The following is a 72,089-nucleotide window of genomic DNA, read 5'->3' as shown; positions in this document are numbered from 1 at the left end:
CATCTAATCCTCCACAAAAACTGTTCACTGTTCATGATTCCCCACTTAGTGCCACACTTTAAATATCTTGGCAGTTATTTATCTAGTGACTGTAGCATGGACCAAGATATTCAACACAGGATCAAGCAGGCTGCATCTTCATTTGGGAGGCTGAGGAAAAGAGTGTTTAGCAACACCAATTTAAATCTACACACAAAGATTGCTGTTTATCGGGCAATCTGCCTCACCACCCATCTGTACGGTTCTAAAACATGGAATCTCTATGCTAGACATCTAAAAATGTTGGAATCCTTCCACATTAGATGCCTGCAGCGTATCCTCAAAGTGACATGGCAAGGTCGAGTGCCACATATTGAGATCCTGCAAAAAGCTAACTGTTGGAGTATAGAAGCAACTTTAATGCTTTACCAACTTAGATGGCTTGGTCATGTTGCGAGAATGCCATCAAGTCGCTTTCCACGTAAGGTACTGTACGGTCAATTACATCTTGGTTGCCGTTCTGCAGGAGGTCAAAAAAAGAGACTGAAAGACCAACTAAAAGCCCTTCTTAAGAAATGTGGGATAAACCCCACATCCCTGGAGAGTAGCGCCATGAACCGCACACTCTGGCGGCAACTCTGTCAGAATGGAGTGCAAAGCTATGAAGACAGGAGAACTGAACTGAACACCCACCACTGATGACACCAGCCACAGTGATACAGCACCAGTGCGCTCACAAGCCATAGGTGAGAGGAGCGAGAGATAGAGCCAGTTTAGTGGACAAGTTTAGATGCCTGTTGTGTGCCATATGCATCAGCCGTTCAGTCAATTGTCCATGGGCTGAGACTAGGGAAAACGTCTCGGTTACGTATGTAACCCTCGTTCCCTGAGGAGGGAACTGAGACGTACGTTAGTGACTAACGAATGGGGGTTTCGCTTAGAAGTCTATTACCTTCGAGAATTCAACAGCGCCCAATGGCAGTGCCAATGCCATGGGCATGCGGAATTTGCATGCGTAACTCCGCCCCACCTCGTGGGTATATAAGGAAGTACGCTGACAATATCGCATTATGTTACTGCTGCAGGAGACAAGACTGAACTCCGCATTCCAGGCAGCACAGCTGATGTGGCAAAGGAAACGTATGTCTCCATTCCCTCCTCAGGGAACGAGGGTTACATACGTAACCGAGACGTTCCCTTTCGTTCAGTCACTACGACGTCCGTTAGTGACTAACGAATGGGGGTCCCAATACAACAACGCCACTCAGCTGTCTTCCAGTGCCCTGCGTAAGTGTGAGTGCCCTGTCGTAAGACTAGTATGGACGAAGGACTCCCACTTATCACAGGAATCTACCAAGGTACACTGGGAAGCATATCCCAGTGAGGGAATGCCAAGATGCCTACCCGTGGGGAGGACTTAGAGAATACACATATGACCCGCTAAGGGCTGCATATGGAAGAACTCTAGGGTACCAGCCAGAGGGTGGATTTTTAACCCTAGGGGTGGCAGGGACTTGCCAAGGGAAAGACACCTGCTTACTGAGGAGGCTTACAGTGGAAATACTTGTGTGGGTGTCGCCGGAGGGGAACCATGCACACGGAGCACCTGGCCGGACATGAGGGTCTGGGCTCGAAAGGGCAGACTGAACTGATGTCGACATCAGCAGTGCTGGAGGAGCTCAGGGCTCTCGGGGAGCTCACCTGAGGAAAAATATCGCACGTATCCAGTCCGTGGAGTGGAATGGCGAGCAAGCGAAGACACCTGAGCCTGGCCCATTACCGGCCACCCGTAGGGGCGAGTACATAGTCGGACACTGGCTCCACTCGGAGATTGTAGAATCTGGTGAATGTGTTAGGTGTCGCCCAGCCTGCAGCTCTGCAGATGTCTGTTAGCGAGGCGCCATGCGCTAAAGCCCAAGAGGAGGCCACACTCCGGGTGGAGTGTGCCCTGACCCCAAGGGGACATGGTCGACCTTGCTGCTGGTAAGCCAAAACAATGGTGTCCACTATCCAGTGAGACAGCCTTTGCTTTGAGAGAGCACTTCCCTTCCGCTCTCCACCATAACAGACAAAGAGCTGGTCTGAGGTCCTGAAACACTGCCTGCTGTCTACATAGGCGCGGAGAGCGTGTACTGGACAGAGCAATGCCAAGGCTGGGTCTGCCTCCTCCAAAGGCAGCGCTTGCAGGTTCACCACCTGGTCTCGGAACGGAGTGGTGGGAACCTTGGGCACATATCCGGGCCGGGGTCTCAGGATCACGTGAGAGTTAGCCGGTCCGAAATCCAGGCACGCTTCGTCAACCGAAAATGCCTGCAGGTCCCCTACCCTCTTAAGAGAGGCCCATGCGGTCAGCAGAGCCGTCTTCATAGACAGAAACTTAATATCAACCGACCGCAAAGGCTCAAAGGGAGGCCTCTGCAGAGCACTTAAGACTACTGCGAGGTCCCAAGAGGGAACGAGAGGAGAGCGAGGAGGATTCGGTTCACCCCTCAGGAACCTGATGATCAGGTCGTGCTGACTTACCTTTTTGTCTCCCAGGAGATCGTGGTAGGCAGATATGCTGAAGCGGTCTCATATGTAGCAGTCCGAGCGGCGTCACCGCGGCTGCGGAAGCCATATGCCCCAGGAGCCTCTGAAATAGCCGGTGTCATCACCGGTCTCTGGGGGCTCAGGGATGGGAGTGTTAATTCTTTCTTTGACCAAATTAGGGTGCTGCTGACCCGTGGGCCAGCAGCTGAACAAAGGATTCTCCCCCGGCCCTCCACCGGGGGAAGGAGTGGTCCTGCTACCATCTCCTGGAAAGAATACTCCATCCCTGAGCCGTCCGTCTCAGGAACGCCGCTTGGCCTGGCGTTTAGCGGGGAGCGGGGCGGGCTGAGCGGATTGTGACGCCTTCCTACGGCGACCTCTGCCACCCGGCCCGGGTGAAGGCTGCTGCTTGGGCCGGGCGGGAGGGGCGGGAGCCTTAGGAGGGCGTCCTCGGCGTGGAGCAGGCTGAGGCGACTGTGCCGGCGGCTGGGTGGAGGCAGCAGCTGGCCGCCGGGGCAGTACATGTTTAATAGCCTCAGTCTGCTTCTGGGCGATTGAGAACTGTTGGGCAAAGTCCTCAACCGCCCCGCCGAAGAGGCCGGCCTGGGATATGGGGGCATCGAGGAAACGGGTTCGCTCGGTGTCCCGCATATCAGCCAGGTTCAGCCACAGGTGTCTCTCCTGGACCACGTTTGTGGACATCACTTGACCCAGGGAGCGTGCGGTCACCTTCGTCGCCCGGAGAGCGAGGTCGGTGGCGGCACGCAGCTCATTTAAGAGCCCCGGATCAACTCTACCCTCGTGCATGTCCTTGAGGATCCTGGCCTGGTAGACCTGAAGGATCGCCATGGCATGCAAAGAGGCGGCAGCCTGCCCCGCGGCTCTGTGCGATTTCGCCACCAAGGTTGATGTGAATCGACAGGCTTTGGAGGGGTGCTTAGGATCGTCACGCCAGGTTGAAGTGCTCTGCGGACACAGTTGCATCGCAACAGACGGTTCAACCGGGGGGACCCCAGTGTACCCGTTGGCCGCGGCCCCATCAAGGGCAGAGAAGGCGGAGGAAGTCGCCGAACGGTCGCGGGAAAACAACGGGGACTTCCAGGACCGTGTGAGTTCCTCATGCAGCTTGGGAAAGAAAGGAATTGGGGGCGGGGACTGACGGGTGTCAGCGCGCGCTCCCAAAAACCAATCATCGAGCCGAGAGCGCTCGGGACAGGGCGGAGGGTTCCACTCTATCCCAAGACTCGCGGCTGCCCGAGACTGCATGGCTGTCAGCTCTGGGTCCGATTCGGGCAATGCTGGAATGCCCGAGGGCGGCAACACAGCCGAGTCATCATCCTCAGAGGACTCTAGCCCACCTTGTGATGCGGTGACTGACATCGCATCCTCCTCCAGAGCGCCAAACGAGATACGCGGGGGGGCTGAAGCAGGCCCCGCGATCTGCGTCTGGACACTCGCGGGTTGCAGTGTGCAAGAGGGGGGTGTGGCCCGAGGCATGAGCGTAGGGGCTTTGTTCCACACCGTAACCCTAAGGTCACCCTGACCATCAGCCGAAATACCGGGCCTCGGGGACTCAGTAGATCGGGGTGTGGTAGAGGGGACTCTCACTTCACTACGAAGGTCATGGAGTCTCGACCGCAACACCGCGATGGTCATATTCCCGCAGTGGGAACATGACTCATCCATAAACGCTGCTTGAGCATGCTGTAAGCCCAAACATACCAAGCAGTGTTTATGCCCATCGAAAGAGCAAAGCGACCGGCCACACCCAGAAGTACACGGACGAGACATCCTGAAAAGGACGCGTCACGTGTAAGCTCTTTTTGTGAGAGGATAGCCTCGCAGAGAAGTCAACTTTCAAGTCAAGTCAACTTTATTTATATAGCGCTTTTAACAATGTAGATTGTTCCAAAGCAGCTTTACAGTGTTAAACAGTAAAATAATGCAGCATATTTTTATTAAGCTGTATAGTCATTTGATGTCATCAGTTTAAATTTCCATACGGTGACAGTGTGGGCTTTAGATCAATAATTAGATCAGTAATTTAGTTGATATGGTTAATTTAGTTTATTAATTAGATTTATTTTGATGTTCAGTTGAAAAAAATGTTTTGTGTCCCCAACTGAGCACGCCAAGCCAGAGGCAACAGTGGCAAGGAAACCAAAACCCCATTAGGTGACCTAATGGAGAAAAATAAACCTTGGGAGAAACCAGGCTCAGTCGGGGTGCCAGTTCTCCTCTGGCCAATTAACAAACAGCGAATTATTATTATTATTATTCTGGCAACTTTACAGGTCAGAGGTCATAATAGATCGGAATATTCGAAGGACCGGAGGCAACACGCTGGAGACGGGTTTATTGTGGATGACATATCGATTTAAGTATTATTTGATTGTAATATTCGAACAATCAGAGTCAACACGCTGAAGACGGGTTTATTAAGATGCCGTGTTGATGAGGCAGTAGCAGGGGGAGGCTAATTGACACGGTCTCTGCGGACACTTCGGGGTCCTGGTCGGTCTTCTCTGGGTGCAGGTCCATCATTTGATCAGGATATGGCCCGGATCCGGGCTGACTGCAGTAAACCTCGGGATAAAACAGAGAGACTATCATTAGCGTAGATGCCATTCTTCTGATGATGTAACGAGTACATCAGGTGTTATGGGAAGTGTTCCCGGTTCCGGCTGACCTAGTTAATGCAGCCTAACAATAATTTCAAAGAAAAAGTGTTTTATGTGTATGCCACAGTAAATAGATGTGTTTTTAGTCTAGATTTAAACTGACAGAGTGTGTCTGCTTCCCGAACAATGTTAGGAAGACTGTTCCAGAGTTTAGGAGCTAAATAGGAAAAGGATCGACCGCCTGCAGTTGATTTGGATATTCTCGGTATGATCAACTGGCCAGAGTTTAGAGAGCGCAGTAGACGTGATGGAGTATAATATGTTAAGAGCTCGCTCAAGTATTGGGGAGCTAAACCATTTAGTGCTTTGTAAGTAATAAGCAAGATTTTAAAATGTATGCGATGTTTAATAGGTAGCCAGTGCAATGTTGACAGAACTGGGCTAATATGATCATACTTCCTGGTTCTAGTAAGAACTCGAGCTGCTGCGTTTTGGACCAGCTGGAGTTTATTTATTAAGCGAGCAGGGCAACCACCCAGTAGAGCATTACAATAATCTAGCCTTGAGGTCATGAACGCATGAACTAACTGTTCAGCATTTTGCATTGACAGCATGTGCCGTAATTTAGATATATTTTTAAGATGGTAGAATGCAGTTTTACAGATGCTCGAAACGTGGCTTTCAAACGAAAGATTGGTATCAAAGAGCACACCCAGGTTCCTCACTGACGACGAGGACTTGACAGAACAGCCATCAAGTGTTAGACAGTATTCTAGGTTACTACTTGTGGAGCTTTTTTGTCCAATAATTAAAAATTCAGTTTTTTCTGAATTGAGTTGCAGGAAATTACCGGTCATCCTATGTTTTATATCAGCTATGCATTCCGTTAATCTTGTGAATTGGTAAGTATCGTCAGGGCGTGAAGAAATATAGAGCTGAGTATCGTCAGCATAACAATGAAAACTAACGCCATGCTTCCTAATAATATCTCCCAGTGGTAGCATGTACAGGGTGAAGAGCAGCGGTCCTAGCACTGAGCCTTGCGGTACTCCATACTGAACTTGTGATCGGTGTGACATCTCTTCATTTACTGCTACAAACTGATAACGGTCACATAGGTATGATTTAAACCATGACAAGGCAATTCCACTAATACCTACATAATTTTTGAGTCTATTCAAAAGAATGTTGTGGTCAATAGTATCGAATGCAGCGCTAAGATCGAGTAACACTAATAGAGAGATACAGCCACGATCGGATGATAAGAGTAAATCATTTGTAACTCTGATGAGAGCAGTCTCAGTGCTATGATACGTCTAAATCCTGACTGGAAATCCTCACAGATGCCATTTCTTTCTAAAAAGGAACATAATTGTGAAGACACTGCCTTTTCAAGTATTTTTGACAGAAAGGGTAGATTTGAGATTGGTCTATAATTGACTAATTCTGTAGGATCAAGTTGCGGTTTTTTAATAAGTGGTTTAATAATAGCCAACTTAAAAGTTTTCGGTACATATCCTAATGACAAAGATGAATTAATGATATTTAGAAGAGGATCTATGACCTCTGGTAGCATCTCTTTTAATAGCCTAGTCGGTACAGGGTCAAGCATACATGTTGTTGGTTTTGATGATTTAACGAGTTTAGCCAATTCTTCTTCTCCTATAGCAGTGAATGATTGTAATTTTTCCTCAGTGACACTACAATGCTCTGTCTGATGTGATACTGTAGTAGACGGCTGCATGGTTAAAATTCTCTTCCTAATATTATCAATCTTACATGTGAAGAAGTTCATAAAGTCATTACAGCTGTGCTGTTTACAATCATCAGAAGTTGAAGCTTTATTTTTGGTTAATTTAGCCACTGTATCGAATAAATACCTTGGGTTGTGTTTGTTTTCTTCCAAGAGAGTTGAGAAATAAGCAGATCTAGCAGTTCTTACGGCCTTTCTGTATGTGATCATGTGCTCTTTCCACGAATTACGAAAAACCTCTAGTTTTGTTTTCTTCCAGCTGCGCTCCATTTTTCTGGCTGCTGTTTTTAGGGCCCGGGTGTGCTCGTTGTACCACGGTGTTGGACTATTTTCTTTAATCTTCTTCAAGCGCAGAGGAGCAACTGTGTCTAAAGTACTGGAAAAAGAGAAAGTCAATAGTTTCTGTTGCAACATCGAGTTCTTCTATGCTATCTGGGATGCTAAGGAGATGATACTGATGAGGGAGATTATTCAAAAAGCAATCTTTAGTAGCGGCAGTGATTGTCCTGCCATTTTTGAAGCGAGGAGGCGGCTTTGAAACCTTAGCTAAATTAAGTATACAAGATACTAAGTAATGATCTGAGATGTCATCGCTCTGCTGCAGAATTTCAACGGTATCAACATTTATTCCATGTGACAATATTAGGTCTAAAGTATGATTATGGCGATGAGTGGGTCCTGACACGTGTTGCCTAACTCCAATAGAGTTTAGTGTATCTTTAAATGCTAATCCCAATACGTCTTTTTCGTTGTCTACATGGATATTAAAATCACCAACAATTATTACTTTATCTACGGCCAGTACTAATTCTGATAGAAAGTCAGCAAATTCTTTGATAAAGTCTGTATTATGCCCTGGTGGCCTGTATACAGTAGCTAACACCAATGTTGAACGGGTTTTGTCATGTACACTACATAGCGTTACATAAAGCACCAAAACTTCGAAGGAAGTATATTTGAAACTAGACTTCTGATTAATACTGAAGATATTATTATAAATTACAGCAACCCCTCCCCCCTTTACCTTTCAGACGTGGCTCATGTTTATAACAATAATCTTGGGGGGTGGACTCATTTAAAGTAATGTAGTCATCAGGTTTTAGCCAGGTTTCTGTCAAACAGAGCACATCTAGATTATTATCTTTAATAATATCATTAACAATAAGCGCTTTTGGGGATCTAATATTCAGCAACCCAAGCTTTATCAATTGTTCATCTGTATTATATCTTTTGTTTATTTGTTGGACATCAATTAAATTTTTACTGTTGAATGGTTTTGATGTTTTTTTGTATTTACTAATTCGGGGAACAGACACAGTCTCTATATGATAATATCTAGGTGAAAGAGTCTCTATGTGCTGGGATTTATCTGACTCCGGTGACGTGAGACAGCTAGCAGACGGTCGGTTTAGCCAGTTTGTCTGCTTCCTGACCTGGGCCCTAGTGAGTCAAGGTTTAGCTCTAAGACTATGTGCCAAATTACTAGAGAGAAGAGCGGCACCACCCCAGGAGGGATGGATGCCATCCTTCTTCAACAGGTCAGGTCTGCCCCAAAAACTTTTCCAATTGTCTATGAACCCTATGTTATTTTGCAGACACCACTTAGACAACCAGCCATTGAGTGATGATAGCCTGCTAACTATCTCATCACTCCTTCTAACGGGGAGCGGACCAGAACAATAAACAGCCTCTGACATCGTACTAGCGAGTTCACACACCTCTTTAATGTTAATTTAGGTGATCTCCGACTGGCGAAGTCGAACATCATTAGTGCCGACGTGAATAACAATCTTAGAGAATTTACGATTAGCTTTAGCCAGCACTTTTAAATTTGCTTTGATGTCAGGCGCTCTGGCTCCCGGTAAACAAGTGACTATCGTGGCGGGTATCTTCACGTTCCGTGTAATAGAATCGCCAATGACTAGGGCACTTTCAACAGGATACTCAGTGGGTGCTTCACTGAGAGGGGAGAACCTGTTTGATGTTCTAACCGGAACGGAAGAGTGGTTCTTTGGTCTGCGACTATGCTGCCTCACTGTCACCCAGTTGCCCTGCTGCGAGGGCCCTGCAGCCGGAACCGAAGAATGTACAGAGTTCACTAAGCTATTCGCATCCAAATCAGTGTCTAAAGCTGTTACATCCTCACTACTCTCAGATAAAGTATGGATGCGTGTTTCTAATTCTGAAATCTTCTCCGTCAGCCTAACTATCTCCTTACATTTATCACATGTGAAGCCCTGTTCACCAGCGGAGAAGCCTATATTAAACATGCGACATGAAGTGCAAGTGATAATGACAGGAGAAGACATGACTTACCGTGTTTTTTGATTAATCCAACTTACCACTTACCACAATCGTTTTTTAGCAGTAGAATAAAGAGGAAAAATCAAAATAAAGATTCAAACGTAAGCAAGGCTGTACAGAGCTACAGACTTGAGCTACAGAGCTACAAACACAGCAGGAGGCAGACAGGAGCAATCGATCAGGCAGACAGGCCGAACACCGAAGCGCCCAGGGACCACACACCAGCTGTCTAGCAGACCACTGCGCAGATCAGCAGGCAGGCAGTATGTAATCGCTGGAACGCGCCGTAACACCAACGCCTCTGGAAAGCTGGTCATCTCGAAGGCTGACAAAGACTCAGATCAGGCTTGAAGGAGTGAAGATCTCTCTTGGCTCCAAAGCAGAAACATAATGCGATGTTGCCAGCGTACTTCCTTATATACCCACGAAGTGGGGCGGAGTTACGCATGCAAATTCCACATGCCCATGGCATTGGCACTGCCATTGGGCGCTGTTGAATTCTCGAAGGTAATAGGCTTCTAAGCGAAACCCCCATTCGTTAGTCACTAACGTACGTCGTAGTGACTGAACGAAAGGGAACTGGGCTGCCGCTGGAAGGTGTTAGTGAAGCCAGCAGGGGGCCCTGCTCACCCTGTGGTCTGTGTGAGTCCTGATCCACCTTCACCAACACCTCCTCCAGCAGCAGTCATTTTCTTTCCCTGACTAATGGCTCTTTTCCACTGCGTGGTACAGCTTGGTACGGTTCGACTCGACTCGGCACAGCACGTCTCAGCTCGGCTCGGTTGCTTTTCCACTGCAGTAGCAACGCTTCAAGTGGGTGGGATTACGTTGTAGTTGCGCCTCCTCTACTGCCACGACATCATCGTAAACGCGACACAAAAACAAACGTGCAAAACCGGAGCAATGGAGCCTATCGAAGGAATGGTGTTCTTGATTCTCGGCATGTGGATGTTTTTCACCGCACAACGAAAAAGTTTGTTTCAAAGGAGGCTGATGGCAGCAAAACAAAATACTGAAAAAAAAAGTAAGAGAGTATGGGAACTCCTACAACAAAGCGCATTCGACGATAGGCTTGCTCGACGGCGCACGAGGGTAAGCTAATCTTGCACTACGGTCTCAATCGCTATATCACTGTCACGAAAACATATAATGAACTTGGCTGGCAAAATTATGTTTTAAAATGCGTATTCTGTGTATTTCAGATCCTTCACATTTTGCAACGTCGCCGCAACAGACCATCTGTTTGGACATTTAACCGAGCTTCTGAGTGGTGGGATGTGATTGTTCCCGGTTTTACAAACACTCAATGGCTGGAGAACTTTAGAATGTCAGAAGAAACGTTTGTCTACTTGTGCAACAAAGTGCGTCCAGTGATGGAAAGACGGGACACAAACTTTCGTGTTTGTGTACCTCTAAAGAAGAGAGTAGCCATCGCACTGTGGAAGCTCGCAACCGGTTCTGAGTACAGAAGTGTTGGCCATCTTTTTGGAGCAAGCATAACAACTGTTTGTCGATGTGTACAGGAGTTCTGTGCTGCAGCAGAGACTTTGCTGGTACCAGAACAAATTCGTTTTCCAGATCAGGAGAAGTTTCAAGAAATGGCTGCCTACATTGAGAACAGGTGGGGGCTCCCACAGTGTATTGGTGCTATTGATGGATCACACATACCCATCATAGCACCACAGGACTATCACTGTGACTATTTCAACCGTAAAGGCTGGCACTCCATCATCCTTCAAGGTGTTGTGGATGGAAAGGGACTTTTCTGGAATGTTTTCACAGGACTGCCTGGAAGCCTGCATGATGCTCGGGTTTTGAGACTGTCCACACTCTGGGAGTTGGCAAGTTGTGGAAGTCACATACCAGTTAATACCAGAAACATTGGTGGGGTGAATGTTGGCTACTACATTCTAGGAGATTCTGCCTATCCCTTGCAGCACTGGCTCTTAAAACCATTCGTTGACACTGGACGGCTGACAGCAGAACAGCAGGTGTACAACATGAAAATCTCCCGAGCACGTGTCGTTGTGGAAAATGCCTTTGGTAGATTAAAAGGAAGATGGCGTTGCCTTATGAAAAGGAATGACTGTGCGGTTGACCTTGTGAAATCTATGGTCCTGACATGCTGTGCTCTACATAACCTTTGTGAGAGTCATGGAGAGGCCTATGAGAGTGCATGGGATTCACCTTCAGCAGCAGAGCCTGTGGTGGCACTGGCACAGGCTGTAGAGGAGGAGGGCAGGGATGTACGTGAGGGTCTGTTGCGTTACTTGAATAGTTAACTATTCATGTTGTCTTTCCTGTCAAGTGGATTATTAATAAACTAAATATTTCAGTATTTCAGTATTGTCTCGCTTTCTTTAAAAAATATATATTATTAAACAGGCTTTATTATTTATAATTCACATTTATTCATTGGTACAGTACATGCATTAAGAAAGTAATGAAGTACACGTTTGTCCAGTTCCTTTTTTTATTGAAAAAAAAAAAAATACAAAATACAAAATTATAAAGGTTAAAATGTAAACGTCACACTTTAAACAAAGTGGAAATGTAGTGCAAAGAATATATACATAAAACATAAGAAATTAAGTAAAAGTGTAAACGGAGGAAATGTAAACGAAGTGCAAATGTATGTAGTGGAATACATAAGACAAAAAAATTGTTAGTGTAAACAGAAATGTTAACAATGTGCAAATTGTATTTAGTGCCAAAAAATATGTATAACAAATGAAAAAAATGTGAAAATGTCAGTCAACTTTTTTTTTTACGTGCAAACATGCACGTAGTGCAGAACTTTCTAAAATGAAAGTGCACAAAACAGCTTTTTTTGTACCGCATGGGTTTCTAATCAGGCAGAGAGTTCTGTTGTTGCCGGCCACTTATTGCCTGTACAAGCATCCCCATAACGTTGAGGAAGGCTTGATTGAATCCAGCCGTTTGGGCATTTTCCTCTGCCCTTAAGGCCGCTTCTTGTTCCCTTGCTAGACGGGCCTCCTCAATTGCCATCTGCACATGGCGCTCCCTCTGTGCACGGTTCAGCTCCTGCTGCTGAATATCAGCCACCTGCATCTCTCTTAAAATAGAAATATGCTCCTGATGGTGCTGGCTCCGTTTTCTCTTGCCTGGACAAAAATGAACAAAAGTTAGAAATGTCTTGGTTTTTCATATGTACATTTGCGATATTTTGATATATTGCGCAGCCCTAATAGTTTATATATATATATATATATATATATATATATATATATATATATATATATATATATATATATATATATAATCATATATACATACATACACATATATACATACATATATACATATATACACATATACATACATACATATATACACATATATACATACATACATATATACACATATATACATACATACACATATACACATATATACATACATACATATATACACATATATACATACATACACATATATACATACATACATATATACACATATATACATACATACATATATACACATATATACATACATACATATATACATATATACACACATACATATGTATAAACCTAAAACGTACACTTTTCACAATGTTGAAGTAGTCTATTATAATCATTCAGATATTGCGTACCCTTGCGATATGCATATTGCGATATGTACATTTGCGATATTTTGATATATTGCGCAGCCCTAATAGTTTTAGTTTTATATATATGTATATATACACACACACACACACACACACACACATTTTGTGATATATCTAATGCTGCCAATACATGCTATATATTATTTCTGTCATTCAAATCATCATTACTCAAGATTTATGATTTGCAAACGTGAGTGTTTTACTCATTTCATACCTGAGACCACGCGCTCCGGTGTCGTACTGTTGCTGGAGTTTGCTGGTGTTGGTGATCGTGCTGGTGTTGGTGATCGTGCTGGTGCAACCGAAGTTGCTGCAACCGAAGTTGAGGCGTCAGAGCATGGAGAAAGTGCTAACGAATCAACCGTAGACAAAGCATCTGAAACAAAAACAAAATATGGGTACAAAAAAAATTAATGCACAAATTACCACACCATAGAACAAACTAGCAAATCCAGAATACCACTGACCATAAACAAAAATAACAATTAAATAGGTATAGATGTAAACAGTAAGCTTTTAAGTAGATGGTGAATGTTAACATAACACAACGTACCATCCTCCATCATGTTCTCCATCAACGCCGTGGCTGAGTCCAGAGCACCCTCCCGTCCATTACTCGCCGGTCTACTGCCATAGATAGCGTCCATTTGGTCAAACCACTTCCAATTTCTTCTGTTTGAACCACTCCGGCTGTTGTGGTCCTTTATGGTTCTGTAATCGCTTTTCAGTTTTTTTAACTTGTCCCTACACTGTTTAAATGTCCGGCGGTAGCCGTGTGCGGCTAACAGCTTAGCGACTTCCTGAAAAACTCTCTCATTCTGTGTTGCCCCATCCAGCTCTCGCTGGATCCGCTCCTCGGCTACCAACGAGAGGAACGTCTGCACCTCATCTACCGACCAAGATTCAGCCATATTTTTTGTTTTTTTAAACAAGTTTTCCTCTCAAGTCGTGCCAACGATACTGCCTGGCTGTTACTGCTAGCAGGTTGGTGTCGCAAATCCAATGACGCTAGTGGTGACGATACTCTCTGACCAATCAGTGATCTGCAGTGTTTACACGTCACATTTTAGTATCGGTACTGCACGCTTGGAACCCCAACCGAGGTGGTACTGTTTAAGCGAGCTGTACCGAGCCGTACCATGCAGTGAAAAAAGCGCCAAAGCGAACCATACCGAACCATACTGAGCCGTACCGTGCAGTGGAAAAGCGCCATAACTGTGCTTAGCACATAAAGATCAACTACTTACCGTGATTTCAGACTGTGCATGGATCCTCATGTGTTTCTTCAGGTGACTTTCAATAGCGAAACTCTTTCCGCACTGATCACACCAGTGGTGTGCGCTGGTGCTTTAAAATGAGGAGGCAAAGTCCTCACATTTTTTATATACATCAAATGTTAATCTATGTCCGTTACACTTAATAAACATTACATAAAAGAGACCATATGCAGTTCTATTTTGTATTTTTACACTATGTAATGTTTTATTCACTAAAACCAAGTATGGCACCAACAACCATGCCACGCTCAAAATTGCTTAAATCACCTTTCTTTCCCATTCTGACATTCAGTTTGGAGTTCAGGAGATTGTCTTGACCAGGACCACACCCCTAAATGTGTTGAAGCAACTACCATGTGATTGGTTGATTAGATAATTGCATTAATGAGAAATTGAACAGGTGTTCCTAATAATTTAGGTGAGTGTACATCAGATGTAGCCTGGTTAAAACCAGACCATTCTCAGTAGTAACTGAGTTATGGTCTGGCAAAGCTTCATAGACAAATCATTTCCAAAGGGGCGTCACCAACGGGCGTTGCTGCATTATCTGCCTTACAGAAACATGGATGTCTGCTGAGACTGCTGAGGTTCTCCGGGCATCGAATTGACAGAGAAAAAGATCTCTCAGGGAAAAGCAAAGGCGGGGGTGTATGTTTTATGAGGGATAAAATTCCGAGGGAATTCACAGCGGTCATCATCACAGCTGTGTATATTCCCCCACAAGCCGACACAGACCGGGCACTAAAGGAACTGTATAGGGCAGTAAGTGAGCAGGAAACCGTGCATCCTGAGGCTGCGTTTATTGTGACCGGGGACTTTAACAAAGCCAACTTCAAGCGTATTGCACCTAAATACCACCAACATGTTAACTTCAACACGCGAGGGAACCGAGTTCTGGATCACTGTTACTCTCCCTTCAAGGATGGTTACAAATCCCTCCCTCACCCACCATTTGGCAAATCGGACCACTCTTCCGTTCTCCTTCTGCTCGCTTACAGGCAGAGACTGAAACAGGAAGCACCCGCCCTCAGAACCATCCAGTGCTGGTCGGACCAATCAGATTCTATGCTACAAGTTTGTTTTGATCACGCGGACTGGGAGATGTTCCGGTCGGCCTCTGATGACGACATCGAGGTCTACGCTGATAGCGTGACGTGTTTCATCAGGAAGTGTGTAGAAGACGTTGTTCCGACCAAAACAATTCCGCTGTACCCAAATCAGAAGCCGTGGTTAAATGGGGATGTTCGCGCGGCACTCAATGCGCGGACTTTCACTTTTAACTCCGGTAATGGGGACCTGTAGCCCATTTCCTTCACACGCCTGTGCACGGTGGCTCTGGATGTTTCTACTCCAGACTCAGTCCACTGCTTCCGCAGGTCCCCCAAGGTCTGGAATCGGTCCTTCTCCACAATCTTCCTCAGGGTCCGGTCACCTCTTCTCCTTGTGCAGCATTTTTTGCCACACTTTTTCCTTCCCACAGACTTCCCACTGAGGTGCCTTGATACAGCACTCTGGGAACAGCCTATTCGTTCAGAAATTTCTTTCTGTGTCTTACCCTCTTGCTTGAGGGTGTCAATGATGGCCTTCTGGACAGCAGTCAGGTCGGCAGTCTTACCCATGATTGCGGTTTTGAGTAATGAACCAGGCTGGGAGTTTTTAAAAGCCTCAGGAATATTTTGCAGGTGTAATTAGTTGATTCAGATGATTAGGTTAATAGCTCGTTTAGAGAATCTTTTCATGATATGCTAATTTTTAGAGATAGGAATTTTGGGTTTTCATGAGCTGTATGCCTAAATCATCAGTATTAAAACAATAAAAGTCCTGAAATATTTCAGTTGGTGTGCAATGAATCTAAAATATATAAAAGTTTAATTTTTATCATTACATTATGGAAAATAATGAACTTTATCACAATATGCTAATTTTTTTTAGAAGGACCTGTATATGGTTGAGTGACAATAAAGTGATTTGATTTGATTTGATTTTGATTTGCTCAAATACCTCTCGGTGCAATTGAATAGACCTAAAACCAATCAGAGCGATGAGGGAGATGACGTATGCAGAGCGACGGAGAAACATCTGAGACTCTGGCCGTCTCTCAATATGTGTTCTTGTCTGTACTTGTGTTCTCAAATAGGAAATGTCCCCGGTTTCCATTTCAGAAATCTGGTCACTTTACCTAAACCACATATTAATGTTTAATATATAAAAAATGCATTTTAAAAATGGAAACGAAAAGAGGCAGGGTGTTTTATAATTCGTTCTAAGATAATCAATGTAGGCCTAGCTACGCGTTGCCTGAACCACATTTGTGTGGCTATTATGTTTAAGAATTTTTATTTTTTTTAAATGAGGCAGTTGTGTTTTATGACATATTTCATACGCGAACTTCTGACTTGCGTCCGTGACTTGCCAAGTTTGACTCCGGAGAACGAACTCACAATGACCGGAGGACACTAGTCCGCCTACTCTGCTAATGGACAAGCAGTTCTTGACAGTATCACTCAGTATATATTTGTATATTTTAGGCTACAATAAAATGAAATATATGATAAAACACCACTCTACCTCTTTTAATTTTCATTAAAAAAAATATTAAAAACTATAACACTGTAATCAATCCATCATTGGACAGGTCAAAACATACAGGCAAATCCTGGCAGTCCTCCAAAACAATAAAACAGTTCATGAATGATTTTGGTCTTGGCGATGGTTGGAGGATACAACACCCACTCGCCAGAGAATATACTTTTTATTCTAATGTCCACCAAACCTACTCCCGCATTGATCTCTTTCTTACCAGTAATTCAATCATACCAAATATAGAAACCAAAATTCATCCCATCAATATTAGTGACCATTCTCCGGTAACCCTCACATGGAACCCACCTGCAATATTGAAGCACCCCACCAGATGGCGTTTTAATACATCTCTCTTGAAGGATCCAGAATTTGACAACTACTTCAAGAGAGAGTGGACATCCTTCCTTGAAATAAATGACTCTCCAGAGTCGTCAGCATCACTGCTCTGGGAAACTTGGAAAGTGGTATTACGGGGAAAAATTATATAATTTTCAGTCCATAAAAAAAAGAAGGAAAAAGAAAAAGAAGTCCAACTGGAAGAAAAAAAAAAAAAAATTGAAATTTTACACGCAAACAACCAATCAGAAACCATCCATAAAGAATTAAGAAAAAATAAATTGTTGCTTAATGAAATAATAAACAAAAGAAATCAGTTTCTTATTCACAGACTTCGTCATGAAACTTTTCACCACAGCAATAAATCCGGAAAATACTTAGCCAGTCAAATTAAAAGAAATAAAGAAAAAACAGCTATAACCTCAATTAGAAACTCAGCAGGGAAGCTAACCAATTCACCAATTGAGATAAACAAAATATTTGAAGAATACTATACAAAATTATACTCATCTGATCTAGACCCAAACCAAGAAGACATAAACCAATTCCTCGATAACACCATTCTACCAAAACTCAACCCGGAACAAATTACCTCTCTCGAATTACCAATCACTGAAAACGAACTTCACTCCGCGCTGAAACACATGCAAAATAATAAAGCACCTGGACCGGATGGCTTCCCTGCTGAGTTCTTCTGTCACAGGGTGTTTGGTGTTGGTTCATGTTCATTGTTCTTGGTTACATTTAGTTTATCATGTTATGTTTGAGTGTCATGTTCTCTGTCTTGTTTCCTGGTCTTGTCATGTGACTCCCATGCCCTCATGTGATCTTGTGTTGTCATGTCATTGGTTCATTGTTTAATCACGGTTCACAGGTGTCACTTGTCTTGTCATTAGTCTGTGTGTGTATATAAGCCCTCATGTTTGCCATGCGTCTTTGTCAAGTATTGAATGTTGTAACCCGCTGTTGGTGAGTTTCGTTATTGTCAAGTCAAGTCAAGTCTTTGTTTTATGTTTGGATCAAGTCAAGTCAAGTCTTTGTTTTATGTTTTGATTTATGTTAAGATTTATGTTTTATTGTTGTGAATAAAACTGCACTTGGGTCCTTCAACTTGCCTCCAGTGGAGTAACTCGTTACAGAATACTTGACCCACAAAATGGACCCAGCAGTTGCTGCTTTGCTTCATCTACGCCAGGAGAATCAAGCCATTGAAAACTACGTGGAGGAATTTTGTGGACTCTGTCACTTAGTTGATTTTAATGACGTGGCGCTTAAAGACATTTTTCGTTTTGGTTTGAATAAGCCTATTAGCTCCAGACTTCCTGGAGGCAAGATCCACTGGTCATTGGCCAAGTATATTGACTATGCACTTCAGTTGAGTGGCTCATCTTTTACTGTGGGAACGGTGGATGAGGAGCTCCACGTTCCCACAGTACTCTCCACCCCAGTGAGCCCAGCCCACGTCTACGTCCATGCTCCAGCCCACGTCCAGGCTCCAGCCCACGTCCAGGCTCCAGCCCAAGTCCAGGCTCCAGCCCAAGTCCAGGCTCCAGCCCAAGTCCAGGCTCCAGCCCAAGTCCAGGCTCCAGCCCAAGTCCAGGCCCCAGCCCGCGGCCACGTCCAGGCCCCAGCCCGCGGCCACGTCCAGGCTCCAGCCCACGGCCCCGTCCAGGCTCCAGCCCACGGCCCCGTCCAGGCTCCAGCCCACGGCCCCGTCCAGGCTCCAGCCCACGAGCCCGCTGTCCCGCCCAAGAAAATTTTGGGGGGGGGCAAGGGGTACATGGAGGCCATGAAGGCCACGCCTCTGTGGCCCCCTGAACCTCCATTACCGCCATGGCCTGTAGAACTGCCGTTACCGCCATGGCCTGTAGAACTGCCGTTACCGCCATGGCCTGTAGAACTACCGTTACCGCCATGGCCTGGTGAACTGCCATTGCCACCATGGCCACCCACGCCTGAGGGTCCAGGTCCTCCCACGCCTGAGGGTCCAGGTCTTCCTACGCCTGAGGGTCCAGGTCCTGCCACGCCTGAGGGTCCAGGTCCTCCCACGCCTGAGGGTCCAGGTCCTCCCACGCCTGAGGGTCCAGGTCCTCCCACGCCTGAGGGTCCAGGTCCTCCCACGCCTGAGGGTCCAGGTCCGCCCACGCCTGAGGGTCCAGGTCCGCCCACGCCACAGGGTCCTGGTCCGCCCACGCCACAGGGTCCTGGTCCGCCCACGCCACAGGGTCCTGGTCCGCCCACGCCACAGGGTCCTGGTCCGCCCACGCCACAGGGTCCTGGTCCGCCCACGCCACAGGGTCCTGGTCCGCCCACGCCACAGGGTCCTGGTCCGCCCACGCCACAGGGTCCTGGTCCGCCCACGCCTCAGGGTCCTGGTCCGCCCACGCCACAGGGTCCAGGTCCTCCCACGCCTGAGGGTCCAGGTCCTCCCACGCCTGAGGGTCCTGGTCTTCCCACGCCTGAGGGTCCAGGTCCTCCCACGCCTGAGGGTCCAGGTCCTCCCACGCCTGAGGGTCCAGGTCCTCCCACGCCTGAGGGTCCAGGTCCTCCCACGCCTGAGGGTCCAGGTCCTCCCACGCCTGAGGGTCCAGGTCCGCCCACGCCTGAGGGTCCAGGTCCGCCCACGCCACAGGGTCCTGGTCCGCCCACGCCACAGGGTCCTGGTCCGCCCACGCCACAGGGTCCTGGTCCGCCCACGCCACAGGGTCCTGGTCCGCCCACGCCACAGGGTCCTGGTCCGCCCACGCCTCAGGGTCCTGGTCCGCCCACGCCACAGGGTCCTGTTGGTGAGTTTCGTTATTGTCAAGTCTTTGTTTTATGTTTGGATCAAGTCAAGTCAAGTCTTTGTTTTATGTTTTGATTTATGTTAAGATTTATGTTTTATTGTTGTGAATAAAACTGCACTTGGGTCCTTCAACTTGCCTCCAGTGGAGTAACTCGTTACATCTACGAACATTTTTGGTCAACTTTATTCCCACTATTCAGTAGAACAATAACGGAAATAAAACAAAATGCAAAATTCCCATCCCACATGAATACAGCGCTTATATCACTTATTCCTAAACCTAACAAAGACCACACCCTCACATCTAACTACCGTCCTATTTCACTTATAAATGTCGACATAAAAATTATTAGCAAAGCACTTTCCTATAGAATTGAAAAAATTATATCACATATCATCCATCCAGATCAGACAGGCTTTATAAAAGGTAGACATGCATCCAATAATACCCGCAGATTATACAATTTAATGCATTACTCATCAGTACAACAGAAAGATACTCTCATTGCCACATTAGACGCAGAAAAAGCTTTTGATAGGGTCAACTGGAAATTTTTATTTACCACACTACATAAATTTGGCTTTGGAGAGTCATTTATTAACTGGATCAAGATTTTATACACATCACCATCTGCCACAGTCACAACCAATGGACTAACATCACAAAGCTTCACACTGCACAGGGGGACGAGGCAGGGATGTCCACTCTCTCCATCTCTATTCACTATTTTCATTGAACCCTTAGCAGCAGCTATCCGCCAAAACCCAGCAATCAAAGGTATTGAAACACCACAACAAACACATAAAATCTCACTTTATGCAGATGATATTCTACTATTTATACAAGAACCTCTAGCATCTACTCAAGATATAATTAAAACAATTCAGTCCTTTTCAAAAATCTCAGATTACGCTATAAATTGGAACAAATCATCCATCCTCCCTTTACATAAAACTAAATGGGATGTGGCACCCCACCAATCACCTATACCTATATGTCATGATCACATCACTTACTTAGGCATTAAGATTTCCTCCAGACTGTCAGAGTTGGTAACACTCAACTTCACACCACTGCTAAAAAAAATAGAAGATGACTTGCTTCGATGGCTCAACCTTCCAATCTCCTTAATTGGCAGGATAGCAGCAATAAAGATGACAATATTACCAAAAATCAATTACCTATTCTCAATGATTCCAACCCACCCCACACTCACCTGGTTTAAATCACTAGACTCGATTATCTCTCAATTCTACTGGAAAAATAAAACACCAAGGATAAAACTCACTACACTACAAAAAACAAGGTTCAAGGAGGACTAGAAGCACCAAATTTTCATTATTACTCAATAGCTAACCAACTGCAATACATATGCAAATAGATCCACCCCACCCAATCCAATATTATATGGCTAGATATAGAACAATCACTATGCAAAGAATTAAATATAGCTGACATACCATTCCTCACCTAATCAATCAAACAACACACATGTTTTAATGCTGTAACTATAGCTTCCACTCTGACAGCCTGGTGGAAATTTCACCAAATCACTAATTCTATACTAGCTCCATCTAACCTCACCCCACTGTGGAACAACCGTGACTTCATAAGCAATAAAATTTTCGCACATGGGCTGAAAAGGGCATCACCCACATTAACCATATTTTCAAATATAACACATTCACAACATTTCCGCAATTGGCCCAGGAGTTTGGCATCGGGAGCAATGAATTTTTAAAATACCTTCAGCTCAAATCCTCTGTTCTGGCAAAATTAAATATCAAAGCCATAAATTTAGAACTTCCACCGGCAATATCAGACTTGGTTAACATTTCCTCTCAAAAGAAACTTCTCTCAAAAATATACAAAATAATTTCAAATCATCTTCAGACTACTTACTTACCAACTATAAAATGGGAAAACGATCTCTCAATAGCTCCTGAAGCCAACTTCTGGACCCAAATCTGTAAAAACATCTATCACATGTCCAAAAATGCCAATCTTCAATTAATACAATACAAAACACATCATAGAACACATTACACGGGCAATAGATTAGCTAAAATGGGTTTCACATCAGAAATCTGCACACATTGCAATCAGAAAGCTACAGATACATACATCCATGCAACATGGCACTGCACTCCAATCAAACACTTTTGGGAAGAGGTCACACATTCACTATCCGCTACAGTGGGCGGCCGCATCCCACTATCGCCATCTCTTTGCTTGCTGGGGGACCTCACAATAATTTCTGATAAAAATATAAACTCTAAAATGCTCCTCACAGCTCTAACCATCGCCAAGAAAACTATCTTCATGAACTGGAAAACTCGTAACAAAATACACATTAACCACTGGAAAAACCTTATTACAGACTTCATTTCAATGGAATACACATCTCCCCCTTATAATTATGCATCTGAAACTGACCTCTGCCATCCAACACTTTCTGACCTCTTACAACTATGAATCCCGTTTATCCTCTCAACTCTGATTCCTTCCACCTTTTAATCAATCCACTGATATTACTGCATTTTTGTTATTATTGTCGTCATTGTCATTATTTTCACTACTGTTTTTATGATTACTAGTATTATTTTTTTTGGTTGTAATTGCTGTTGTTATTGTTGTTGCTCTCATCGTTGTTATCACCATTGCCATCATCACCATCATTGTTATTATTATTATTATTATTATAATTTCTATTTTGGAATTACGAACTTGGTTTTCATTGCTACCACTACTGCTGTAGTTAAATCAATTGATTATTTCCAATTCCCCCCTAATCTTTTCATGTGTTTTTAATGCACCACAACGTAGAAGAGAAAGAAATAAGAAAATAAATGAAAAAAAAAGAAAATAATAATAATGTGTGTTCGTGTGTGTGTGTGTGTATATGTATATGTGTGTCCCGACGGATCACCACCTTAACGTGGTGGGGCACTTTGCGTGTCTCCGTGACCCCTAGAGCTATGTCGGCGGGAGTCTTGTACTCCTGGTAGGGCCACCCATGCCGAACAGGTCAAAGGGTAGAGGCCAGACAAAGAGTGATCCCAAACGCCTCAACGATGGAGGCGCCGGAAAATGGTGGGTTTGAGAGAACCACCAAAATGGCGGAAAAGTCTGAAGAAGGCAGCCCCACTGCCACGTGGGTAAACCCGGAGGGGTACAGTGGCTAGGGGAGTAAACCCTGATTACAAATCTGCCTTTGGGGACAGGCATAGGCGGAACCCAGCAGGCCGGGCTACCGGCAGACCCCTGCAACTCCTTTCAGACGAAGGTCTTCATGGGTTCTCTCATGCCACCGGAGATCCTTCTGGAAGGAGCCAAGATGGTGGGAGTGTGGAATGCACACCTGCACCTTCACCTTAATCCTTACCTATGAGCAAGCTTCCCCCCCCCCCCCCCAAAAGGTCCTGTGGCGATGTGGAATGGTGGTAGGCACAGGCCAAGGATGTGGCTAGGAGTGTCTAGCCAAACCATGCACACAGGCGGCAATGGAGTGATGGTCGTTGCAATTGTGGGATGGAGCAGCACATTGCCTCGGCAGCTTCCATTGCGACTGAGCAGTTCCACGCTGCTCACCCCTGAGATGGGGAAGGACCTGGAAAAGGTGGTTCAAAAAATGTCTGCGCCATACACTCTGGGCGGTATACCGCAACCGCCGGAGCATCCCAACATGCGGTCGAAAAACGAAAGAAAGAAATAGACACCTGAGTATTGCTTCATGGAATGTCCGCACCTTGTTGGACCTGGCTGAGACACCTGACAAGCCTCATCGTAGAACAGCACTTGTGGCCTTAGAGCTAGCAAGGTACAACATCGACGTTGCAGCCCTCAGTGAGACCAGGCTTCATGGAGAGGACTCCCTGACGGAGGTTGGTGCAGGGTACACTTTCTTCTGGAAAGGGGTCCCCGAAGGCACTCGCCGGACCCATGGAGTTGGTTTTGCAGTGAAGTCCAAACTGCTGCAGTTTATCCCTGAATTCCCTGTCGGCATCAATGAGAGGCTGATGACCTGGCGCATCCCCCTTGCAAAAGGATGCTTTGCCACCCTCATTAGTGCCTATGCACCAACACTTGCTGCCGAGTCTAACACCAAAGAGGACTTTTACCTTGCCCTCGACTCTGCCATAAGAAAAACTTCAGCCACAGACAAACTCATTCTCATGGGAGATTTTAATGCCAGAGTGGGCATAGAGCACCTGGTATGGGATAAGGTAATCGGCCGGCACGGTGTTGGGAAGATGAATGACAACGGCCTCCGGCTCCTTTATCTCTGTGCAGAACACCAACTGGTCATCACCAACACCATATTTCAGATGAAGAACAGATTCAAAACCACTTGGCAGCACCCACGCTCAAAACATTGGCACCTCCTTGATTACGTAATCGTCCGTCAAAATGACCGGAAAGATGTCCTCTCCACTCGAGTCATGCGCGGAGCAGAGTGTTGGACTGACCACCGTATGGTCAGATCCAAACTCCTCATGAGTTTTAGACCCCGTGGTCAGAGGACAGCTCCAAAACAAAAAATCAATTGCTCAGCACTCAGTAGCCCCACTTCACGAGACCTCCTTCGACAGCTCCTCGCTGATAACCTCAAAGAGATCCCGGAGGAATCAGCTGACTGGCCAACGCTGCGCCAAGCCATCCACAGTGCAGCTTCAGAGGCATTGGGCCAGCCGAGGAAACATCATCAGGACTGGTTTGACAGCAATTCGGCTGAGATACAGACACTCCTCAAAATAAAACATGATGCCCATAAATCTCTCCTGTCCTGCCCTGAATCTCCGACCTTGAAAGCCACCTTTAATTCAGCGAGATCTGCAACCCAGTGTGCCCTCCGGATCATGGAGGACACTTGGTGGGTGAAGAAGGCAGAAGAGATACAGCGTATGGCAGACTGCAACAACTCACAGGGCTTCTATGATGCCATCAAAACTCTCTACGGCCCCAGGAAGAGAGCGATTGCTCCAGTTCGTTCAGCTGATGGCTCGACGCTCCTCAAGGACCGCCACGAGATCCTCACCCGCTGGGCAAACCACTTTGAGACTCTCCTCAACCTCAATAACCCTGTTGACATTTCTATCCTGGATAACATCCCCGACCTATCACTAGTCACACACCTCAACAATCCCCCTCAGTTTCTGGAGACACGCCAAGCCATTGTGAGTCTTAAAAACAATAAAAGTGCTGGACCGGATGGCATTCCAGCAGAGGTCTTCAAACATGGAGGGTACCTCCTTACACGCCGCCTGCACCTCCTCATCTGTCATATTTGGGAATTTGAGACCCTCCCACAAGACTGGAAGGATGCCGATATCGTGGTCATCTATAAACAAAAAGGGGACAGAGCTGTGTGTGGAAACAGCCGTGGAATCTCCCTCCTCTCCATTGCAGGGAAAGTTCTGGCAAAAATCATGCTCAATAGGCTAGTTAAGTACATCTCAGAAGCTGCACTCCCGGAAACGCAATGTGGCTTCCGGAAGAATAGATCCACCACCGACATGATTTTTGTCTTAAGGCAGTTGCTAGAAAAAAGCAGAGAGCAGCGCACAGACCTTTACATAGCCTTCATTGACCTCAGTAATGCATTTGACACTATCAACCGTTAGATGCACTGGAAACAACTTTCCAAACTTGGGGTACCACCCAAGTTCCTCACCATTCTACAGCAGCTGCACAATGGGATGCAAGCCAGAGTCACCACAGGAGAACTTCAGTCAGAGTTCTTTGATGTAAATGTTGGGGTGAAGCAGGGCTGTGTCTTGGCTCCAGTCCTTTTTAACCTCCTTCTCTCTGCCGTCACGCACCTTTTTCATTGTGCGTTAGGACACAAGGACGGTGTTCTCCTTGAATACCGCCTTGATGGAAGCCTCTTTAACATCCGGAGGTTGCAGGCCTACACAAAGACCAAATCCTGCTGCATAGGTGAACTACAATATGCTGATGACTGCGCTATTCTAGCACATAGTCCAGAATCCATGCAGCACGCCCTCAACACAATAACCTGTCTCTACCAATTCTTTGGTCTTCAGGTTAACATAAAAAAAACTGAAGTTATTTCCCAAATCTTCTCTCAAACCTCTTCACCCCCCAGCTTCCATATAAACGGCATTCCACTTAAAAATGTAGATCAGTTCACCTACCTCGGTTCAACTCTGTCCTCTTGCTGCTCCCTTGATATGGAAATCCACACCCGTATCAAAAAAGCCTCCTCATCATTCGGCCGCCTTCGTAGTAGGGTTTTTGAAAATCGAAATCTGAGGGTCAGCACCAAGGTTGCTGTTTATAATGCTGTGTGTGTCTCCACCCTGCTTTATGGGGCGTAAACATGGACTCCATACAGCCGACACATCACCCTCTTGCAATCCTTCCACATCCGCTGCCTTCAGAAGATCCTCGGCCTCTCCTGGATGGACCGAGTCCAACATGCGGAAATCCTACAGAGCACCAATTCTATCTGCATGGAAGCCGCAGTGGCTAAGAAACACCTACGATGGATAGGGCATACCATCCGTATGCCGGACCACCGCATGCCCCGCCAAATTCTCTACGGTCAAGTACAAGGCGCCAAACGAGTGGCTGGTGGACAAAAGAAGCGCTATAAGGACTACACCAAGGGACTTTTAAAGCATTCCAACATCAGTCCCATGCATCTTGAAGCTCTGGCACAGGACAGATCAGCCTGGCAGGCTCCCTGCGCCCGAGTAGTTTCACAAATCCACGAAAAAAACCAACAGCGGAGAGCCACGAGACGCAGACAAAGACACCAGAGGGCAACTGGAGCTCCTCTATCCTTTGGTTTCCCTTGCTCCACCTGTGGACGAGTGTGCGGGTCAAGGATCGGCCTCAACGCCCACGAGAAGTGGCACCAGCGGCAATGTCGTTGATCCCCTCCCCAACCCCGAAGCAAGCGTCATCATCGGAAACGATGGACAGCTATGAGATGTATATGTGTGTGTATGTATGTATGTATGTATATATGTATGTATATATGTATATGTATATACATATGAATATGTGTGTATGTGTGTATGTGTATATATGTATGTGTGTATGTGGTTGCACACACACACACACTGAAAAACCTCATAAACACTCAGGCAGGTAAGACAGGAGAGAAGTGGTCACCCTGGGACAGCATCTCTGTCCCAAGTGGAGACACTCTCACACTGTACCCCTTCTTTTAATGCACCATAGACACTGCACATAACATACAAAGGAAAGGAAGAGAAAAAAAAAAAAAAAAGTATAGGAGAAAATAGGGACTGAATAGATGTGGGGGGAAGGTTATCTTATATTATCTTATATTCACTTATTATATTATCGTCTATTACTAATTTACTATCTAAAATTAATCTATCTATGGAGAGTGGTGAAAATGGTAATCATTATATAGGAGAAAGGGAAGAAGAAGAGAAGGGAAAGGAAAAGAGGAAGAAAAAGGGGAAGGGAAAAGGGAAAGAAAAAGGAGAAAAAAAGGGAAAAAGAAGGAAACAGAAACTTTTTTTTTTTTTCTGTATGATGACAGTATGATGGAAGTGATGAGTGGTGGTGGTGATGGTAATGAAGACGGTAATAAATAATTAATGGTTACTTTGCTTATGCACACACACACACACACACACACACACTCACACCCACCAACACTCACTTCTGGACTTAGGGAATTACTAGATTGTTTATTACTGCACTATTTTGGTCTGTCTATTAAGGAAAAAAAAAAAAAAAAAACCAAAGGAAATGATAATAATAATAATTGTGGGTATAAAGTAAGAATTGAATTGTGTGTATAAAGTCAGAATTGTGTGTGTAAAGTCATAATTGTGTGTATAAAGTCAGAATTGTGTGTGTAAAGTCATAATTGCGTGTATAAAGTCAGAATTGTGTGTATAAAATCAGAATTATGTGTGTAAAGTCAGAATTGTGCGGTATAAAGTCAGAATTGTGTGTATAAAGTCAGAATTGTGTGATATAAAGTCAGAATTGTGGGGTACAAAGTCACAATTGTGTGTGTAAAGTCTAAATTGTGTGTATAAAGTCAGAATTATGTGTATAAAATCAGAATTGTGGATATATAAAGTCTGAATTGCGTGTGTAAAGTCATAATTGCGTGTATAAAGTCAGAATTGTGTGGTATAAAGTCAGAATTGTGTGGTATAAAGTCAGAATTGTGTGGTATAAAGTCAGAATTGTGTGGTATAAAGTCAGAATTGTGTGGTATAAAGTCAGAATTGTGTGGTATAAAGTCAGAATTGTGTGATATAAAGTCAGAATTGTGTGTGTAAAGTTAGAATTGTGGGTATAAAGTAAGAATTGAATTGTGCGATATAAAGTCAGCATTGCATGTATAAAGTCCAAATTGTGTGTATAAAATCAGAATTGTATGATAGTCAGATTTGAATTATGTGATATAAAATCAGAAGTGTGATATAAAGTCAGAATTGTGTGATAGTCAGATTTGAATTGTGTGGTATAAAGTCAGAATTATGTGGTATAAAGTCAGAGTTGTGTGTATAAAGTCAGAGTTGTGTGTATAAGATCAAAAGAGAAAAAATAAATAAATAAATAAATAAATAAATAAATAAATAGCCTTTTGACATTGACGTGTGCTTTTAAATAGCCCCTTTCTTTTTTTTTCTTTTTTTTTCTTTTGTTTTCTGTTTAGTTATTAACGTTTGTATTTGTAATTTCATGTATGTGTATATATTCTTTCTCCTACGAGAGTTTTGTATTTTGCTGTTTTTTGTCAAAAAAAAAAAAAAAAATGAAACATATTATAGCCACACAAATGTAGTGCAGGCAATGCATATTATCTTCAATGCATGTTTATAAAAAAACGAAATATAAAAAACCCAGCCTCTTTTCGTTTACATTTTTAAAAAAAACACACACATTAATGTGTGCATAATATAGGCTATGATTATCACTGTAATAAGCGAAATATGACATAAAACACAACCCAGTCTCTTTTTGTTAAGTGTCAGTTTATGTGTGATCAATAGCAATTATAAAAGTATAAGTAAAAGGTATAAGAAGCTATACAATAAATAAAGCAGTTCAGTCAAACAAAGTCAGCGCTAGGAGACTACAACGGTAAAGTTTAATATCTTAAAAATATAAAGTTATGAAACTTCACTTTGCCCTCAGACAAAACGATCTGTCAGGGAACAAATTATAGATTAATGAGAGCAAAGATCAGCCGTTAGATCTACACCAGACAAATCATATCTTATGTTTAACCACCACAGAGACATCAGAGCCAGCGGCTGAAGGACTGGCTGAGGAAAGGCTGCTCTCGCCGGGGTTAATGAGCACTGAGCGCCACTGATCCATTGGAGCTCACAACCCCGAAACGGCAGATCAAATTTTCAAAAAGGCGCTCTCTTTATAAATAAACCACAGATTTGAGCTTTAAACAACTACATTCTCGCCTGAAAAGGACTTAAAACTATATTTTGTGAAACATTAACACTACCAGAGGGCTCTCGCCAAGACCCATTCGTTTAGCCACCGAAGGGCCAAGCTGGTATCAGACTTTTGCCGAATCCCGTCGGTAAGACAGCGATAACATCTTTTTTAGATATGAAGGCTTCGAGTGTTGTTCTTTGCTCGGGTTTTAATGAAAAGGAAAAGTTTAAATCGCTTAAAAACAGACGCGATAGCTGATTCGAACAAGGGATGCTCCACGGCGGCAAATCTGCTTCAACGTCGCTGCGCTGTCGTCATCGTGTAAAGCTCGCCCCAACGTTTCTTGGATTAGAAATGGGCTTGAATGGGCTCTTTGCCAGACTACTTGCAGAGCAAATCTAAATTTGCCGGAAGTTGTCTGGGTTTTCCCAGGCTACATCAGATGTTAATTTATGTCCCTGGTACACTTAATACCAAGTATGCATTTCATCAAGTTTATATTTTTACATTTATTCCAAAATAACAACTAAAGGCAGTACCAATTTAAACAATATATAGTTGGGGAGAACAGTTCAGGACCCAGGGACCAGATATGTTTGAAAGAAGACCAGGAGTCAAGATGTTCAATCAAATGGAGAGAATTTACTGAAGAATAGTTTGCAGTTTCATCGGCGACAGTCTCTTGAGGAGGCCAGACTCGACCTTACACAACATTTGATTACATCATTGCCAACAGGTGGACTACTTCTGATTGGCTAAGAACACATTGTCCAAGCAATTTCCCACACATGAATAGATAGGAGAGCATGTCACCATTACTCAAAACAGTCGTCGCACAATTCCTAGATTTAGACCGGTGGTGACCTCGGGAAGGAGCACAAATAATATTCACTTTATTCCCTAGAGCAGGGGTCTCCAATCTCGGTCCTGGATGGTCACTGTCCTACAGAGTTTAGCTCCAACCCCAAATAAACACACCTGACCCAGCTAAACCATGTCTTACAAGGCATTACCTGTTCAAATAAACACACCTGACCCAGCTAAACAGTATCTTACAAGGCATTACCTGTTCAAATAAACACACCTGACCCAGCTAAACCATGTCTTACAAGGCATTACCTGTTCAAATAAACACACCTGACCCAGCTAAACCATGTCTTACAAGGCATTACCTGTTCAAATAAACACACCTGACCCAGCTAAACCATGTCTTACAAGGCATTACCTGTTCAAATAAACACACCTGACCCAACTAACAGTGTCTTACAAGGCATTACCTGTTCAAATAAACACACCTGACCCAGCTAAACAGTATCTTACAAGGCATTACCTGTTCAAATAAACACACCTGACCCAGCTAAACCATGTCTTACAAGGCATTACCTGTTCAAATAAACACACCTGACCCAACTAAACAGTGTCTTACAAGGCATTACCTGTTCAAATAAACACACCTGACCCAGCTAAACAGTGTCTTACAAGGCATTACCTGTTCAAATAAACACACCTGACCCAACTAAACAGTGTCTTACAAGGCATTACCTGTTCAAATAAACACACCTGACCCAGCTAAACAGTATCTTACAAGGCATTACCTGTTCAAATAAACACACCTGACCCAGCTAAACCATGTCTTACAAGGCATTACCTGTTCAAATAAACACACCTTACCCAGCTAAACAGTGTCTTAAAAGGTATTACCTGTTCAAATAAACACACCTGACCCAGCTAAACAGTGTCTTACAAGGCATTACCTGTTCAAATAAACACACCTGACCCAGCTAAACCATGTCTTACAAGGCATTACCTGTTCAAATAAACACACCTTACCCAGCTAAACAGTGTCTTAAAAGGTATTACCTGTTCAAATAAACACACCTGACCCAGCTAAACAGTGTCTTACAAGGCATCACCAGTTCAAATAAACACACCTGACCCAGCTAAACAGTGTCTTACAAGGCATTACCTGTTCAAATAAACACACCTGACCCAGCTAAACAGTGTCTTACAAGGCATTCGTGTCGGTGTCGCTCTTTGAAGTTTTACTTTATAACAGTATTACTTTAAAACTGCATTTCGTTGCCTTGTACTTGTACTTGTGTAATGACAATAAAGTTTAATCTAATCTAATCTAATCTAATAAAAACCAGCAACTTTTACTCTTTTATTAGTCAATTTTATTAATATTTGCTTTGTTTCATTTTTGTAATATGAATTATTTTGTCATCCAGTTTTTTTGTTTTGAGGAGGAACTGCCTCCCTTGCCTCCTAGCAGGAAACAGCCCATATCACACATGTGGCTTTTCTCTGCTGTGAATCTTCTCATGTTTTTTCAGATTTCCTGACTGACTGAATCTCTTGTCACAGTGTGAACACTTGTAAGGTTTTTCTCCAGTGTGAATCCTCTGGTGCAGTTTTAAACGGCCTGCTGTAGTAAAAGTCTTCTCACACTCAAAGCACATGTACTCTCTCACACCAGTGTGTATTTTCTCATGTCCATGTAAATGTTGCAGCCGTGAAAAACTCTTTCCACACACAGAACATGAATGTGGCTTCTCCTTCGTATGAACTGTCAGGTGTGTCTTCAGGTTTGATGGACCATAAAACGTTTTTCCACACTGATCACACTTGAATGGCTTCTCTCCCGTGTGGATCCTCATGTGAACTTTAAGATTTGCTGATTTTGAGAATCTCTTCCCACACTGGTCACATGTGAGCGGCTTCTCTCCAGTGTGGATTTTCATGTGTCCTTTAAGGCTTGATGAATGTGTGAAACTCTTCCCACACTGATCACATGAGAACGGCTTCTCTTCAGAGTGGATTTTCATGTGTTCTTTAAGACTTGATGATCGTGTGAAACTCTTCCCACATTGATCACATGTGTGTGGTTTCTCTCCCGTGTGGATCCTCATGTGCTGCTTAAAGGTTGATGATCGTGTGAAAGTCTTTCCACACTGATCACATGAGTACGGCTTCTCTCCGGTGTGAATCCTCATGTGTAATTTAAGGATTGATGCAACCGTGAAACTCTTCCAACATTGATAACATGCGTACGGTTTCTCTCCGGTGTGAATCCTCATGTGTTCTTTAAGGCTTGATGCAACCGTGAAACTCTTCCAACATTGATCACATGAGTACGGCTTCTCTCCAGTGTGAACTCTCATGTGAATCTGAAGATTTGGCTTTTGTTTGAAACTCTTTCCACACTGATCGCATGAGTACGGCTTCTCTCCCGTGTGAACTCTCATGTGAATCTGAAGATTTGGCTTTTGTTTGAAACTCTTTCCACACTGATCACATGCGTACGGCATCTCTCCCGTGTGAATTCTCATGTGCCGCTCTAGACCACCTTTCCCTGAGAAACTCTTTCCACACTGATCACATTCAAACGGCTTCTCTCCAGTGTGAACTCTCATATGGACATCAAGACATTGTTTGGTTGAGAAACTCTTTCCACACTGAGTGCAGGTTGTAGATTTCTTAGCTTTTGTTTTCTTTATAAATGTCTTTTTAGTCTTTGAGCGACTCAAAGGTTTTTCTCCAAGTTTGGCATGATGTTCCTCCTCCACTTCACTCAGTTCTTCACTCTCCTCGCTGTCTTCCATCATGTCTGAAATGAGATAATTAATTAAATTGGACTTTTAGTACATCAAAATTCAAATTTTTATGAAAGGACATACAGTGAAAGACAATATTATTAACCCAATATGAAAGGTTTCATTATGTTTCATAAAGTGCTGTTTAACAGAGCAAAGATTTCTTTCAACACAGCATTTCTAAACAATACTTTATTTAGGAAACCTGGAGGTTTTATAATACAAATTGAAAAAAAATCATACCGAAGAATAAAAAAATTTACAGGGTATAATTATTAGCCCTCTGATGCTAATAGTCAATAGTGTTTCCCTTTTGCTTGATAACAGCCTTTAGTCATTTGTTGTAGTTCTCAACAAGTTTCAGGCATGTCTCCTGTGTCGCAGCCCATTCCTCCTTAGCAATTCTCTCAAGCTCCTCCAGATTTGTTGGTCTTCTGACATGGACTTCAGTTTGCCCCACATATTTTCTATTGGATTCAAGTCTGGGCTTTGTGGAGGCCAGGACTCACTTTGCTTGTTTGGAGGTAGTTCTACATGAAAAGTGAGGTTATCATGCTGGAAGACAAAACGTTGACCCAAACCAAGAATACTTGATCGGAATATTTGGAAGAACGGAGTCATTACGCCGGAGACGGTTTTTTGAGGATGCCGTGTCGATGAGGCAATTATTAGATGGGAACATTCAATGGGAATATTCGAAAGATCAGAGTTATCACACCGGAGACGGGTGTAAACTCCACCCTTTAGCTCAATGTCGACATCCAGAGGCTGGTTGAAGGAATTCTGCGTGTTAGTCTTTTCTGGCACTTCTGGAAAAATCACTTTAAGATATTAAAATATGAAGATCCAACTTTACTATCTGACTCCATGAATAATGTAATTTGACTCCAAATATATGTGATTTCATTAAAGTAGTTACATTTGCTGATCATATGATTAATTGTGATTTAATTTAGATCGTTGATTTTCTTAGTATCTCTTAATTTCCAAATTCGTTCATCAAGAGACCCGATATCGCACAGAACAGACGCGTCCGGTCCACGTGTTCACAAACACAAAATGGTTACTTCTGATATTAGTCAGAGGATGCAGAGTGGATATTTTACCTTTAAGTGGTTGCACATGCTCACTCAACAAAAAGTGTAATTTTAATAATACCCACGAAAGTAATTTGCTAATCCAGCGATAGTCAGAAATCAGATTATCGCGCACTCTGTGCACATGCTTCAGTCGTGCCGTCCTCGGTGTGATCTATCTTAACACTAGATTTTGCGATAATAAAGGAGTCTACATTAATCCATACTAGAATAATGATTTCAGAATAATACAAGATAAATCAAGATGAAAGTTTGTGGATGAGGCAATTATAAGATGGGAATATTCGAAAGATCGGAGTCACCACACCGGAGACAGGTTTATTGGGGATGATGTGTGGATGAGGCAATTATTAGATGGGGATATTCGAAAGATCGGAGTCATCACACCGGAGACGGGTTTATTGAGGATGATGTTTGGATGAGGCAATTATTAGATGGGAATATTAGAAAGATCAGAGTCATCACACCGGAGACGGGTTAATTGAGGATGATGTTTGGATGAGGCAATTATTAGATGGGAATATTCGAAAGATCAGAGTCATCACACCGGAGACGGGTTAATTGAGGATGATGTGTGGATGAGGCAATTATTAGATGGGAATATTCGAAAGATCAGAGTCATCACACCGGAGACGGGTTTATTGGGGATGATGTGTGGATGAGGCAATTATTAGATGGGAATATTCGAAAGATCAGAGTCATCACACCGGAGACGGGTTAATTGAGGATGATGTGTGGATGAGGCAATTATTAGATGGGAATATTCGAAAGATCAGAGTCATCACACCGGAGACGGGTTTATTGAGGATGATGTGTGGATGAGGCAATTATTAGATGGGAATATTCGAAAGATCGGAGTCATCACACCGGAGACAGGTTTATTGAGGATGATGTGTAGATGAGGCAATTATTAGATGGGAATATTCAAAGATTGGAGTCATCACACCGGAGACGGGTTTATGTGTGGATGATGTGTGGATGAGGCAATTATTAGATGGGAATATTCAAAAGATCAGAGACGGCTCTAGTGACCGTCTTCTTGACGATTTTCAATCCCAAACTTGGCTAAATGGTTCACTAGTGTCTTGGCAATTGTTCTGGGGTCTTTAGAAAGCTCTCACATTAGTTTTCTTTCCAAAGTTTTTGGAATCTTCCTGCCTCTGCCATGATTTGATAAACAAGGATGTACATCCTTCTCCTCCTTTGTGAGCATTAACAATTATTTTACTGAAGTTTAAACTAATTTATTTTGTCTTTGCAATGACAACAGTACATATTATTATACTTGTTGTTTTTGCAAGATACTAATCCTCAAATGTACATGTTGGCCATTCCTCTGATGATTTCCCGGAAACAAGATCTATCCTAAATGATTTATGTATATAAGAAGACAGATAAAACTGAAATGTTTATGGACAATCTTTTAGTTCACCAGGCACCTCCGGAAAGCAGAGAAGAAAGAGAAAAGAAGCAAGAATTACCCTACAAGTGGAGGACTGATCCGGAAGGGAAAACAGATAATTCCAGTCATCAGACAAATGGATAAGTTCAAACAAGAAATGAATGCATGATGTTAGAAATGTTATGTTGGAAACTCCATTTGAAATGTTCAACTTGCAAGAGAAATATAGTATAATTCAAACTTGCTTTGCAACCAAGTTTATATTTTAAAGGAATGGTTCACCCAAAAATGAAAATTGTGTCTTCATTTACTCACCCTCAAGTTGTTCCAAACCTGTATGAGTTTCTTTGTTCTGATGAACACAAAGGAAGATATTTTGAAGAATGTTTGTAACTAAGCAGATAGAGCAACCATTGACTACCATAGTATTTTTTACCTACTATGGTAGTCAATGGTTGCTCTACATCAAACATTCTTCAAAATATATTATTTTGTGTTCAGCAGAACAAAGAAACTCATACAGGTTTGGAACAACTTGAGGGTGAGTAAATGATGACAGAATTTTAATTTTTGGGCGAACTAACTATTTAAGATGTGAGTTGAATTGCTTATTTTCTTATATTGCTTTAAAGGTCCTGTTCTTCGTGATCCCACTGTTCAAACTTTAGTTAGTTTGTAATGTTGCTGTTAGAGCATAAATAATACCTGCAAAATTATAAAGCTCAAAGTTCAATGCCAAGCGAGATATTTTATTTAACAGAAGTTCTCTTTCAAAGCCTACAGCGAACGGCTGGCTTGGACTACATCCTGGTACTTCCTTCATTAATTATGTCAGTCAGTAGAACAGTAGAACAGACTAACCTCCGCCCACAAGAATACGTGAAAAAGGGGGCGTGGTCTTGTTGCTGTCCCACGTGGAGAAGAGGACGGTTGCGTGGAGAAAAGGAAGTGGTGCGTTTGACTGTGTTTGTCGCCATGTCGTCGAGACGCTGTTATTTTCATCCCGGAGTCAAATCACCTTTGTTTGGCTTTCCCAGGGACGCTGTAGAGATCATTGAGCACATATATCTCCCGTTAAGAGGCGTGACCTTTCCATGCAAGTGACGTGCGCTAAGCTGCTGTCGAATCACAACACAGGAACCGGGCAACGTGCGCTAAGCTGCTGTCAAATCACAACACAGGAACCGCTGGCACAATCAGAACTCGTTACGTATTTCTGAAGGAGGGACTTCATAGAACGAGGAACTCATCAGCCCGTTTTTAGGACAGCGAAAACAGCGGTACACAGATCAGTAAATTGTGTGAAAAATACTGTGTTTTTTTACACACTAAACATGAACACATGTTATATTGCACACTGTAAACACAATCAAAGCTTCAAAAAAACACAAAGAACGGGACCTTTAATAAGTATTACTGCTTGCATATTTCCAATCCTACATGGTTAAATGTAGACCGGTTTATCTACCGCGGGAGTTCACTTCCACCATTATCACTGCTGCCTATATTCCCCTGGGATGCTGATGCTAAGCTTGCTATGAAAGAACTTCACGCAGCCATCAGTAAACAACAGACTGAACACCCGGAAGCTGCGTTTATTGTTGCAGGTGACTTTAATCACTCAAACTTAAAGTCAGTGCTACCCAAGTTTCACCAGCATGTTTCCTGCCACACCAGAGGAAACAAAACCTTAGACCATGTTTACACAAACATGGCCGGAGCTTACGTTGCAACACCCCTCCCCACCTGGGACAGTCAGATCACCTTTCTTTGTTTCTCAGACCCAAATATGCACCACTCATCAACTGTGTAAAGCCATCAGTGAAAACCATCAAGGTGTGGCCTGCGGGGGCAGACTCCACACTCCAGGAAAGGTTTCTAAACACAGACTGGAGTATGTTTGCTTCTCAAGCCACCAGTGGCGCTCACACGGACATTGACTCCTACACCTCCTCTGTATTGGATCATATCAATACCACCATTGACAGTGTTACAACCCAGAAACAGATCATCACATACCCAAATCAGAACCCTTGGATGAACAGGGAAGTGCGACTCCTGCTGAAGTCACGCAATATTGCCTTCAAATCAGGTGATGCACAAGCCTACAGCACATGCAGAGCAAACCTGAAGAGGGGCATCAAAAAGGCCAAGCACTGCTACAAGCTTAAGATAGAGGGACACTTTTCCAACTCTGACCCTCAATGCATGTGGCAGGGCATTCAGGCCATCAGTGATTACAAACCCACCCGGTCCACCCGGTCCACCCCCGCAGCCACTGATGTCAACTTCCTGAACGAGCTAAATTACTTTTATGCTCGCTTTGAAAGAGACAACAGAGAAACTGCCACCAAGCTCAAACCCTCAGCTGACCACCCACCTATCACACTCTCCTCCACAGATGTCTGCAAGGCACTGAGCCGGATCAGCGCGCACAAGGCTGCTGGACCAGACAACATCCCTGGTCGTGTTCTCAGGGCATGTGCGGAGCAGCTCGCTGGGGTTTTTACAGACATTTTCAACCTGTCTCTCGCCCAAGCAGCTGTACCATCATGCTTTAAACGCACTTCCATTGTGCCAGTGCCGAAACACTCCAGCCCGAAGTGCCCTAATGACTACCGCCCTGTAGCACTCACACCCATCATTATGAAGTGCTTTGAGCGGCTGGTCCTGGAACACCTAAAAGACTCTCTACCATCTACATTGGACTCACACCAGTTTGCCAATCGTAGCAATAGGAGCACAGAGGATGCAGTTTCCATGGCGCTGCACTCTGTGCTCACCCATCTGGACAATAAGAACACTTATGCACGCATGCTGTTTGTTGACTTCAGCTCAGCATTCAACACTGTCATCCCATCCAAGTTAATAGCCAAACTTGGAGACCTGGGCATCAACACTTCAATGTGTAACTGGATTTTGGACTTCCTAACTGACAGACCCCAGAATGTTCGATCAGGATTCACCTGCTCCACGTCCATCACACTCAACACTGGTGTACCACAGGGCTGTGTGCTAAGCCCGTTCTCTACTCCCTCTTCACCTCCGACTGCAAGCCTGTGTATGGATCTAATTCCATCGTCAAGTTTGCGGATGACACTACGGTGATTGGTCTCATCAGCAACAACGATGAGACTGCCTACAGGGAGGAGATCCAGCACCTGGCCACATGGTGCACTGATAATAACCTGCTCCTCAACACCACCAAAACGAAGGACCTCATCGTGGACTTCAGGAAGGAGTCAAGAGGCACACACGACACCATCCACATCAATGGAATGGCTGTTGAGCGTGTCTCCAGTTTCAAGTTCCTGGGGATCCACATCTCGGCGGACATGTCGTGGACGACCAACACCTCCAGCCTGGTCAAGAAGGCTCACCAGCGCCTCTTCTTCCTGAGGACACTGAGGAAGAATCAGCTCTCCTCGGCTATTTTACATTTACATTTACATTTATGCATTTGGCAGACGCTTTTATCCAAAGCGACTTACATTGCATTCAAGGTACACATTTTACATTTTGTCAGTTCTTGCTTTCCCTGGGAATCGAACCCATGACCTTGGCGTTGCTAGCGCCATGCTCTACTGTTTGAGCTACAGGAAAACAGGCTATCCTGGTGAACTTGGTCAGAAAGCTTGGTCAGAAAGCTATCCTGGTGAACTTGGTCACAGTTGGTCAGAAAGCATTCTGACCAACTGTGTGGCAGTATGGTATGGGAGCTGCTCTGTTGTTGAGCGCAAGGCACTGCAGCGGGTGGTGAAAACTGCCCAGCGCATCACAGGGACTCCACTACCTGCCATCGAGCACATCCAGAGGAAACGCTGTCTGCATCGAGCTCGCAGCATCCTCAAGGACTCCTCTCACCCAGCCCACAGACTGTTTTATCTCCTGCCCTCCGGCAGGCGTTTCAGGATCCTCCGGACCAGGACCAGCAGACTTCAGAACAGTTTTTTCCCCAGAGCTGTCTCTTTACTGAACTCAAACCCCCGTTGATCCACTTCCCTCATAAACTGCTAACTCTCCTACCTCACATCTTCCTTCACTTTGTTATTTGCACTACCGACTGTTTATTACAGTAACAACTGTTTACTTATGCATTTTGCACCACCATATCTTAACTGGATTATGCTCATTTGCACTGCCGACTGTATTTATAGTACCTACTGTTTACATTTGCATTTTGCACCGTACTTCTAACTGTAAAATGCAACCACTTTCAACTGCACTTTTACACTTTTTTTTTTTTTGGATAGCTCTGTCCACAATTTATTGCACTAACTTAATCCACTGCTATATTCCTCATCTTGCCTAACATATTATTGTGTACCTCTATCTGTAAAATTCTGTTTATGGTAATAGCCATCTGTATATTTATTCACTGTACATATTCACCTGTAAATTCAGTTCTGTTTATAGTAATAACCATCTCTCTACTTATACATATTTATATATATTCAGTACATTTCCATGTCCTGCACTTACGCAACTATTGTATATCCTGCACTTGCTGCTATTGCACTTCTGGTTAGACCTAAACTGCATTTCGTCGCCTTGTACTTGTACTTGTGTAATGACAATAAAGTTGAATCTAATCTAATCTAATCTAATCTAATCTAATCATGAAAAAAGGGAAATTCAAGCAGATTGTCGGCTGTGATAAGAGTCATTGTTTTGTCTCTGCAAATCAAGATGAAAGAAATGTGTGTGTGCTTGCTGCAAAAGTTATAATAACCTAAGACACATATTATGATTGCTGTAGTCCAAGGCAAATAGTTTATAAGGAGTTATTATATTGTGAGGACAGTCATTGCCTCTTAAGGCCCTAGGATATGTCCAAGTATAAAAAGCTTTGTACAGGGTTTTTCGGGGCCGCTCTTCGGGTGAAGACTTACACATTGTTTTGTTATTTCTACATTTTGGATCATTAATCTTTGTATTATTCTGAAACTTATTTTTTGAGTAAAGCAAAGCCATTCTGTGGTGATTCGAACACTTTTAAATCAAGTCTCAGACTCAAGAGTGATTTTTCCTAGAGATATCTTTATTTTGTTGTAGTTTAGAGACTTAAAACTACTTAAACCTTTCTGCTAGGCTTTGGTCCTGACAAACTTATTATCTAGTTAGCTTTCGTAATGCTCATTTATGTTTTATAAAATAACACAAATGCACAGAGTGCGACATCAATTGACATTATAATTCTAGCATTAACTGTATCCTACAAGCTACATAAAAAATAAATAGTTTCACAAAATAAGCATATAGGCCTATATAAAAGGCATAAATACGTGAAATATTTTAATATTTCTATATACTTAAATAATTAAAAGATTAATAAAAAGAAAGATAAAACTGTGCTACTGTGCTGCTGAGTTTGGTTCATTTTTGTGAGGTGCGGCGCTCAAATAAGTTCACGGAAACCAAGGAAACCTATCCCATAATATAATAGGTCTAGCTATCAAATTAGTGCAGAATCAACTTTGCATTACGAATGCATTAATAATCAAAAGCGGTTGTGTGGAAAAGTGCTGAACTAAATTGTTGTGCCATCTAGTGGTTTAATGGAGAATAGAGTCAAATGGCCAATTATATATAAGTATTCTTATGCTGGGCTTGACTTGTTTGAATGTAAATGGTTGTAGGCCTGGTATATGGGTCGTGAAAAAAAGAAGAAGAGGGGTTGCAACAAAAAAAGTTTGAAAACCACTGTCCTACATGTTCCACTCAACCCTGTGACTTCTGACAAGAGTTTCCTCTTTTAAAAAAGCGCATTTCTTAAAACTGTCATCATCTGGACCCTTTCTCCATTTTCTCAGTTTTGACACAAACTGTACAGTGTTGATCGCATTCATCAACCCTGTTACCAAAGTTACTGTGAGAAGAATAATCTCTATAACTATGAGTAACTTCTATAAGAGAAACTTTATCATGAATGATTGAAGAATAAACACCAACCTCTTTGTTCTTCAGGATCTTCAGTGTGTTTCATTCTGCAGGTTCTGGATCACTCGTGTTCTCACTGTCCTCTTTAATAAACTCAGTCTTTGCAGATTTCAGCTCTTCCTGATGCGCTGTTGCTCGTCTTCACTTGTAGCCTGATGGGGATATTCCAGCATTTATTGATCAACTGATGTGGGAGGAGCTTCACCTGTGATGTCACTGCAGTGGGAGGAGCATCACTGATGATGTGACTGTTGTGGGAGGAGCTTCACTGAAGAAAAAATATATCAGTTACTGAGTTTGTCAAAAACTAATTGAAACATCTAAGAATGTATGTCCTTTTTGTTTTGCAATTTGTTTTTATATACTTCTGTTATTGTTCTAGCCATGGCAAATTTTCCGAATAAGAGACATTTTTGTAGATTTACTAAATGGTTTATTCTTTTGCAAAAGAAGAGTCAACAGTCACACAGCCACCATCAATGTCTGCAGACTAAACTCTCAGTCCCTTCTTCTTCCCTCTCTAAGATCAATGTCAGTATTCGGATTCTGCTGTAGTTTTCCACACATGGTCAAAGTTTGAAACACATGCACAAATAACCCCATTGTCGTACTTCTGGACACCTGGACCCTCTAACTTTAGGAGCATGATAACCTCTAGGGTCAATGGACCCATACAAATATATGGCTTACTCCACCTCCACCCCCAAATAGGGACACAACAATAGTCAATTCCTCCAATTAATGGCAGGAAAGCTGTTGAAATCATAAAGACAGAAACATGCACATATAAAGTAGCCAAAAAATACTCTCAGTCTACCAATGAAATGAGCTTTAAGTGTGAATTTACAGGAGATGTGAAGACATCATTATAATAAATGAGGTGAAAACTTCTATTGAGATGAAATAAAGAGTCTTTTCAGCAGCTCTGTTAATATTGATGAGCCTCAGACTATCAACACTCATTCAACAAGACATTCATCAGTAGATCATCTCACTTTATTCTGACTGTTTGCTCTTACAAACACATTATTCCAGTCAGGATATGTGACAAAAGACTGTTAAACTGCTCTACTGAGAGACAATGCAGTTATTTATGGCTAAAACATCAGTAATACAAAAACAAACACCATTGACACTAATCTCTAATCATCAACCTCTACTGCTAAATAACTGTGAATCGAGATATGTTTTGCTTTTATGAGAACATTGATTGTTATAAAGAAAGATGGCAGCATCATTATTGTATTTCCACACAGAGATTGGTAGATTGGTGAAATGTAGTTTTAGTAAACTTGAAACTAAAGTTCAGATAAAAGTGTATAATTGTCCATCTGATTAGTAAAATAAATGTATGACTCTGCAAATCAATTAAATATAATTTACAACAACTGATGAATTGTGATTTGTATGGCAACATGTTGTTCATTTGAACTAGGGTGATTAATCGGAATCGAACCGAAAGTACTGCGGGTTTGAGTCGCTTATAATGTGCGTTTGAAAAAACAACACGTGTCAAACATCTTCACAAAGTAGTAAATCCCAAATGTCCAACAAAATACAACGTTTAATAACATGTTAACTCACGAGTGTTTGTGAGTTGATGTGGCTTCTCTTCACAGAATGAGACAGATGATGGATTATTTTATAGTATTCTATACAGTAATAAAGTCTAAGTCAATCAGCACTGCATACTTTATTATTATGATAATACCTGAGAAGGCTCGAAGAACTCAAATACACCATATCTTGATGCAGTCGTGTTTATTGTCAACATATTTAATCAAAGCGTTTCTATAGTCTTTTATTCAGCTTCACATTAGGGATTTCCTGCACACTATTACTCTGGCTTCAGTATGAATGAAACTTTTGGGCAAAAAATAAGAAAATAATTCTTATAATACATTTATATGACAATCCATATGTTTGTTTTTCTTCAATGTATAGGAGATTTTATCCCTACAGTGGATGCATAAGAGGCTCATATTTTGAAATTGATTTCACAGATTTGTATAATAATAGATCTATAGCCACAGATCTATATACAATTACAGATCTATAAAGCAGTACTTAACTATTAGTTATAAAGCATGTTAAAGAAATAGATTACAAACCCGAATAAAACAAACTTAGGCGGCAAGATAATGTGCAAACCGAATTATTAATGTAAACATTCAGACGCTCCTTAATGTCTCTTAGCAATATAGTTATCACTAATGAAGAGAAGATACTTACACACAATCCACAAAGTCTGTCCCTTCTGGCTACTTTAACTGTTAATAACTAAACACAAGCACATCTCTTCTTCTTCTTCTTCTTCTTCTTCTTCTTCTTCTTCTTCTACAAGCACATCTCTGCATCCTCACTCTCTGATCTCTGGTTCTCCGCGGGAAGTTTTGGAGCAGTCCAAATCACCAGCAGAAGTGGGGGAGTTTGGAAGAGTCCATTTGTGAGGGTGGCCTTCTTTACATTACTGATGTATTACCAATAAATAACAGCATTGTCTCTCAGTAGAGCAGTTTAACAGTCTTTTGTCATATATACTGAGTGGAATAATGTGTTTGTAAGAGCAAACAGTCAGAATAAAGTGAGATGATCTGCTGATGTTCTTGTTGAATGAGTGTTGATAGTCTGAGGCTCATCAATATTAAAGGGTCACTTCAGTGATTTAGCATTAAGCTTTGTATTTAAACTGGGTCATTTATGCAGTAGAAATGTGAAATTATTTTTGAATTTGGTGCCTTCTAGACTGAGAAAAGAATGAAAATGTATTTTTGTCTCATGTGGATGAAAGACAACAACTCCCAGAATGCACTTGCTTCGCTGCCCTACGAGGCCACTCCGTACACCGTCGTTTTGATCTTCATAATAATACAATAATTTCGTTCAGTTAGAGAATAAACACTACAATTAAAAACTGAACGTGTCTTTTCAATAAAGTGTGAGTGAGCCGAACGAAGAGCTGAGCTGAGGGAACGTTAAGAGCCAGTCTGGCACGTTTTCAGATCGCATATGGAAGCTAAACTATCACAGGAATTCATTGAAAAGTTGAAACACTCACTTTACTCTGCTAGTCTGGCCGTCTGTGTCTTAAGCTGGGCATACACTGTACGATTTTCGTCCGATTTCAAACCGAATTCTGACTCTGGCCAAAAAATCCTCTGATGACGCAAAATGACAATATTTGCGTCATCGGAGGAATTTTTCCAGAAATAAAATGTATAATTGTCTCGTCTCAGGGGGATATGAGGGGGGAAAGTACCATGATTTGAATATACTACCGGGTTTCTACTGATACAAAGCCTAATGCTAAATCACTGAAGTGACCCTTTAACAGAGCTGCTGAAAAGACTCTTTACTTCATCTCAATAGTTCCTGTTTTCACCTCATTTATTATGATGATGTCTTCACATCTCCTGTAAATTCACACTTAAAGCTCATTTCATTGGGCTCAACAGACTGAGGGGGTTTGATGGTCACAAATTATCTCTGAGTTTATGCTTTTAACTCTTAGCATTATTTATATTCGGAAGTGTTTAAATGAAGTTTATTTAATATTTCTGCATATTGTATAATGTTTTTATTGATTAGAACTGAATTGAGGGTAATCTGTGAGAATATTCCCAAATAAATCCCTCTAACTTTCCCTTTTCCTTCCATTTTCCCTCTACTTCCTCCCTGCCCTAGTGTATAATGCTCTGTGCAATGTCCAAACTTAGTACTTCAGGCACTTATTGCATTTTGTTGCCTCTTCATGAGGGATTGCTTCTTGTACTCCTCAATTGTGAATCGCTTTGGATTAAAGTGTCTGCTAAATGCAATAATGCAAATGTAAATGCAAATTATCTTATAATATAATGTGGTGAGATCTGGTATTTATCTCAGGTCCTGATTAACCCTTAGAATACAATAATAATAACTGCAACTAAGTAGTCTTGTGCTTTCAGGTCAGAATTAGGTCTAAACCTTCACTGGCTTGTTTAATTTATACCAGTAATCTAGGTGTATGAGCCCTTACCCTTTATTGAACAACACAAAATCAATAATCAGTCAATAACCATTTGAATGAATTCATGCTTACCCTCCAGCAGATTCTCTCATGGATGGTTGTTGGTAAGATGTACTAGAATGCTCTTTCTATTCTTATAGAACTGTACTTATAAGCTGAAGTAAAAACTGAACAGTATTTTGTCTTTATAAAATAAAAAATTATTTAAACAAAAGATAAAAAAAATACTGGTTACACAATGATTAATATTTGTTACAGATTATAATACTTCAGTTTATCCAATCTCACCAGGGCCGTCCTGTATGAGTGGACCTTGTATGCGGTTCAAAGCAATAGATGTAAAAAATAACTTTTTCTCATCCGAGCAATTCAAGTTAAAATAATACAGCAGAGCAATTTGAGCAAATACTCGTAGAGAACTTATTTCTCCACAAGGATGCTCTTATCAAACAAATCAAACGATGCACACCCAAGAAACAAAAGACAGGGGTATTTGTGCAGAGTCGTTTACATTGATCTCAATGCAGTTTCTTTGGGTTTTTCCAGAGGAACTGAAACTGCTGACCGGCTGTCAGTTGTCTTGTGTCACCCCGACAGAGGATGCTGGTTTCTTCATTCTTTGCCGTTTTTCTTCCTTCCCTTTCTTCCTCTTTGCTTAGGGTCTTGTCTCATGTGTGTGTGTGTGTGTGTATGTGTGTGTGTGCGTGTGTATGTATCTGGAAGTGTGTTTGTAAGTTCACAATACCTTTCAATATTTATATAAGAATCCTCTCTTAAAATAATTAAATAAACTATATTTAATTATATCCGACTCAGGGCAGAATCCTGAGAGATATTAATATATATGACTGGAAAGGATGTTCCTGCTTATGAATCCCTGTTTCAGGCCTAGGGGGGGAAATGCTCAAATATGGTGAAGCCTTTGTCTCGTAATGTATTGATTTCCTTTGAGGTGTGTGTATGTTAGAGACTGGACTCTTGCTTTTGCAGAAGTGCTCGCTTTGTTAGATGATAAAGTTTCTTGGGTATTAAAATGTATTTTCTGGCATCAAAACCCCCAGACTTCAAGAGTGATTTTTAAAGCAGTGACAGGCTCCACAACAATATTTGCCTATTTATGAATGAAGGAGAATAATGTGGAGAATGCTCAGTTGAATGAGCATCAGTTACTTAAAGATAGTCAGACAGACATGCTTAGATGTGTCATTTACTAGAATAAAAAACAAACTGAAATACTTTAGATTTTTGGCAGATTAACTTTTCCCACAGCAGTTACATCATTCTTCCTGTTCAAATCAAAGATGGCTGCTGGGAATCAGGTCTATGGAGGGCCACTTCACAGATTCACCCGCTTATTATGACCAGTTATTATCTAGTTATTATAGAAAGGAACATATCTTATGTCTTATTTTATTAATAACCACGTTTAGAAGATAAAAGAGCTAAACCTGAAATTCCAATGGAGCAAAAAGGGGATAAAAACAAACAACATTCTCTTGAGACTAGATTTACCTCTTTATTATTCATATCTTCATCAAGTACTAGACAGAAATGGATCATATGTGTAAAGTTGTATATACATATATTCTATATCATTCTCTCATCAATTATATTTCAAACTGTAAAGTCAACATTCTTCAGCTACATTAATTATGTCACGATAAAACAGAAATAAAATGGTTTAATTAATGATGCCTTTTGACCCCTCACAAAATGAGTCATTTCAAAATGAGTTAGTAAATAACACAAAGTTAATAACATGTTGAAAGAGTAAAAGTAAAACATGCGTTAACAACGATTCTGGCCCAGAGGCTCTTCAAATGTAGAGAATGAATCAACAGGAAAACAGACCCTCAAAAGAGACGGTTTACTGGTCAATAACGTTTACTGAAGAAAACTTCTGAAGTAAACAAACAGCTAAGAGTTCTGTGAAGTGATGGGAGAAGCAAAGCTTTCTGAAACTTTGACTCAATTGAACCAAATGTTGTGCAAAATGAGTCTTTAAATGCTGATGACTCCCGCTGGCCAGAACCCTGAAAATGAAACAAAAACTTAAAAACATGCATACAAAACTCTTTTCATGTTTAATTGAACGATGAAAAGCAATTAACAAATCATCTAATATCATTAAAGTGTTATTTTATTAAACTGCAGGCCAATAAGAGACTATTCACTACCACCTTCCTTTACAAATGTGTCATTAAAAATGTCTAAAAAGATTTAAATCTGATCCGGAATCAGGTAAAAACCATACAGACACTGGCTCATGTTCTCATAGTGGCAAACCACTGAAATTGTAATCATTTTGAAACAGTTTTGATTTATTGAATGACTATGACTTCGACAATTTGACATGTTCAGAACAAATGGTTCGCAGGTTTTGAAGCTTCACAGTGTAGTGTCCGAAAGCAGCCATCGCTTCCCTCCGGGACAATTGCCTTCTGAGGTCGAAATTATTATATATTATATTTTCCAAATCAAGTGATAAATGGAAATGAAGTTATAGAAAGTGAACAGGATCTTACATGAAGGTTATGTCTTCGGATTGACTCCAATATCTGCTGCAGATGAAGTTGAGTTTGTGAGTTTCGGGAAGGCTGATCCAGAGCGGATCTCCTCCAGACTGAACTGCTCCAGATCTCACTGTACGCTCACAGTCTTCCTCTCCGGTGCCGTTCCCTGGAGCCCAGTTCTCATAGCACACGGTCTCTCCGCTCACCCAGAACCAGAGTCCCACTGTGCAGGAGTGGTGTAAACCCAACCACACCTCCGCAGAAGACGCCCATTTAACCACATTCATCACACGACGCTGCCTCTCGTCTGAATGAACCGAGACCAGATCCACATGATTCTGTCTGCAGTATCTCAGAGCTTCAGACCACGTCAGATCCTTATTGATCAGGATCAGTTTATCTGGACACAAAAACCACAAGCAGAAGCTAGAGAGAGACTGACCAAAAACAATACTGTGGGGGAAGTGTGAACTTTAAGATATCTGGAGGGGATGTTTTGTGAGGATCTGCTCACCTTCATGACACACAAACGGATATGTCTCTTGGTCGCAGGAGACATCAGCCCATTGTACCTGAGCCTTCGGTTCAGCTACTGTACAGTTTTCACCATATTTATTCAAGCTGGTTTCACCAGACTTCCAGTATCTGAATGAGGAGTCACTGTGATCTGACCACTGCCATAAGTCTCTCACTCTGAGCAGGCCGATCCACACATGTGATCCAGTTAACTGATGAGAACTAATGATCTTTGCCACCTGTTGATTCTCATCGTGGTTCCTCACACTGACCAGATCAGAGTGATTCTGTCTGCAGTGTCTCTGAGCATCGCTCCAATTCATCGTCTGATTGACAAAGATGAGTCCTGTGTTCGCTTTAAGAAAAACAAATGGAAACAGATTCATAAACCAGTTAATTCATGATTCTTATGCTGCTTTATGGTTTAAAAGTGAACGGGAGCAGTGCTGGAAGCGTCACAAACACGTCATTCAAAGACTTTTCTATGGCTGCTGATATGTTGAATATACACAATATATTATATTGTCTGAGAGACCGTGTCAATTAGCCTCTCCCTGAAACTGCCTCATCGACACGGCATCCTTAATAAACCCGTCTCCAGCGTGTTGACTCCGATTGTTCGAATATTACAATTAAATAATACTTAAATCGATATGTCATCCACAATAAACCCGTCTCCAGCATGTTGACCCCTATTGTTCGAATATTACAATTAAATAATACTTAAATCGATATGTCATCCGCAATAAACCCGTCTCCAGCGTGATGACTCGGATTGTTCGAATATTACAATTAAAAAATACTTAAATTGATATGTCATCCGCAATAAACCTGTCTCCAGCGTGATGACTCCGATTGTTCGAATATTACAATTAAATAATACTTAAATCGATATGTCATCCGCAATAAACCCGTCTCCAGCGTGATGACTCCGTTTGTTATGATATTACAATTAAATAATACTTAAATCGATATGTCATCCTCAATAAACCCGTCTCCAGCGTGATGACTCTGGTCCTTCGAATATTCTGATCTATTATGACCTCTGACCTGTAAAGCGGCCAGAATAATAATAATAATAATAATAATGATAATAATAATAATACGCTGTTTGTTAATTGGCCAGAGGAGAACTGCCCCCCCGACTGAGCCTGGTTTCTCCAAGGTTTATTTTCCTCCATTCTGCTCCTGATGGGGTTTTGGTTTCCTTGCCACTGTTGCCTCTGGCTTGGCGTGCTCAGTTGGGGACACTACATTTTATCAACTAAACATCGAAATAAATCTAATTAATAAACTAAATTAACCATATAAACTAAATTACTGATCTAATTATTGATCTAAAGCCCACACTGTCACCGTATGGAAAATGAAATGAACTGATGACATCAAATGGCTATACAGCTTAATAAAATTATAAAATTATTATTTTTCCTGTTTAACACTGTAAAGCTGCTTTGAAACAATCTACATTGCTAAAAGTGCTATATAAATAAAGTTGAATATCTTCAGGATTATTTGTGATCATCATGATAATTTTAAAGCGCTTTGTATAGAGCAAAACTGCCAGTCCCAAACTGTGGTCTGTCAGGATACTGAGAGTGAGGACCCAGATGCAGAATGAGCAGGGGGTGAAATTTATTAACAATATTTGACACAGGACAAGACTGGTGAGATAGGAACAAAGTCCAAACAATAGGGGCAGGACACAATGGGAGAAGTGGCTGGTCAGGGTAGAGACAGCAGGGATGGGATGGCCAATGATGGAGACGAGGCAGCAGCTCGAGGAACCAGGCTTGACAGTAGGTGATGTGACTTGCTGTGAAACCAGACTGGTTGCCAGGCCAGAAGAGTCCAGGGTGACCAGGGTGGAACAGGATGCAGGACGGGAAACACCACAAGACAACACACAAGACGAGACAACAAGAGAAACAAACATGAGCAAAAAGCAAAAACTAAGAATAGGAATAAATGCCAACAAAGTAACTAGAATCCAAAACAGAAAACAGAAGAAAGATTTCTCAAAAGAGAGAAAAGGCAAAATAAATAAAAACTAAAAATAAATAACTGGAACTAGAAACTAAATCTGTAACGTTGCAGGAAACTAGAGAGAGAAAATAAGGATAGGGAAAAAGTAACCAAAAACTATACTAGACGAGATAAACTACTATCACCAGGACAAGGTTAGCTAGACACGAGGCATACAACAAAAGCACACAATGAACCAGCAAGGACAAGAGGGAAATGAGCTCAATATAAAAGGGAAGAGCACATGAGGATCAGGTGAACACAATTAATCAAACAAGGACTAGACAAGGACTAAACAAGGGGGCGTGGTAAAGGGAAACAAGGAGGTGGGACGAGAGGAGCACATGGCCAACACAAACAAAGACAGAACCATGTGGTCAGACACAAGACAAACAAAGAAACATTGAACAGACACAAGACAGACAAGACTGACAGGGCAGGACCCTGACAGTGGTCTATAAAAATTTAAAAGAATATGTCGGCCTATATTGATATAAAATTTAAATTAAATTGTCAAGTTATTGTGTGATTACTAAAATAGGCTAGTGGCGCTCGGCCGCGACGTTCAAGTTCAGTGCCTCACTTTTTGAGGACTTGTAAACTTTAAATAATAACTATTATTAATAATCCCCTAAATTTGCCAAAGGTTCTGAAATGTTGACTATGTCCAAGTGTTCTTATTACTGTATAGATTTCATACTCCATTGCAAAATAAGCTTGTTGTTTAAATGAACCTGATTATGCACTTGAGTAAATAAATCAAATAAAAATGTGGCAGCCGTTGTATACAGTAAACTTTCTTTTAACAAGCCTGTTGTACTGATGTGATGACCAGTTATAGTTTTAGTGCTAGTAAGCCTATTTAGAGGTGCGGATTAATTCAGGTAGGTCTGTGTGTAGACATATATTTTATTATGTGTATTATGAGGTGGTCCGCGAAATTTCTTGATTACAACTAGTGGTCCACACACACAAAAAGTTTGAAAACCCCTGGTATAGAGGGTATGCATTGACGCCGGACTGAGTGGCAGAAGAGCTGCTGTATGACTGGAGTTAAAGGCCCACTGAAATCAAAATAAAGTTTTTTAGCTTTTAGTATAATTATCTTAGCCTTAAGGATATGAGTAAGCTGGTGTGTTCCAAAACAATGACAAAATTTGCATTTAGGAGATATAAGCATTCAAAACTCTCACTTCCGTTAACACGAATTACAGATTTTGATGACATCATCGCAGACTTCACCTTCTCATCAAATCTTCTGTCCAATCAAATGCGCTCTAGAATCTGAAGTCCCGCCCCCTGCATTATAAATAGACCCTGAACTGCGTCTGAAAACGGTCAGTTATTCACGCATTTACTATTTTCTACATGGTGAACGGCACATAGCGCACTATACATGTGATAGGAAACGATTCAGACGGTGTAAATATGCTTTCAGTTGAGGCGAATGAAGTCTGGGTTCACGATAGTTTCACGTGCACTGCTGCAGCACACACACACAGTCTAGAGCAGAGCCGTTGACTACACACATGAGAGCGCAGTGCGGATCATATGCGCGAGTCGGTGCAGACAACAAAACATATCGGACCCATTTAAATGCTGCACAGAATGCTGTATTTCAAGGAGATATGGAGGAGATTATGATGATAAACGGTTAGATTAGGAGGAAACTGGCTTTAAAAAAACAGAAAGGCTCTAGTCAAACTGTGGTAATAACGAAACGCTATTAGCCGTTTCAAAAAAGGGGAGGAGCTGCTAACAGCTGCAGCCATTTCTGGGGAAATTACGTCAACACATTGAATAATGCTGTGCGCTCCAAGGCACTTCAGTGGGACTTTAATAAGAGAAACTGAGTAAAACTAACTATTTTCAGTTTAAACTAAAGGTCACTATAAGTGTTCCTTACATCTTACCAAAGATCCAGTGATCCATGGATATTGACATGCAGCCAGGAATCGTGTTTCCTGACATTTACATGAGCCTGATTTGATCCCGGGGAAATACATGAAGCAAATGTGTGTGAATGCTTTATATAAATGCAATATAGGCAGGTCTTAATCTGGGTGATGACTTATATCAATGTTATATATATATATAATTCATATATAATTATATCGATATATAATTCAGTCCTAAAACTTGTGTAGTTTTTGTTAGCATTTATTTAAAAACATCCAATTATGCAGAATATACGAAGATACATATTTAATTTTTTGAGTTATCGTTACAATATACACTCCCCTAAAGGATTATTAGGAGCACCACTAATACTGTGTTTGACCCCCTTTCGCCTTCAGAACTGCCTTAATTCTACGTGGCATTGATTCAACAAGGTGCTGAAAGCATTCTTTAGAAATGTTGGCCCATATTGATAGGATAGCATCTTGCAGTTGATGGAGATTTGTGGGATGCACATCCAGGGCACGAAGCTCCCGTTCCACCACATCCCAAAGATGCTCTATTGGGTTGAGATCTGGGGACTGTGGGGGCCATTTTAGTCCAGTGAACTCATTGTCATGTTCAAGAAACCAATTTGAAATTATTCGAGCTTTGTGACGGTGCATTATCCTGCTGGAAGTAGCCATCAGAGGATGGGGACATGGTGCTCATAAAGGGATGGACATGGTCAGAAACAATGCTCAGGTAGGCCGTGGCATTTTAAACCATGCCCAATTGGCACTAAGGGGCCTAAAGTGTGCCAAGAAAACATCCCCCACACCATTACACCACCACCACCAGCCTGCACAGTGGTAACAAGGCATGATGGTCTCAACAGAAATCCAGACTCATCAGAGCAGGCAACATTTTTCCAGTCTTCAACTGTCCAATTTTGGTGAGCTGGTGCAAATTGTAGCCTCTTTTTCCTATTTGTAGGGGAGATGAGTGGTACCCGGTGGGATCTTCTGCTGTTGTAGCCCATCCGCCTCAAGGTTGTGCGTGTTGTGGCTTCACAAATGCTTTGCTGCATACCTCGGTTGTATCGAGTGGTTATTTCAGTCAAAGTTGCTCTTCTATCAGCTTGAATCAGTCGGCCCATTCTCCTCTGACCTCTAGCATCAACAAGGCATTTTCTCCCACAGGACTGCCGCATACTGGATGTTTTTCCCTTTTCACACCATTCTTTGTAAACCCTAGAAATGGTTGTGCGTGAAAATCCCAGTAACTGAGCAGATTGTGAAATACTCAGACCGGCCCGTCTGGCACCAACGACCATGCCACGCTCAAAATTGCTTAAATCCCCTTTCTTTCCCATTCTGACATTCAGTTTGGAGTTCAGGAGATTGTCTTGACCAGAACCACACCCCTAAATGCATTGAAGCAACTGCCATGTGATTGGTTGATTAGGTAATTGCATTAATGGGAAATTGAACAGGTGTTCCTAATAATCCTTTAGGTGAGTGTATAACAATAAAATGTATAGGGTATATTTTTACCCCAAAATATTGACAGCAAAATGATAACTGCAAATCCGTCGTTTCTGTGAATTGCAGTGATCCTTTTCTGTAGCTTTCGGCGGTCTGTAAAAATTTACCTCAGATTTCTTGTCAAATATGTACAGTCAATCTCAAAGCTCTTTCCTGTTTTAGATGTGTTTTGAGTGTTTTTCACAGTATTCACACTGAAACCAATGCTGCCGCCCAGTGTTTGTGGGCGTAACCGCAGTCACTCCGGCCGATAGCGACGTGACGCGCCTACTCTCTATTTGTCCATTACTTATTCTCTGGAATATTTGATTTGAAAACAAAGAACCGGATGGAAGAAATGTCAAACAGATGAAGATGTTACACTGCAGATAAACTGCGACATGGACATAAAATGCATTCACACATTATGCATCTAAATGTTATTTGTGACGATGGCGATGGCACTGACTCTTTCTGAAGAAGAACATTAGGCATGTTTTTTATAATCAGAAGAAAGCATGTGGGAGCCGTTATATTTGATATAGTACATGATAAATGAGCACTCACTGTTGTTGCAGATGAAATGACGTTCATCACTACATGGCAAATCCTCCCATTGTCCATTCATCATCATTCCGCAATCATCTCTGCCTTCTGGTTGTCCAGCAGTCCAGTTCAGATAGAGCACCGGTTCACCTGAAGACCACTGCCATTTATCAACACCCGTCTTCTGCAGCCCAATCCAGACATACAGAACACCTCTATCAGTCACACTCTTGTTCAACTCGTTCATGTCGTTCATGCCGTCAACAGTGGCCAGATCTGTGTAATTCTCTCTGCAGTATCTCTGAGCTTCAGTCCAGGTCTTCAACACGTTTATAAAGTGATACTGACGCTGAACACATTCAGATACGGAGCAGAGAGCTGTGAAAGAGAGGGTTTGATTTAATGCTTTTCAACCCTCTACACACACACCTTGATAATAGAATCGCCATTGGTTAGTCCAGTGGTTCTCAAACTTTTTATACCAAGTACCACCTTAAAAATATTTGTCTCTCCAAGTACCGCCATAATGACCAACATTAAAATACAGTAGCTATTCAGCTACAGCTCTGCACAGCTCAAAAAGTTTATTTAATATTATAATATTTATTGTTGTCAGCCACTTTAACATTGTAAATACAGTTTGTACACTGATACAGGTAAATAAAATATTTAAATGATTAAATTAAAATGTGTTGTAAAGGTAAATTAAAACTGTACTGTACTTAAATAAAAAAAATTAAAAAAAAGATTTACTCAAATAAAGACTAAATTAAAATGTATTGTGTTTGATGTATTTAGTGATTCCTCTGCGTACCACTAGAGGCAGCCTCAGTTCCACACATTTACATTTATGCATTTGGCAGACGCTTTTATCCAAAGCGACTTACAGTGCCCTTATTACAGAGACAATCCCCCTGGAGCAACATGGAGTAAAGTGCCTTGCTCAAGGACACACTGGTGGAAACCGCAGGGATCGAACCAGCAACCTTCTGCGTATCAGTTCCATGGTTTAACCCACTGGACCACCATCTCACATGTGGTTCTCACACTTTGAGAACCACTGGGTTAGTACACTTTATTTTATTTACTCACCAGACTAAAATACTAATATATTTATAAAAAGACTACACGACTTTACAAACATTTGACATATTAAATAAATATCATTCAGTGTCTTTTTCCCACATAGTCTAATGCTCTTTTCACACAATTAAATGTTCTTTCATTTAAGGTATGAAACTGTTGCTTTTGTATTTGTAGGAAATAAACATGACCAAATGAATTGTGAATAATTTGTGTTTATTTAACAGCTGTGGTTATGGCATAAATTTCAGACTACCCTTCCATTTCATACAGTAATCCGTTTCATTTTCTGAAGGTGTGATTATGGGAATATGAGCGTCATCAATGCATCCCACCACACTGGAAATCCTAAAGGAAATTCTAATGATTATGTTTCTTCCAGATGTTACCGCTTTAAATACAGCGCCTTACTAATGTGTTCTTCATCCCCGATGTTATATAGACAACTACTATGATGTGCTCAAATTATTATGCATGTGGATATGGCAACAAAACAAATCCTCTCCACACGTAAACGTAACTCCCTATGAATGAATGCAGCCTCCTCATCTACAGGATCCTGTAAAGGACATGCCATTTGTGTGATGGTGCCTGCATGATGAAATTAATGAATGTACCTGCACTGCAAAAACACACTTTTCTTATTTAGCATAGTCAAAATATCTAAAGATTCTTAAATCAAGATGCATTTTCTACATAAGGAAAATGAAAAGGTATCTGGTCTTGTTTCCTGGGGAAACCTAATTGAAGTGCATTTTTCATATTTTGCAATGCATCTGACAGTGGGGTAAGGAAAATTATCTTGTTTCTGTTTGCATTAAGATTACTTTTCTTACCTCACTGTCAGATAATATTACTTGGTTTAAGTAAAACGCACTTCATTTAGAATTTTTAGACACTGTGTGTCCTGTGTATGCATAGAGTCATCTTTGTGCATTTGATGTTATGCATTTATTTCTGACTTGGCTTCTAATTGTTTACTTATGTTATTGGCATGATGCATTTTAACCTGACAAATAAAATGCTATATTTGATTCATTCTGTATTATTATTACTGAAATCATTATTTCCAGTAGATTAAAGTGGAGTCTGGCGTTATGGCTCTTCATTTAGTATTTCTGGATTTTTACTGTTTGGCCTGTGGTTGATATGTATGCACATATTTCACTGAAATTATATATAAATGGAATTATACTGTACAGTATATAACCTTAAATTTTACATTATTTTTGTTTTAAAAAACGTAATCTATTACGTTTAAAATCTATTAGGCCTATGCATGTGTATTGAACATTTTATTTATATTGAACTATCCAAAATAAAACCATTCCTAGCAAACAGAACATTTAACAAATAAGGTTGTTAGTCCATGCTCTGTGATATTTTTGCCTCTGCCTTTATGTTATGTTATTAAAAATGCATTCAAATGAGACTTCATTTGCATGTCCCTTGTCTTGTTTTCTGACCCGATATCAAGGATGATCTTTTCGCCACACTGCTCGGCCAAACACACTCCATGCAGTGAATGAATGTTCCCTTTCAAAAGCTACACTCAATGTTGCATAAGCATATGCAAATGGGAAATGTCGTCGACATAACCAGCTGTGAAAATAGTGTGAAAAACATCAATGAAATTGACCAGGAGGTATTTATAGCCTCGGCCGGTGACGTCATAGGCGCACCTGCTACACTGGAGCCAAAAGGTCTTTTTGTTTTCAGACCAACTCTGTGTTTGGTGTGTGGCAAAGTCTTTGAAAGAAGAAGCAAGTGAAAAGAGTTCAGCCAAAAGAAAGAAAATCAGTTAAGAGAATGAGTCAGCAGAAGCGGTGTGTGCCTCCATGCTCTTGCCCAATAGCGGACGAGGACACACACGATTACTGCTTTGTGTGTTTGGGGGAAGAGCACGCGATGGCTGCATTGGAGTCAGGCGAGTGCCAGCATTGTGAACTGTTCATTGAAAATGCTGTGCGCTCGGCTTGGCTTCTTTCAGTCCGCACCCACATTATGGTCGTGGGGCTCTAGGATGGATTTGGCTGACGAGCAGGAGATGGGTGCGTCCCTTTCAACTGCTCGTTTACCAGATCCAGATCTCTCCCCGCGCGATTGGGTCTGCGGACTTCGAGCAGCCACTTTCCGAGCGTTCCTCGCACAATAGTAAATCCGTCTAGGAATTATTGGAAGTGGTTACTCGCACGGTGGCCAGGTTGCCGATTGACTTGCCCAGTGAACAAGAGATCCCCAAACGCAGTAAGCTTGAGGATTGGTTTCTGTCCAGTGGCGGAGAAGAATGAAAGAAGGATAGGGGGTTGCGTCCAATCTTAGATCTTCGAGGCTGAAACCGTTCAGTCAAAGCACTCAAGTTCAAGATGTTAACCATAAAGATGGTCATGTCGCAAATCCAACATCGCGATTGGTTCGTCACGATCGATCTGAAGGACGCGTATTTTCACATAGAAATATTGCCACAACACAGGAAGTTCCTGAGGTTCGCTTTCGGAGGCCAATTTCGAGCTCTTCCATTCGGCCTAGCCTTATCACCCCACACATACACCAAATGCATGGATGCAGCTCTGGCTGATACTAGCTCAATCGTGAGAGATGGCGCTTCAGCACAGAGACATCATGCTAGCTCATCTAGTTTCTCTCGGGCTGAGACATAATGCCAAGAAAAGAGTTCTTTCTCCTGTCCAGAGAACGACTTATTCAGGGGTGGTTTGGAATTCGATCACGATGCGGGCACATCTGTCTCCCGCTCCAGTCGAGACCATTTTATATACCCTGAAGAAAGTCAGGCTAGGTCAAAATCTCACTATTCATCGGTGTCAAAGATTGTTAGTGTGACGAGGTGATGGATCAGGTAAATTACAGTTACACTTAAGAAGAAAAGTATAATTAAATGAAAAGCAGACTACGCCACCCCGTTTCACTACACGGAGAAATTTATACAAGACACGCTGGTTCGTGACCACAGACGACAAGAGACGTGGATCAAAATACAAAAATACTCTTTTTTATTTTCTCAACAATAATTTAATATATAAAAACTTTGAGGTAGACAAGTTTTGCACTGTTAAGTGTGCACCAGGCCAGAAATAAAGAAAAACAAAAAAACAAAAAAAACAAAAACACTTTTGGGGCTGAGGCTTGCCAGCAGGGAGCTAGCTGGACAGGGAGTGTCCTAAGGTCACACCACTCATCAAATTCCACTCCACGCAACACTCACACTCACTGGGTGAAAGACACACAGGTGCCCACGGCAAAACACTCTGTGAAGGAACCACCACCAAAAGAGGACAGACAGCTAGCTCCTCTGCACAGGGCGGGCCTTCAGCTCCTGAAAGAAACAAAAACACAATATAATACACATTCACAGTTGGCTGCAAACTTATGAATTTTACTGAGCTCAGTGGTTAGCCTGGCTGGTGGTGACCTAAAAAGTTCACAATGTGGCCACGTTACAACAGCCAACGGCTATGAGCAAAAATGAAATTAACCACACAAAAACACAAGTAAACATTAAATCATAGAAATCAAAACCAGGCTTACAACACAGAAAAATGTGGCTCACTTCGCAATCTTTGAGAAGCACACAGAGCAAAGGGCTCAAGGGTAACCAAACGGCTGGTGGTTATACATTAAGTGAGGCTGAATTACACCATCACATGCGGCTACGTCATGCATGGACGGACAGCTCGGAAGCTAGCCACACACACACTAGTACAACAAGCATTTACAATCATATGCAGATGCAAAGTAAGCTAACAAAACAAAGAATGAATCACGATGATCACAGTGACATTAAATGGCAGCAGAAAACAACAGTGCCGTCTTAGTGACGTTATCAATGGAGCATTTTGCCTCCAGTCCACAATGATGAACCGCTCACAAGTGGTTTACCCATAGTAGATCGCTAGACCCACAGAGGATTACGTTACTCACACGCAGTCTCATTCACAATAGGCAACCCGCCAGCGTACAGAGATGTTACATCCGTTCAAACACATTAGCCGCACTCGGATAAGGACAGCCTGCACCCACAAGCAACGCCGCACTAATTCGGACAGTAACCTGGCTCCCACGGAACTGCACACGCACAACAACAAAGTCTTTGACGATGACGTATAACCGGGTAACCTGAACTCCGCCTTAAGTAAGCCAGAGGTGGCTGCCGATAGGCTGTCACCCCCGTCACTCAACACAAATCACAGGGCGGAATCTAACCCGCCTTGCCACAATCTACCCCCAACTTTTTGCATCGTCGCCCCGACGATAGACCTAGTCACACTACCACTAAGCGACTCCTAGTGCCAGGGCCTAAAGAGGGCAGAGACAGTATTAGACACAGCGGCCACCCTAGAGGAGTCATCCCTCACAACTTCCGGTGCCCGAGGGAGGTGGTGTCGATTCGAATGATGACCAGCATTAGCTCGCCCCGTCCTTCGCAAGGTAACCTCACCATTACCAGGTTGGTCCACAGGCAAGGGTTCCATTACCAATGCTGGTTCTGGAGCGACCGCACCAAGCTGTCCAGGGGTCAGTAAAGCCGTAGGGCTAACGCTCTCGGTTAAACATCGAGGAGCCGGCCCACTAACAGCCTGTGGGGTTTCAGGTACCAAAACCCACAGATCAACCTCCTCCAATGGAGATCCCTCCGATGGTGGTGCCTCAATCACCAAAGGGCCGCCTGTAGAAACTTCAACAGGAGAGTCCCTTCGTACACGGGTCTTCAACAGGGAGCGGTGGACCCGTTTTACACTACTCAAGTCATCCACCGGCGCAATTGTATACACAGACCCACCTGCCTGCGGTGCTCTCACCACCTGATACACCACTGGGCTCCACAGGTCCTGGATCTTATGGCGCCCTCTCACGCCATAATCCCGAAGGTAAACCAATTGACCCTCCCCCAATGGTGCATCTCGAACATGTGGGTCGTGCTGCTTCTTACGACGATCTGCCGCTACCTTTAAATGTTCTCGGGCCCCTTCGAAGGCCACCAACAACCTGGTTTGGTGCTCTATCACCCACTCATTCACCTTTCCGGATGCTATCTCTTGGCTTTTACCCAAAAGAAAATCAATAGGGAGTCTGGGCTCTTGGCCAAACATCAGGAAGTAAGGTGACTCACCAGTCGCCTGATGCGGGGTGGTATTATAGCAGAAAAGTACCTGAGGGAGCGCCGAAACCCAATCTGCCTTTCGGGAGAGGGGTAAGGTGCGCAGAAGATTATGCAGAGTCCGGTTGAAACGTTCGCACTGCCCGTTGCCTGCCGGGTGATACGGTGTAGTGCGAGACTTCTCAACCTGATACAGATGACAGAGCTGTTGTATTAGGGAGGACTCAAAGCTGCGGCCCTGGTCAGAATGAATGCGACCAGGTACACCAAATTTATAGAACCACTCCACCACCAACATGCGGGCCACAGTCTCAGCTCGTTGGTCTCGAGTAGGGACTGCAAGAGTGTACTTGGTAAACACATCAGTCATCACCAAGACACTTTCCAGCCCCGAGCGAGAGGGTTCTAGCAGCGTAAAATCAATGGCCAAGATCTCATTTGGCCGGGAGGCCAACAAATGACCCATAAAGCTGCGGGCAACTGGCTGTGTATCCTTGGCGACCTGACACCTTTCGCACTCCCGACACCACTGGGCTACATCAGATGTCAAGCCTGGCCAATAGAAACGCTGCCGCACAAGCTCGGTAGTCCGCTCGATCCCCTGATGCCCATGCCCCTGATGCATTTGTGTCAACACTTCCTTATGCAAGGCCGCAGGGAGAACTACCTGGAGAATCTCTTCGCCGCCATTGGAACGGAACACCCGACGATGCAAAACCCCTTCTCTCTCTAGTAGCCGGTCCCACTGACCTAACAGGACCCGGGCAGGTTTGGATAACTGTCGACGCTCCTCAAAAGTAGGGCGTGTTCCCAGTCTCCAGAACACCAAAACCTCCTCAATCACCGAATCAGCTTCCTGTAACTCCCTCATGTCGCCCACCAAAATAGGTAGAACAGAAACTACAGCCTGGGTAGCTTGTACCCCCAGATCTACCCCTGATGCTTCCGTCACTTCCGATGGAACCTCAGTCCCCAATAACAACCCTCTCACTGCCCCATGGCTAGCAGGGTCCTGTCTGGAAAGTGCATCAGCATTCCGGTTACTCCTTCCTGACCGATACCGGATCTCAAAATTAAATGCTGCAAGCTGCGCAGCCCAGCGCTGCTCGGTAGCCCCGAGCTTTGCAGTGGCCAGATGGCTGAGAGGGTTATTGTCAGTGTACACAATACACTGCTGCCCTAACAAGTACTCCCTAAATTTCTCAGTCAAGGCCCACTTGAGCGCCAAAAACTCCAACTTCATGGAGCTGTAGTTGGACATATTGCGCTCAGTGGGCCTAAGACTGCGGCTCGCATATGAAATTGGCCGTACCTTACCTCCTTGTTCCTGGGAAAGGACAGCCCCTAGACCGCCATGGCTAGCATCTACCTCCAGGATAAAAGGCAAGGAAAAGTCGGCATAGGCGAGTACTGGGGCGCTGGTAAACCTATTCTTCAACTCATCAAAACTCTGCTGGCACTGCTCAGTCCAAGCACTAGAAAAACCCTGCCCTGCTCGAGTCCTAGGGTTAATATCAGCCCATGCGGCAACCACTTTATGAAGCGGGGCTGCCAGTTTTGCAAACCCCTCAACAAAACGGCGATAGTAGCTTGCAAAGCCTAGAAATGAACGCAGCTCTGAGGCATTAGTGGGGCGTGGCCAATTAGCCACTGCCTCAATTTTGCCGGGATCGGTTGACACTCCCTGTGCTGAAATAACGTGTCCCAGATACTTTACCTCCCGTTGGAAAAATGCACATTTACTCAATTTAGCCTTCAAGCCCTCATGCTCTAAACGACTTAGAACCACCTCCAACCGCTCTAACTGCTGGGATACCGAGGAAGAGAATACTATGATGTCATCAAGGTACAGAAGTAAAGACCTACACTGCTGGTCCCCAAACATCCGCTCCATTAAACGCTGGAAGGTGCTTGGGGCATTGCAAAGCCCAAAGGGCATGCGAGTCCATTCAAACAACCCAAAAGGGGTGCAGAATGCGGTTTTAGGCCTGTCTCCCTCAGTGACCGGGACCTGGTTGTATCCACTTGCCAAATCCATAGTGGAAAACCAGCAAGCCCCGGTCAAGGAGTCCAACGATTCCTCAATGCGAGGCAGAGGGAACGCGTCCTTTCGTGTCTTTGAGTTTAGTTGACGATAGTCGACGCACATGCGTAGACTACCGTCTTTCTTTTTAACAAGGACAATTGGTGACGCGTACGGGCTACAACTCTCCCTTATAACTCCCGCCTCCAAAAGCTGATTGATGTGAGACTTCACCACCTCATATTCTGACGGAGGTATACGCCTGTAACGTTGCCGGACAGGAATGGTGTCTAACAGGGGAATGTCGTGAGAAATCAAACCTGTACATCCCAAGTCACCCTCGTGCATAGAAAACACAGACTGGAATCTGTAAAGCAGATCCCTTACCTGACACTGTTCTACTTCCGATAAAACAGTCAGATCAAGTGCTTCAATTTGTTCCTGAACAAGAGGGCTCGCTTCAGGGGCTACAGAACCCACCCTTGCAGCTACAGACCTGACCTCACTAATTCCTGATGGCAAGCTAACCACACAAACATTATTTAATGTACCAAGGACAGTGTTAGCATAGAGCAACACGTCGGTGGTTCCCACATTTACCACGGGTAAATAAACAGTACCTCGCGTAACTTGCACTAATGCAGGAGAAGCCAACAAACCAGCTGGTAACCCAGACTCTGGAGGCTCAAAAAGAACAGTGTTGTTGGCATATTGCTCGGAACAGGTAGCTGCCACAAACTTCATCATACCGCCTGGGATGCGCCATGGTCTCCTCCCTCGCACTCTGACCCTTCCTGAACTTACCTCAGGAGGCTGGTTATCAACTCGATGACAATGTTGCAGCGCCTGCAGAACAGAATTTGGAACCTCGATGGTCAAAGGCAATTCGAAAAGGGCCGGGCCATGTTGTCCAAAACACTCACGGTAGCATCGACTGAGCACATTCATTCCCAGAACACCTGGGACCCGAGTGCACAAGCCACCAGGAGGGTCCCGTACAACAAGCACACCACATCCCGAAATCAACAGGCCGCACAATTCTATGTCCAATTCCACATAACCAATATAGGGAATTGAAAGACCATTAGCAGCTCGAAGCTGCAACCACTGGCACGATTTAAGTCGATCCTGACCCCATGGCTCAAAATGTTTCTGAAAACAGCTCTCAGTGATCGTGGTTACCATGGAGCCAGTATCCACCAGACAGGACACTCGAACTCCGCCAATCAATGCGTCAAGGTGCGGGCAAGATGACATTAAATGCGACATATTTGAAAGTTTTGAGCCAGTTAATTCCCCATCCGTGTTATGGCCCTGAATCACGGTGGGAACTAGTTTCCCGACGTTGCAGGTGGGCCAGGCTGTCCTCTTCCAGCTACTGACGCGACTGAGCGTGAGGGAAATTGAGCGTGAGAAGGAGCACGTTCCCCGTCGCAATCCCGAGCATAATGACCAGGTTTTTGACACCTTCTACATATTACAGGTCCCTGCCGGGGAGGTTGACTCCGTGACTGGGGGTTCTGCAACCGGGCAAAACTTTGTGTAAGTTTAGTTAACTGCTCCTGTTGGCTTTTAAGCATATCCCTCAACTCAGCCATCTCCGAACTCCCCGATGAACTACGGATGCCAACAAAAGGATTCCCCTGCACCCCATATTGGATCCCATGAGCAGAGGGAACAGAGTGACTTCGGGCCCTTGTGCTTCCTGGCATACCCTCCCTCTCCCATCTAAGGGCTTCGCTACGAATCTCCAACAAAGTTAATGCAGGTTGCTGACGAATCAACTGTTTTAATTCGCGACGGAGGGCGCTATCAAAAACATGTTCGACAAATTGATCTCGCAGTAAAACATGCGAATTCGGCATACCGTGAGGAGACTGTTGCTTCACTTGCTCAAGGAGACCCATCAGGACAAGGGAGAACTCCAACAGGCTCTCCCCTTCCTGTTGCTTTCTCGAAAAGAAAGCCTCCTGCAATGAAACATATGACTGTGAGCAACCATACAATTCTCGCAAAGCTGAAATAATCCTCCCTGAGTCCTTACGCTCCACTTCTGGGCGGTACTTGATCTCTTCCCTTGCCTCCCCTTCTAAGTGGTCAAACAAATAAAACGCCTTATCGGTTTCAGAAAGGTGACGAACGCGCATACAAGCCTGGGCCTCCTCAACCCACTCTTCAATGCCAATGCCAACCCTGCCATTAAATTTTGGACACTTTCTGTCTCGTGGTACAAAAACAAATCGGTCCGGTCGGGTGGCATCAACATTACTGTGTTGCAAAGGAACAGAAGGCCCAGGTAAAGGCGGTGCATCAACAGGGCCTGGAGGCACAGGAACACGCTCCTGACGCAACCTCTCGTTGTCTGCTTTAAGCTGATTAATCATTTCCCTCAATTGTTGTAACTCCTCTTCCATATTTTAACTACAAAGTCACTTACCAATGAAAGAAGAATAAGCCCACAATAAGGGCTAGAATTTATACACAAGACGTGCACTGTTGCTCTGCTGCCACTCCAAGGAAAAGTCAATCCTAAAATACAAAAAGAAAAAAAAAGAAAAGACAAACAAAAAAAACAACAAACAATTGTACAATTAACCCACGTCTCTGTCTCAAAGTGGAAACCCTGCCGACTACGCCAAAATGTGGCGAGGTGATGGATCAGGTAAATTACAGTTACACTTAAGAAGAAAAGTATAATTAAATGAAAAGCAGACTACGCCACCCCGTTTCACTACACGGAGAAATTTATACAAGACACGCTGGTTCGTGACCACAGACGACAAGAGACGTGGATCAAAATACAAAAATACTCTTTTTTATTTTCTCAACAATAATTTAATATATAAAAACTTTGAGGTAGACAAGTTTTGCACTGTTAAGTGTGCACCAGGCCAGAAATAAAGAAAAACAAAAAAACAAAAAAAACAAAAACACTTTTGGGGCTGAGGCTTGCCAGCAGGGAGCTAGCTGGACAGGGAGTGTCCTAAGGTCACACCACTCATCAAATTCCACTCCACGCAACACTCACACTCACTGGGTGAAAGACACACAGGTGCCCACGGCAAAACACTCTGTGAAGGAACCACCACCAAAAGAGGACAGACAGCTAGCTCCTCTGCACAGGGCGGGCCTTCAGCTCCTGAAAGAAACAAAAACACAATATAATACACATTCACAGTTGGCTGCAAACTTATGAATTTTACTGAGCTCAGTGGTTAGCCTGGCTGGTGGTGACCTAAAAAGTTCACAATGTGGCCACGTTACAACAGCCAACGGCTATGAGCAAAAATGAAATTAACCACACAAAAACACAAGTAAACATTAAATCATAGAAATCAAAACCAGGCTTACAACACAGAAAAATGTGGCTCACTTCGCAATCTTTGAGAAGCACACAGAGCAAAGGGCTCAAGGGTAACCAAACGGCTGGTGGTTATACATTAAGTGAGGCTGAATTACACCATCACATGCGGCTACGTCATGCATGGACGGACAGCTCGGAAGCTAGCCACACACACACTAGTACAACAAGCATTTACAATCATATGCAGATGCAAAGTAAGCTAACAAAACAAAGAATGAATCACGATGATCACAGTGACATTAAATGGCAGCAGAAAACAACAGTGCCGTCTTAGTGACGTTATCAATGGAGCATTTTGCCTCCAGTCCACAATGATGAACCGCTCACAAGTGGTTTACCCATAGTAGATCGCTAGACCCACAGAGGATTACGTTACTCACATGCAGTCTCATTCACAATAGGCAACCCGCCAGCGTACAGAGATGTTACATCCGTTCAAACACATTAGCCGCACTCGGATAAGGACAGCCTGCACCCACAAGCAACGCCGCACTAATTCGGACAGTAACCTGGCTCCCACGGAACTGCACACGCACAACAACAAAGTCTTTGACGATGACGTATAACCGGGTAACCTGAACTCCGCCTTAAGTAAGCCAGAGGTGGCTGCCGATAGGCTGTCACCCCCGTCACTCAACACAAATCACAGGGCGGAATCTAACCCGCCTTGCCACATTAGGTTTCATGGCTTCGGCATCCACGGTGATCCCTATGGGGCTGTTGCACATGAGACCGTTTCAGTTGTGGCTCAGAGCAAGGGGGTTTCATCCAAGGGCCAACCCCCAGAGGCTAATAAAAGTGACACTAATTATGTGGCTCAGACCCCGGTTCCTTACCTTGGGTCCCACTCTAGGTGTACCTTGTCATCGCAAACTGCTAACGACGGACACTTCCCTGACGGGCTGGTGTGGTCGTCCAGCTCAAGGGGAATGGGAGGGTCATCAGCGTGATTGGCACATCAAATGCCTTGAGCTGATGGCTGTATTTCTGGCCCTGAAATACTTTCTCCCCCGTTTGAGGAGCTGTCATGTACTAGTGTGGGTGGACAACACAACAGCAGTCTCATACATAAATCACCAGGGAGGTCTGCGCTCGCGCGATCTAAGCGAGATAGATTTTTCTCTGGGCCCAGGACAAGCTCCTGTCACTCAGAGCAGTTGAATGTGGGAGCAGATTTACTGTCCAGACAGAAATTACATGCGGGGGAATGAAAACTCCACCCAGAAGTAGTCAGGCAGATCTGGACAAGATTTTACAGAGAAGAAGTGGACGTCATCGCCTCTTATCAGACAGCGCAATGTCCCCTTTACTTCTCTCTCGGTCACCCTGCCCTGATGCGATGGCTCATACATGGCCCAGAATTGGCTCTCAGGTTTCACCAGTTATGATTGAACCATTATAACAGCATAGCCTACATGATGCTGATATTATACATTTTAATGAATAAAGAGAAAATAAATTAATTATTTATACATTTTGTGTTATATTGTATAGTTAGTCTTGTATTGTAATGATATATGACTGCTGTGTGTCTAATGATGATGAGATGCGTATTAATGAATGATGGTAAAAATACAAAAATTACAATAAAATGTTATGCGCCCTGTGGTGCACTTTTAGTTTGTTAATAGAAATATTTGCACTCTTTTCCGCTCAGCAAAGCACATTTCACAAGCAATGCAAACCTACTTTATATTTACTAGCAATATAACACCAAATATAGAGCATTTATTCACACAGACGCTCTCATCTCCCATAATAAGTCAATCTCTGTCATGGAGCTCTTTCATAATGAGTAATGAGTGTAAAATAAGAGAGACATACAAAATGTGCAGAGAAGTGCTCTTGAGAAACACTGCTATAAACCATAGATCAAATGACAAACACACTCACCGATGAGGAGGATGAAATATAGAGTTTGGTCCATTTCTGAAAAATTCAAGTGAGAATTAAAAATCCATCTACACAGGAACATAAATGCACCATACACAATCATTGAGTTATCTAATTGTGTTTGAAGAATGAACATGTGAGTTGCTCTTACTTTAGAGGTGGTGTGTTTCTGTCCTGAGTCTGATGTTATTATCTCTGCTCTCATCCCTCATTCAGCGCATCACATCATTTGTGACGTGCTGAAGACGTGGATCCGCATCTTGTGTTGTGTTGGTCATTGTTGCTGTAATTCTTTGGAAACATGTTCATTTGAATGTGCAGCGGCTTGATATGAAAAATCTACCTCAGCATTTGTATTTTCTGATTTTATCATTTGTTTTTCCACCGTCAACACTGTCATTGATCAATAGCATATTTCTGCATCCCGACCCAAACACAATTGTAAGGATGCACATGGGCTTTTAGAAGTCTGTTTCTGACGCGTGCCTTTGCTTTGAGTAAATCAAGTTACCGTCCATACATTGAGGATACATTCGGATATGCCAATCCATTTATTGTCCATTTGGCATTGCAAACAACGAGTAAATCAATACTTCAAACTTTACTAATTTCTTACTACTAATAAATTATATATTTAATTTAAAACAAAGGTTGTGCATAAGCACAGTCTTGCACAATACGCTCCACAGCACGCTCAACACAGCACGGTCAAAAAGTTTGTTTGACCTTCCATATGCGCACATGTAACTCATCATCCTCTTACTTAAACATACTCAAAAAACTAGTACGCCCTCTAGTGTCACAAACAAAAATTACACTTCAATATCAAGTGTATTCAAGTGTATTCAAGAGTTTTATTTGTCACATACACAGTTATATACACAATATACAACTGGCAGTGAAATGTAAACAGGTCCGCTCCATGGACAGTGCAAATAACAGTTACAAGAAACACAAGGGGAAATTAAAATAGAAATAGAATAAAATTAGAATAAAAAGTATTAACATAAGTAGAATTATAAATAAATCAAGTAAAAGATAAAAATAGGAAATAAGATAAAAATAAAAATAAAAATATAAATATAAAAATAAGTGGATATGATAAGTGAGATAAACTGTAGACTTAAAAATAAGTGGTTAACATAAAATATATATATATAAGAAGTATGTGTGTAAGCAATAGGTATAATTGCAAATAGGAGTATAATGTGTAAACAGGAGTATGATGTGCGAACAGGTTTATTACAGGTTGTTACGCAGTTGTTACGCAATATCATGGCTCCAACAACAATATTTAACCCTTATATTATCTTTGGGGTCAATTTGACCAAATTCAATGTTTAATGTCTGTAAAAACACAATTAACATCATTTCTTTTGTGCTTCAGATTGAATGTCTTTTCCTAATTTAATGGGGACAACTGTGTAAACAAAATTAACATCATGGTATTTTTCCAATATCAAATTGTCAATGTCAAATTGACCCCAGTGGGTAAAAAATGTTAGCAGATTTGAGGGTAGCAGGAGGGTTAAGATGCACTCTGTGTCTCCATTAGTGCACTATCTCTTCATTGTGCCATGAGCGCTATAAGCACACAATACAATGGCCAAAAACCCACGTGCAAAGAACAGAGAAGACAACAATTCACAGTCAACATTATAACAGCAAATTGTCTTGATTTTGATTTTAGTGCAACTTTAACCTCTTATTTGCAGATGTTCACTGATTATCATGCATATGAAGACCTACAGTCCTGCAATGAGTATGATTTGGCATGAAATGGGTCAAATTAGGTAAAAAAAGCAACAAAAAAAAAACTTTTAAAAAAAGGCTCCTTTTACACTGAAACTCATGTTCACATTCATTTCCTTCTGCCCTTTTAACAGTGCAATGGCAACACAGAAGCCACATCAAATAGACAAAAAGGTTCAAGAATGCATTTATTTGTTTTAAAAGAATACAGCCCATTACTGGATTGGAAAGAACAACATGATAGCAGAAGATTAACATTTAGGAAGAATGAAAAACTGGGGTGGACAGAGCTGGACTGGGGCTAAAATTCAGCTCTGGACAAACCCAGCCCATGCGGCCCACAGGTTAACCATGAATGTTTTTGAATATAAATGAATAAAACAAGGACAAGGACATATAATGATATTATTGAATTTAGTTAACACATTTAATTGTCACACAGAAATGCACTTGAGAGTAAAGCACTGGTTTGGAGCTTGGATGCCGTACATTTACTGCTATTAAATGCTGTCGTTTACTCTCCCTCGTGTCGTTCCAAACCTGTATGGCTTTCTCTCTTCTGTGAAACACAAAAGTGTCACATTTTGAGTTTGTTCACGTTTAGAGTTTGTTTCTGATCTCTCTTTCTGTTCTGGGGGGTGTTCCAGAAAGCCGTCACATATACCCTTGAACTCTCAGTTGATTCTTCTTCCTCTTCTTCTTTTGTTTAATGGCGAGTTACACAACCTACTTAGTGCACATCGCCACCTATTTGTTGGTTGTGCAATAATTTTTTTCAGTTTTTTTGTTTAATAAGTAATCTTTATTCACTGAGAATAAGAATGGAGAAAAATACATTTGGAATTACATTAGGGTGAGTAAATGATGACATTTTAGGTACTATCCCTTTAAAAACAATATTTTAAAGAGTTAACCCCTAAGACACTGATACCTATCTTTCATGAGGTTCTCATTGAAATAACATTTTACTTAAATTAAAATCATTAGAACTATTAAAAAAAATAATAAATAACATATTTAAAGGGGACATATCACGGAAATCTGACTTTATCATTGTTTAAGTGCTATAATCGGGTCCCAGTGCATCTTCCAACACAGAAAACCTAAAAAAAGGACAACCTAGTAACTTTGTGTTGGTAAGCCTTTCTCTACAAGCCTGTGAAAAACCGAGCCACTTATAATAAGTGAGGTAATATTACCACCCCTTAATCTGCACGTCTCCACCCACGGCACTGACGGACTGTCCCGTATTAGCATAGTTCCCGCCCTCAGTCCGTTGTCTGCCATTTCCTCGAGCTGCTGTAGCAACAATGTCTTGTAATCAATGCAGGTGCATTACCTGTACAAAGGGCAATTCAAGGCAGTTTTTGCTAAACAGTTAAAGCTCAAGGATTGATCAGTACCGACTATTCATGATCCAGCTTATAGTCTGCGAGTGATACTGGTTACGGCAGTCATGAAAGGGACTGCACACACTTTATTACAGTTCATCTGATTTGATTTATAGATATAAAGTTTACCAGTTTACCCACTGAAAAGGCATAATGTCAGTATATATTTGTTTGCTAGTTCTAAGAAGTGTTAATGTATATTGCTGTGTTTGCTGATAATAATGCAAGGGAGAGATGCAACAAAGCAAGATGGCAACATAAATTATAAGCATAATAAATTAAACTATACCTGTTCTATCTCTATGCGGCAGATATTCTCTGGCTCTGTAGGCATTATTGTCAGAGTCCGGGTCGAACTGAACACTGCTTCATGTTCTGTTGCACAAGCTATTAAAACTCCGCCCTCTTCTTGAAAGAACAGGCAGGGAGCAGCAGCTCACTTGCATTTAAAGGGATACAAAAACGGCAAATTTTTGCTCACCCCAAAAAATTGGCAATTTTAACATGCTTTAAAACATTCTGTGGGGTATTTTGAGCTAAAACTTCACATACATACTCTGGGGACATCAGATACTTATTTTACATGTTGTAAAAAGAGGCATAATATATCCCCTTTAAATCTTAATTTATCTTCAGCTGATTTCATTTAAAGCTGTGGCTGAAGTCAGTTGTAGTTCCTGTATTTCCCAGTGATTCTGCTTGTTAACAGCAGGTGTTCATCAGTGTCTGGATTAACACGGTCAAGTGGACTATATCAGTCAACTAATGTAGGGAATAGTGAATTAGGGTATAGGGTGTTATATGGATCAGCCTCTGAGTGTTGAAATTGAGCACTGTTAATATACAGTATAGGCTATTCATAGGCTACTTTCTCGAAAATGACAAATATTACCCAGAATGCCTTGTTTTCTATGGTATATCTGTTTATTTATTTACTGCAAATATCTGTAAAACAACACGTATTTCATTGTATAATGACAGATGAAAATAAATGTGATATAAACAATCAAACCATGTACCAAATTGTACTAAAACATCCTGGTCCCCCATAATGCTTCATAAATGATCCCCTCCCACCTCCACACACATTGTAGTTAAGACCACCTAATATAAAGTGGGACTACAAAAAGATTTATCAAACGTATTAAGTAATTTTACCTAGCTGGAGAAATCAGGTGATATCTACTGACAGTC

The 72,089-nt window shown here is 42.5% G+C and overlaps 3 protein-coding genes across 3 annotated transcripts; 1 reads left to right on the top strand and 2 right to left on the bottom strand.

Annotated features, from left to right (window-relative positions):
• Positions 1–10,511: 10,511 nt before the first annotated feature.
• On the top strand, positions 10,512–11,468 carry LOC307123528 (uncharacterized protein; the record flags this gene model as incomplete). The annotated part of the gene is made up of 1 exon (XM_079812077.1): positions 10,512–11,468. The coding sequence occupies one exon, from the start codon at positions 10,512–10,514 to the stop codon at positions 11,466–11,468; it is 957 nt and encodes a 318-aa protein (XP_079668203.1).
• Positions 11,469–29,857: 18,389 nt separating this feature from the next.
• Positions 29,858–43,646, bottom strand: LOC307123961 (uncharacterized protein). The gene is made up of 3 exons (XM_079812844.1): positions 43,496–43,646; positions 41,276–41,531; positions 29,858–32,838 (listed from the first exon to the last, which is right to left on the bottom strand). Exons 2-3 carry the CDS (start codon positions 41,307–41,309, stop codon positions 31,517–31,519), a joined length of 1,356 nt encoding a protein of 451 aa, XP_079668970.1. The 5' UTR covers positions 41,310–41,531; positions 43,496–43,646; the 3' UTR covers positions 29,858–31,516.
• Positions 43,647–46,767: 3,121 nt separating this feature from the next.
• On the bottom strand, positions 46,768–48,647 carry LOC307135433 (macrophage mannose receptor 1-like). The gene is made up of 3 exons (XM_079831876.1): positions 48,297–48,647; positions 47,795–48,182; positions 46,768–47,302 (listed from the first exon to the last, which is right to left on the bottom strand). Exons 1-3 carry the CDS (start codon positions 48,619–48,621, stop codon positions 47,137–47,139), a joined length of 879 nt encoding a protein of 292 aa, XP_079688002.1. The 5' UTR covers positions 48,622–48,647; the 3' UTR covers positions 46,768–47,136.
• Positions 48,648–72,089: the final 23,442 nt, after the last annotated feature.

The sequence above is a fragment of the Gobio gobio genome (genome assembly GCF_949357685.1).
Source record: "Gobio gobio genome assembly, chromosome: 1".
NCBI classification, from domain to species: domain Eukaryota; kingdom Metazoa; phylum Chordata; class Actinopteri; order Cypriniformes; family Gobionidae; genus Gobio; species Gobio gobio.
The sequence above is the reverse complement of the archived record's forward strand: the minus strand, read 5'-3'. Positions and strand labels throughout refer to the sequence as shown.

Excerpts from the sequence above, each read along its gene's own strand:
- LOC307123961 (XM_079812844.1), bottom strand. The coding sequence starts at position 41,309 with ATGAAACACACTGAAGATCCTGAAGAACAAAGAG. Across the intron at positions 32,839-41,275 it reads AGATCCTGAAGAACAAAGAG|ACATGATGGAAGACAGCGAG; the intron begins GTTGGTGTTTAT and ends ATCTCATTTCAG.
- LOC307135433 (XM_079831876.1), bottom strand. The coding sequence starts at position 48,621 with ATGAATTGGAGCGATGCTCAGAGACACTGCAGACAGAATCACTCTGAT. Across the intron at positions 48,183-48,296 it reads TCCGTTTGTGTGTCATGAAG|ATAAACTGATCCTGATCAAT; the intron begins GTGAGCAGATCC and ends TTTTGTGTCCAG. Across the intron at positions 47,303-47,794 it reads TCCGAAGACATAACCTTCAT|GGTTCTGGCCAGCGGGAGTC; the intron begins GTAAGATCCTGT and ends TTTCATTTTCAG.